The sequence below is a fragment of the Puma concolor genome, chromosome C1 (genome assembly GCF_028749965.1).
Source record: "Puma concolor isolate L17-30 chromosome C1, mPumCon1.1.hap2, whole genome shotgun sequence".
Classification (NCBI taxonomy): Eukaryota; Metazoa; Chordata; class Mammalia; order Carnivora; family Felidae; genus Puma; species Puma concolor.
The window spans coordinates 209,172,693-209,244,781 of NC_141674.1; the positions used below are offsets into that span (position 1 = coordinate 209,172,693).

The window sequence follows — 72,089 nt, forward strand, 5'->3', positions numbered from 1 at the left end:
TGAGAGAGACAGAGACAGTGTAAGTGGCAGGGAGCAGGGGGAGCAGAGAGAGCGGGGGAGAGAATCCCAAGCAGGGATTCACTCACAAACCACGAGATCATGACCTGACCGAAGTGGGACGTTTAACCGACTGAGCCACCCAGGCGCCCCGTAGAAATTATCTTTTAGAAGCTGTGTTTACTGTCATGGGTTTCTTTATTCATTGTGGATTTGCCATACTAAATGCAGGTTTGGGGCACCTGGGTGGCTCAGTCGGTTAAGTGTCCGACTCCAGCTCAGGTCATGATCTCCTGGTTCGTGAGTTCGAGATCTGCCTCAGGCTCTCTTCTGTCAGTGTGGAGCCTCCTTCAGATCCTCTGTCCCCCTCTCTCTCTGCCCCTCCCCAGCTTGTGCTCTCTCTCTCAAAAATAAATACACATTTAAAAATGCAGGTTTGGTTGTGGTGAACATGACCTAGTTATGGCCTTGATGTCATGTCCTTCCTACAGTGGAACAAAACGTCCCTTGGCTTCCGACTAAATTCTTCCCTCCAATTGGCCATATTGGAACCTTATGGTTAAACATCTTTGGGCTTCAGTTTCCTTAGTTCCGAACCAGACAAAACATTCTCTGGTCAGGTCTGACTTCTAGGATTCCGTGGGGCATTGGCCATGGAGTGGGACAGAAGAGACCAGGGGGCCGAGGGGTGGTTATGACCTTCAGGAAGCAACCGTCAGGACTCAGGATGGTTCCCCCACACCTGAAGGACTTGGTTAGCTTCTACCAAAAGCCTTCATCCCTCCACTCCCACACACACTGTTCTGGTATGTTCTTCGGCTGCTGCTGGTGATTCACCATTGGCAGGCTGTGTATTTTAAGCTAACTTCTCATTAGAGGTGCTATATTTACACCATTGCATGCATAGTTGATGGGGCTAGAAGTTCTTTTGTGGCACAAAACAGACCATCTCTCGTGCTCCGAATCTCATTAGGTTGAGCCTCTTACAGGCTCCATAGGACCCTGGTTTCTAAAATATCAAGTCAAGTGTTAAGGAATTCCAAAAAAGGTAACTAGAATCTATGGTTTAAATACCAATATAAGTTAAAAATGGCTTCCACCTAGGGAGTTTTAATTGGTCACGATACTGTTTTAAAGTTTATAGAAATTTAAAAACAAAATAGCAAGGAACTTCATCTGATTAAAAGAGAATGCTATCTCTGCCATGTTAAATGCTGCAGCGATTGGTTTAGAACAGCTGTGAAGTGCCTTGAGAATGATCTAGTGCACTGGGGTCCCCCTTCCCTCGATGTAGACTTTCTTCCCTAAATTTTGTGAGTTTTTCAGTGACCCCTAACTTATACCATCAAAGCGAGCTGATCACAGAAGCCAGGTTACGTCATGAGCCTCCCCCAAAATATATCCATCCACCTCCCACTGTTTGTTCTGCTAAGTTCCAGAACCTTCGATTTGGCCCTTGGTTAACTGTCAGGTGACCTTTGCCACCTAGAAAGCAATATTTGAGGAAATGACCTCCCCTGACTCGAATTCCTCACCCTCCACAGAGTGGATCTGGTTATGAAAATTAACCCTTGGGAAACCAAGGGAGGGACAAAACTGTGAGTAATAGTTGATAAGGTCTGAACACGAGGTTTCTATGTCTCAGGCCCTTCCCTAGCTAGCAAAATTCTCATTTTCCAAAATAGGTCCCCAGACAGTTTCCGAAGTGCTTCTTGCCTTTCCTTAGCATCTGAAATGAGAAACCGCGTCCCCCTTTTTTTCTTAATCCTGCAGCCCATGAAAGTGTACAACTATGTGTAGCCTTTGAAGAGTACCTCACAAGACAGGCATGTGATCACCCTTCAAGGACGCATTGAGAATCGCTACTTTCTATCCTGTGATTAGATCTGATTTTCTTCTCCCACATTCTTCTCTTCAATAGAATTCTATTTTCTGAGGAGAACCTCTTTTACTCTCATTTAAAGCCACACTCAAAGCCAGCAATCATATGCAAGACTTTCCTGTGTTACAGGAGACACCATCTCCCGTGGAAAAGACACTTGTGCTCAGCCCCTGAGAGACTCCTAGAACCAGTTGTGGTTTCAACAGCCCAAAGTCCTCACGTTTAATACAAGAGAAATACTGTGTGGCTGGTGACCAGGGATGTCCCCTTCCCTCATGGTCCTTGCTCCTTCTCTAAGGGACTTACAGGTGCCCGTCCTTTGTACCTTCTCTCACCTGCCCACTTTGAGCTTTCTGCTGTGGAATCCAACATCTCTCTCTCCAATCTTCATCCCCACCCAGATGAAAAGTATCTATTAAGGCTAGGACCTTACATGATGGTGATAAATTCTCCAAATTGTTTAGTAGTGCAATACCTCAGTAAGTTGCCTCAAAGCAATAGGCCTTAGCTAAGAGAAATGTTGGTGATACTGGAAAATTCAAGTTCATGTCAAGCTTTCAGGACTGAAACTCTGTAGTCTCATGCACAAACCTTCACTTACTTGAAAACTTTAATCAGTTTACCATCGTGCTCCGGGCTTTCTGGCATCTCCACCATAACCTCGGAAGCCTGTGTCACCGTTTCTTGGGGTTCCTATAATGTGCAGCCAGAGAATTTTGAGTGGCTTCAAGGTATTCTAGGATATAGAAAAAAAATGACTCAAGGTCATTTACTATGATTTAATTTTGATAATTCAAGCACCAGAACACCAGAACAAAGCAATTCTTGTAAGTGCTCTGTGACCTCCTTCTTATATAGAGATCTAGAAACTGAAAAATCAAATGACTTTTGTCAGGATGGAACAAAAAGTCAATATTAGAGCAGAGAAGTATAGCCATATTCTGCAAGTCTTGATCTATTAATCAACTGGGACACAGCCCTGCTGTCTAAAAGAGGCAAGAGAATAGAAATGCAATTTGGGGGCATTATAGGCTTAGAGGAGAATAAGCATGTAGTAAGGCTAGGGAAGCTAGAAATTCAATACTTGTTCACCATTGAATATTTAACATTTAAATATCATAATAAGTCCCACCTAACATGCAATCTGAGATTATTTGCTTCCGAAGTATTTATCTGATTAGAAGAAGTTTAATGCCTTTCTCAGTTTCATGTGAATAATGGGTGCCCCAAATCCCAAGACGGTAATTATGTATAATTTACCATGAAATAGTTAACTCTTGCAGGTTATTGAAAAGAGAAGAATTAAAAGGCAACTCGGAAATTTGAAAATTCTACCCATCAAAAATAAGAGCTTTACTTTGACTTCTTCGGAAATTCTAGATGATGATTTACTTCGCTATTCACGTCACAATTGAGGTCACCCATTTAAAGCCAAGCTGGTCAGCTGCCTTTAGAAATGGATAAAATAACTATCAGCTGGTTGTAGCCTGGGTGTCTCTCGCGAAGTTGTAGCCAACGGTGGGGTTGGGGTAGACACAGCTCAAATCGGATGGCCCTGTGAGTGATCAACTGACGTAGGAAGTGGTTCACCCACTTACAGAAATATCTTTCTCTGTCAAATGTGTACTCATCAGAAAGGTCAGCTTTTGCTTGGATCATTCCACTGTTGCCCACAGCTGCAGCAAACAGATTGGGGTATTTATTCTCAACCACACTGCAGGGAACCCTGCCTGAGAACCACCAAATGACACCCATGTATTGTTGGCAAATGCCATTTTCTCTGCCACGATGTTTTGGAAGTTGGCAGGGCTTGGCTGCTGCGGAGATAGAGGAGGCTATAAGTACGTAGGTCTCTATAATTAAAACGCAATCACACTTCCTTATGACAGCCGTTAGGGCAAAATAACATGGCACTTAAACCTGCTTGACCAGGAGGCCAAAATGCAAATGTTGAAAACACATTGAGATTTTTACCCCCATTCCACTTGAAACACTTGAATGAGAATGGGCAGAAGGACATTCTGGTGAAGAGTTACACACAAAGGCAGGCAGCAGGAGGAGGAGGAGTTTCTATTTCTCAAGTCTCATTTGCATTTGTCCTTCCCGACCTGGGCGCACCTGATGGGAGCTCCAGACTCCCCTCCATGGCAAGATGGCCTTCCCTGAGGCACTGGGCGCCCCTCGCAGTAAGCTATCGGCAGGACTCCAAACGTAGCCCTTAGTGGAAAGAGATAAGCTGGCATTGCTTCGCTACTTTTCTGAGACTTTAGAGGATCCATGGTTAATCACATGGAGGATATTTTCTAGTCTTTTTGGGTTGCCTGCTGCATCCAGAGAAAGCCAATATGGGCTTGAATTTCCTAAGTTATAAGGGAGCAAGTAACACTTTACCGTTCTGTTGTTTTTCAGTAGGGTTTTCGGTAAGGCTAAGGAAGTCCATCGTGTGTGTTAAGGTTGTTTTTAATCTTCAACACCAAAGAACAACAACAACAAAAAATTACCCCCTATCTCCTTGCTGGAGATACTAATTTCAAGTAGAATAATGCCCCACGTGGCTGAGTGTAAACATCAAATAGGGGCTAAAGACATTTAAAAAAAACACTTCACATAGAAGAAATACACATGGCCAATGAACACATGAAAAAGACATTTAGTCCTACTAATCAGAAAAGTGCAAATTTGGTAATGGTTTATTTTCTTCACCTATCAAACTGTCAAATACCTGTGTCGATGATAATACTAAATGTTACCAAAAGCTAGATAAAGCAGGCACTCCAGTGACTACTGGACAGAATAAAGTAGGAGAACATTTCTGGGGAACACTCTGGGACCTATATCAGGATCTTCCGAAGGCAAAGGAACTTTTGACCCAATATTTCACTACTAGAAACCTGTGACAGAGAACGCTGGCTGTCCCCAAATATCCATTCTCCATTTCTTTCTCTTAGAAAAAAAAATCAGCTAGGCTTATAGAATTAAAACTACCTTTCCCAGCCATAGCAATGTTATTACAGAAGGAAAAAAAATAAGATATAAAACCTTAGATACATTTTGTTTTGAAAGCCAAGATTTTAGCAACAATTTAATAGGTCAGACTATGAATAACATGTCTTTCTCTGTAATCTTCTATACTTTCCCCCAAAATGCCAGTTTTAAAACTAGAAAAAAAAAGTTATCAAAAAATGCCACTAAAAAACAGAGGTTTGGGGCACCTGGGTGGCTCAGTAGGTTAAGCGTCTGACTCTTGATTTCAGCCCAGGTCATGATCTCCTGGTTTGTTAGATTGAGTCGCACATCGGGCTCTGTGCTGACAGCACGGAGCCTGCTTGGGATTCTCTCTCCCTCTCTCTCTGTCCCTCCCCTGCTCATGTGTGTGCATGCACACGCTCTCAAAATAAATAAATAAACTTAAAACAGAGGCTTATATGACTCACATATGTTATACAAGTATTAATACAGTCCTTATTATATTACATGATAATCATATACCATAACAGCATGACAAATAGAAGTCCAGGATGAAGTAATGCATGATAAAAAATTTGCTTTTTAAATATTTATTTTAAAAATTATTGTTTCAAAGTTAATAGAATAGTGATCTCTTAATCGCTATCAACTTAAACTTGGCATTCTAGATAAGGAGATACCCTGAATAAATGATGAGGAGGGGTTTCATGTTGCTTAGGGTCCACTCTATGAAGTCACGTTTAAAGAAGCACAGTCCAGGGGCACCTGGGTGGTTCAGTCAGTTAAACTTCCAACTCTTGACTTCAGTTCAGGTCATGATCTCAGGGTTTATGAGGGTTTATGTTGGTCTCTGCTCTGACAGCAGGGAGCCTGCTTGGGACCCTCTATCTCCCTCTGTCTCTGCACCACCCCTCCCCCTGCTTGTGCTCGTTCACTCTCTCTCTCTCAAAATAAATAAATAAACTTTTACAAAATAAATAAACAAAAATAAAGAAGCACAACCCAACAACCAATAGTAATGAAAAGGGAACTTTATTCTTAGCAGGTGCACCTCAAAGCACATCAAAAGGGTTAGAGGTCATAACCCGCCTCAGTCCCTTCTGCTTCTGTTGAGGAAGCTTCTGTCCCTTCCTAATTCTGTTGAGGAAACTCTCAAACACCAAACTCTTACTCTCTTAACACCAACTTAAGCATCATTGTTTCACTCTTGCCAGAATTTTTTCCTTGTGTGGTTAAATCTAATCTCCCTCCCAGCCATCAGGGTGTTCTCGTCCTTCATGATTAGAAGGTAGAGCAGGCGCGGGAGGTGGGGAAGGGACCCGGCTAATAAAGGATTTTCTGGAGCAAATAGGGGAAGGTGGGGTACTGTAAACACTTAAGGCTAATGAGTTTTGTCCCAGGAACAGGCAACTCCACACCGCCAATGGGTTGTGATTGGATCCCTTTGATGGGTTACAGATTAATTACATGGAGAGTATTAGTCAACCACTGTTCCTGACTTCATCATTACAAGCTGTGAATTTGGTCAAGTACTTCCATTTTTGAAAAACAAAATGTCGCAGGACAATACAGAAAACCTAGCCTTGAAGCCTTTTATGGAATAACAAAATTCTGACAACACCCACACCCAAATCACAGTTTCTAAGGAAGAAATGCAGAGCCCGCGAAAATACTGGACTGTCACCACATCATAAAAGAGTCAGCGACTTCGAATTCCAAAATCACTTTTTTTGAAGGTAGGAAGAGACCTATGCTATTAACCTGAAGTTATTAATAGTTTTCCACTGTTAAACGGTACCAAGAATTATGACTCATATAATAAAGATATCATTTCACTGACATTAATGGCACGCTCAGGGCTATAAAAAGGCAATGCATGTTCCCTTTAAAAAGAGAGTCAAGGGGCGCCTGGGTGGCTCAGTCGGTTGAGCGTCCGACTTCGGCTCAGGTCATGATCTCACAGTCTGTGAGTTCGAGCCCCGCATTGGGCTCTGTGCTGACAGCTCGGAGCCTGGAGCCTGCTTCTGATTCTGTGTCTCCCTCTCTCTCTGCCCCTCTCCCGCTCATGGTCTGTCTCTGTCTCTGTCTCTGTCTCTGTCTCTGTCAAAAATAAAAATAAAACATTAAAAAAAATAAAAAGAGAGTCAAACTCTTGGCCCCAAATATTTGGTGTCTTTCAAACTTTTAGAGCACCTTATAATTCATTTGGTCTGATTGTATATGTAGTAATTATAAGTAGGTAAAAAAAAAAAAATCATGTTTCCACTGCACGAAACACAACAAGACTAAGTGGGAAGAATAAGATCCTGAAAAACAACTAGATCTTTTTACTCTGTCCCCGTGTTGCCACCGAAAGCTAAAATTTGACATTTCACTTAACAGTGACAAACTGTTTTTAATAAAATGGTCGCTACTGCCTCCGAGTGGCGGGTCGTTTTCAGAGTTTAAATTTCATTAATTTCAAGTCTTCCCAGCCTAACGGGAGAGAATTTTGAGACTGACAGCGTATCTATCGTTGCAAGTTTAAATTCTGAACGTGATATTGTAGTTGAAAGACACGAAGAGTATTGTCCTGTTTACAAAAGCGTACGAACAACTTGTTAAGTGTGTGAGGTTGGCTGGCTTTGTCCATAAAGTCTTTGTTTCCACAGGGAAGCAGAGGGCTCTCATCTCTCACTGTTTTCCATCCAGGTAATGCTCCTTGACATCCACGTTTTGCTGGTGGCATTTTCACCTCCAATCATGAGAAACACTGAGCCACCAGGTATATAGAACTCATCACTCACGAAATGCCTCTGTGGAGAGAAAAGCATTATTTTAAATCATTAATGCATCAAACTGGGATTTGTCTGTTGCCATTTCTAATGGCAGAGGGGTAGGGCAATTTAGTGCGTCAAAATAAAGCTTTGTTTCATGGTTCTGAGGACTGGTCTAAGCAAGTGATGTGACAAGTAACCGTTCCTCCGAATTGCGCGTAATTGTTGAAATCAGCAGCCCACAATATAGTTTGCCCAAATCAAACCCTACATAATTAGTACATTGGATTTGGATTATATGGTGGATCAAAGGCAAGTCTGCCCTTTTTTCCACTCTGAAATGAACCAAATGCACACAGGAAAATAAATAATAATGGCAACTCAGTCCTCAAGGAAAATCGAGAACACTAAAAATGCAAATCATGGAAAGAACTGGGAACTTTGGGAAGAGCTGGCAAAACACAGATTTCTACCTGGCGATGAAACATCCATGAATGAGCCAGTGACCATTAGTGTGGAACAAGAAGATCCCTGTGCATGGCTGGGCTGGGGATACAGACACCCCCTGGCAACCCACTTCACTCCATGGAGTGAAACAGGTAAGAATGGTAATAAATAAATGAAGCAGCCAATCCAGGTATTTAGGAGAAAAAAAAAAAAGATCCAAAGAAAGTCCAACAAAAATAATAAAGATAAAAGTAGAAATTAATACATCAGGAGACTAAAGACTGATAGAACCAAAAGAATGAATCCAAGGGCTTTTTTTTTTTTTCCCTTCTCCACCTCGTTTATTACCTTCATACCAGTCTACTCTTTCAGGGTTAAAGACGGACAGACAGATCACCAACTCCAAGGCTTCCGCAAAGCAGGCGGGTCACCCCAGAGGCAACCTTTACCCACTCAAAAATTTGTGTCACATAAGCAGTGATGATTCAGGCATCATCCGAAGTCATCATGTTTCCCTACTTGTAAGTTTAAGGGATCCAATGGTTGTTTCTTTAAATACAAAATGAAATTTTAAAAATTTAGAAAAACGATTGTCTAAACCAGGAGTTCTCAACGTGGGTGATTTTGCCCGTCCCCTTCCCTAGGGGACATTTGACAATGTCTGGAGATATTTTTGGTTGTCGCAACAGGGTAACAGCTGGTGTTACTGGTATCTGGCGGGTAGAGGTAGGGCTGTTGCAAAACAGACTCCAATGCCAGGATAGGAAGGAGTAAAGCTGGAGGAGAAGGAGGAGGACCTTATGCTTGCCTGGGCCTCTACTACAACACCAGGACAGGCCCCACGACAGAGGCCTGTTTGGCCCAAAACATCAGTGGTGCCAAGGCTGATCAACCCTGGTCTGATCGAATCAGTGAAAGGGGTAGGAATTACATAGGCATAAGGAAGATGCAAAAATGATCTGGCTCAAAGATATTTGACAAATTACAGAACACTCTGCTCAAATCTGAGCCAATAATTTTGAGAATCTGTATGTAACTAATGACTTTATCAGAAAGCGAGAATTACCAAAAGACAGTGTAGACAGCACAGAGCTTCTAAGCCAATTATCATGGAAGAAATAGAGAAAGTTGCAAGAAAAGACAGTGAGAGAATGAAAGGGAAATAATTCTATCAACATTTTAAGGAACAGATGGTCCCAATTTAGTTTAAATTGTTCCAGAGCATAGAGTAAGGAGAAAATCTTCCTTTTTTTTCTTTGTCTTTTTTTTTGAAAATCAGAGTTAACAAATAATACCCAAACCTGACAAAGAAAATGCATGGAAAAGACAATTATAGGGGAATCTCAATTATAATTATCAATCTAATAGAAGAAAATAGTAGCCAGAAGATTCTGTCAGGACTTGAAAGCAATAACACGTGATTTTAGGTGGGATTCATACTAGTGATGAAAGTTTCAATATTAGAGAATCTAATATAATTTACCATTTTGAAATCTAACTTAGCGCTTTAATAAATCATGGAAAAATAGTATGATCATCTTTATGATTTCTGAAAGGCAATTGTCAAAATTCACAATCTGAGAAAAAATTCAACATCTGTCCTTTAAAAAAAAAGAACATGTAGATATTTTCGTATCATGATTTTATCTACCATAAAACTCCCTACAAGATACACATAGACACATTTGTATATAGTTATGTTCAGTTAATTATGAATGTATGTATTAAACATACGTTTTTCTCCTAATGTGAACATAAGGAAGAGAAAGTCTCTTTCTCAAGATAGGCTATTCCAAATATCTCATAGCCTACGGTACAGAAATTATTTCTGTGGGCACGTGACTCAAACGGAACCAAGCAAGTGCTCTCACCTACAATTGTAAGTTCCACTTGGAAAGAGGCTTTTTCTTCTGTGGAATGTCATTAGTATGACCTTAGATTTGTGACTACAGAGCCTGACCGAAACTCTAGAGGTGTGCAGAATCCAATGGGATGTATTTACGAAAAATTGTTAGAGTTTTGGTCCTGCTAAATCAGAAGGATACGTAAAGAATTCAGAACAGAATCAAAGTTAATAGTTCACTGAACCCAATCAAATGTTGAAAGCATCTGGGTAGGGGTTTGTATCTCTAATCTCATTTCAGAATTAAATAATGTATAATTTGAAGAGGGCTCTAAGGCCATCCCATTGGCACACACGGATTGGAAGTCTCTCTTGGTTTAACGGTCATCAAAGAGGGCTCTGTTTGTCTGTCTGGATGGTGAGAAACATACCTCCAGCATGCTACGCCATCTTACGCCCTGACCAAGACTTCAGGTTATATACAACCTCATTAAATATGGAAAAAAAAGCAATCTGTACTCATTGGATATTTGAAGCATTGGTAATGCATAAGAGAATCTGAGTACTGAACAGATGAATCTAGTCACTCCAAAGTAAAAAGGCATTTGGGTAATCGATTTAGACTTGTGTTTTTAGGATGAAAGGAACAAGAGAAGTTGACTCCTGTTGTGAACAGTGTAAGAACACTTAGGAGAATTTATGATTCCCCAAATGTACCGTTTTAATGTACGTGATTTATCAGAATAGTATCTAAGAACTTGGGAAGGTTTGTTTGTTAATCAGACATTTGAAGGCCTTCAAAGGAAATTAAATATATTAAATTTATTAATGCAGTTTAAATGTTTAAGGGAATTTTATTAGCTTATACAAGCACTCTTAAAAGTGACTGCTGAAATTTGCTAGGTTTATAAATAGATGATAAGACTTGTAATTTAATTTGTAAAGCATAAAGAAGAATTGGGCTTCGTAGAATATAGAATTTGTAACTTACTACAGTCACTAATGTGACTAGAAAAGAATTTATAAATTAGAGTTATGAATTTTACTACAGTCACATTTTGATTTTGTTTTGCTGATTAGGGTCTCAGTAATCTTGTTTGAGTACAAACTCCCCCTCAGCCCTTAATGGGATCAAAGCACTCCCCTTGCTGCAGAGAACACAAGCACCAGCCTGAAGGGCCCCCGGGGCCATTTGTTACAAGCCAGGAAGTCTGTCCAGGAGTAAGGTCAATCAATGCAGAAGGCAGAACCCAGAGATGAAAACATGATGTGTTTAAACCCCTCTATCCCACCATTGCCTGAAGTCTGATGGCCCTGAATTTTTGTGAGTCAATACAATTCTCCTTTATACTTAAATATGAGTTCAGTTTTTCTCACTTGCAAATAAAAGCTCAAGTGTTTGCAGCTCCGAGCGCCTCCCCTCTTGTGACCTTTTCTCTTCTCCCGGCTTTGACATTGACAGGTGATGTTACGGCAACAAATACTTGACCTTATGGGCCAGTTTTTCCGGACATAGGTAAATTGTTCACAGTTCATTTTTAATGTGACTAGAAAAGGATCAGGCAAGTTTCGCACTTTTAGCGTGTCAGTGGAGCTCCTACAATTGAGAGGATAAAAAAGATAGGACACCCAGTAGGAAAATGGACTTGAATTCTATGCAATTCACAGAAAACGGACCCCTCACTAGCATCAGAGAAAGGCAAAGGTAAACAACCCTGAAATACTATTTTAACCCATCGGATTGTCAAAAGTTTCAGAACTTTGATAAAATCATTTGTTGGTGAGGATGTAGAAAAACACGAACTCTCATGCATTGCTCATGGAACCATGTGTGCTCATTTGGAGAGCAATTTGGCAGGATTTTGTAAAACTGAGCACACCATTGCCCTCAGACGCAGTTTTTCTACTCCTGAGTCTATATCCTCCAAATATTCTCTCTCAGATGCCCAAGAGACCATATAGTAGTGTGTTGAGTACAGCGTTGGGGGTTCCAGAAGTTAGAAACCATGAATTTGTCCATCAAAAACTGTGAAAGAAAAGGGGCCTCTGGGTGGCTCATTCAGTTAAGCTCAGGTCATGATCTCACTGTTTGTAGGTTTGAGCCCCGCATCAGGCTCTGTGCTGATGGCTCAGAGCCTGTAGTCTACTTCGGATTCTGTGTCTCCCTCTCTCTCTGCCCTTCCCCCACTCACGCTCTGTCTCTCTCTGTCCCTCAAAAATGAGTGAACGTTAAAAAAATGTGAAAGTAAAGTTAAGGAAAACGCACCCCACCAATACAGTAGATAGCAGAACAAAGCACAGGGGAAGGAGGGAGTCGGCTGTACATACGGCAACATGGACTGATCTCAAAACTAGGGGCTGGCTGGAAAAAAAAAAGTAAGAAACAGAATTGATTTGGGGCACAATACCTATTAAATACATTTTCTAAAATAGAAAGCAATACTATACGTTTGTCATGGACACACATATAAAGAAACTTACTGAAAGTCATTTAGGAAAGCATATAGTGAATCTACCAGAGGCAAGGAAAAGAATGAGACTGGCGACCAGGAGTGAAAAGACAGGAAAATAAAAAAATAAAATAAAATAAAATAAAATAAAATAAAATAAAATAAAATAAAATAAAACAAAATAAAACAAAATAATAAAAGAGGGGGACTTCAGCAGAGAATGATGGTGATTACGTGCCATGAAATTAGGAGCATGATCGGCTCGATTCTATGTATCTAATAGATCTTCATGATCATAATGTGGAATTGAAAGAGGAGTGAACTGAAAGCCAATGGAAATGATATTTCCCCTAAAGGAAATTTGGACACATAAGCTCAACGGAATGGCCAGCAAGCATTACTATTTACTGTGGATGCTAACCGTGGAGTAAAATGGAAGTTTATGAAATAATATTTTGTGGCCATGACACAGGGGAAATAGAACTCAGAATTACATAAAAAACTATGATTGCAACTTCATAAAAAGGAGGAAAATGCACGAGAGCACGAGGAAACAGAAACAGTCGTGTAAAGAGGGGGATAAAGGAGTGAAATTCTCTATAATAAAAAAAATCGTTAAAATATTTTTGAAAATAATTTTTGAAATTAAAATATTTTTGATACTAAAAGCAAGAATCCGGGGCGCCTGGCTGGCTCAGTCGGAAGACCACGCGACTCTTGATCTCAGTGAGGTCACGAGTTCAAGACCCATGTTGGGAGTAGAGATTCCTTAAATAAATTAAAATTAAAAACACACACACACACATTAAAAGAAATAAAAACAAGAATCACATCACAATCGGCCTTCTTGGAAGCCAAATGTTTGTTTTGACTTGCTTGCTTATTTGGTTTCAAAAGTGTGCTAGCTGGCCTTCTACCACAGGTCTCCAAGCAATCCCTTCAAGTATTGAAGGTCCCGATGCTGAGAAAGACCTCGGAAGGGATGGGAAGAAAGGCGACAACATGTTGACACCTGCTCTAGCTAGGTGCACTTACATGCGTAGCCACAATGTCATTTTCTGTACCCTTCTGCGAATTTGAAATATTTCGTAATCAAAAGCAAAAATAAATCAGCGTGATAAAAATGCAGATTGCTGAGCTCAGGAACCTGGCCTGGAGGAGCCACGCAGAACACTCTGGTTCCTTTCTCCATCCATGCTTTTATTCCTCCTGGATCTCCGTGGCACCTTCCCGGAGGCCTCAGGCATACGTCCTCTCTCACCTGTCACCCCCTCTCGCTCCCTGCCCTGCTCGTTGCCTTTTACCTGCCACCGGTCTTGCCCCGCTGCCATTGCTCAAATGGTCAAGCTCTTGCTGGAACCCTTGGCCATTTTCATCCTTCTCAGCGGATGGCGGAGCAGACCTATCCATCTGGGGTTGAAGCTCCGGGAGGAAGAACAGACAAGAAGCGGCACCAATGGCAGCAGGCACCCAGGAGCTGGGTCCTGGTTGTCCCCCACCCCCTGGAACAGGGTTGACCCCATTGCCACTCCCACTGCAACTGCTACTGACCGCTTTGAGGCAGGTGCCCCAGGCATCTGCACTTTGTTCCTGGCCCCTGGGACTTCCTGATATCGGCAGTTTAAGATGCCTCTGGCCCCCTCCCCTCCCCCTCCCCCTGCTGTGATTCTTGGGACGTTCTAGTAAAAGGGCTCAAATGGAACTTGACCACCAGCAAGAGCCAAATCTGCCTGAGAGCAGCCTCTGTCCTAGTTCTGCCTGGAGGAGACGCCGTCTGTGGTTCCACAGGCTGCGGGAGCCCTTGAGGGTGGCAGCCAGGGTGAGAGAGGGAGGTGAAAAGAAACTTCGCCGCCGCCCTCCACTGAACAGTTTCCTTGGCTTTTTTCGTAGCCTCTGAACAATCTTGCCTCACTTTTTGTTGCCTCCGGATAGATATCCCAAGACTCCAAACATCAAACAACAAGACACAAACGATGGCACCATTAGCCCAGGATTACGGTAGGTTCCATGTCCTGCTTGAGTGCAGGGCTCTCGAACCTTGGATCTTTGTGTCACTCTTCAGATTCCGTTGGTTCTATTGATATCTATCTCCCGCTGACTTCTCCTCCTTCTCCTCTTACTCGCCATCATCTATCTGATTGTCAATCACACGCACACACATGCCGCAGCCATAGAAATTTCCAGGGCTTCCCTGCAAGCTACAGACAGTTGACTATCCCCTGCTTCTGAAAGATCTTCCAATTTCGTCGGGAGAATAAGAACCCCATGAAAAGTTGTCAGGCAACAAGTGAACATGTGCTGAGCATCAGGTGAAAGTTGGGTAGAACCCCTGAGGGACACCTAAATCTTAGGGCATTCGCAGCCTCCTTGGACAGTGGTGGAGACAGTTGTCCATCACCTAACCAGCTGGAACTCAGCCCTGGGCTTCAGGGAAGTTGAAACGTCATTGGGAAGGCTCAGAGGTCAAGGTGGTCATGGAAGCTTTTAATGATGCAAGGATTCTTCCCTTTTGGCCATTCAATCGCTAGCATTTTTTCAGAGCTGAAGGTTTCAGGGCTGTGGTTATATGGAATAAGAGGGTATGATTTCAGGGAGAGCCTTAGACGTGCTATCCCGGCACTAACCCAGAAATAAGTATCCACAAGAAATCAACCTTGCTCTGAGGGAGGGATATGCTGGACAGACGGCAACATGGATACCACATCCCCAGGAAGCGCTAATGAAGGTGGTATCCAAATACCATCGTCCCAGTCTTGCTCCCACACAAGTGCCGACGAGTCACGTGAAAACAGACGGTAGTCATTTTAATATGAGTCTCAGGATGTAATTTCTGGACTGAGTCCCGAATGTTTCTCCCCAGAAGACGAGGGCTAGTAGGTAGCTGCTTAGGATGCCGTTCAAACTAACAGTTCAGATGCCCTCCTGGGATTAGGCAGCTCTTTGTTTTAAATGCCAGGTAGCTTGTATATTTTAGGTCCCTGGTGTATTCTTTACTTATCTCAGTTATTGCTGAGACCTAGATTCTTCTTTCTAACCAATAAAACCAAAAAGAGCTGGATTTGCCTCCTCCAAAGGCACACCCCTTCCATGCTTCGCAAAGAATGTTCCTGCTCAAAATTAGATAACAGCATGAAAAGTTATGGGTGCTGGAGATGAAGGACAGAGGGTGAGGACAGGGCTCAAATCAGAGCTAATAATAGACCAGGAAGGACTGTTATAAGGACAACAGACTTTCATGAAGACACCCACGGACAGCCTTCAAGAAGCTGACAAATTAGGAGCCCCTGGGTGGCTCAGTCGGTTAAGCATCCAACTTCGGCTCAGGTCCTGATCTCACGGTTCATGAGTTCAAGCCCGGCACCAGGCTCTCTGCTGTTAGCATGGAGCCCACTTCAAGTCCTCTGTCCCCTTCTCTCTCTCAAATAAATAAACATTAAAAAAAAATTAAAGGAGCAGACAAATTACAGGGGCAACTGACAAGAAAGGAATGAATGAAAATCGCACAGGAGGTAAATAGCATTTAAATCCATGATCTTCCTATTGTGGGTGGTTGGGGGGGGGGCGGGGAACTGGTTTCGGAAGCATAAAAAATGGTTCATGTTCGTTTAGAATCAATGTGAAGTTTTTCCTGCCAGTAATATTTTGCTTACTTGAATTTCTAATGGTTGGGAATGCTCTCTCTGGATAAGATTTACAAAATATTTAGCATGATTTTATTTTTTTTTAATGTTTATTTATTTTTGAGAGAGACAGAGAGAGTGCGAGCAGGGAGGGGCAGAAAGAGGGGACACCAAAGGGAAGCTAATCCATGTTTAAATGAGGCATGACATAATCAACTCCCAGCATAAAAACACTTCTGTCTCTGATCACAAGGTGGCAGTCGCACCCTACTCATTTCATACAGATGCCGCCAAGGCTCAAGGAATTTGCACTCGTTAAAAAGGTGACGGTGTATATTGCAGGTGCACGACACCTTTTCCCAGTTCAGGCCAAGATTGTTCCAATGAAATTGAATCAACTGGATGAATCTTCGCCGCGCGTTACTCTAAAGGAAGCCTGAGGATTCTTGGCTTCAGTGTTGACCTTCCGGATTACTTCAACACACAGTCTAGGCTTCCAGAACGAGATGGAATCTTGAGTCCCTGGCATCGTCTGGGGCTGTTGGGGCTTGGAGAGCTCCAATCAGGCATGGTTTCTGGAAGCTTCCCAGATAAGAATAATCTAACATTGGCAGTCGGTGGCAAATTACCAGAATGACAGGGTTTCTTTCAAGCCAGCCTCATTCTCTCCTGTTGCAGATGATGACAGAACGCCGGCTGGCCCAACTTGAACCCAGTCTTCCCCCCAATCACACTGCCTCCATGTGGTCCCTTCTTTGACCCTTCACTGGATATCCTCCCTGACGTGTAAGTGGCTGTCATACTTGGAGAATGGTTTGGGACTGCCAGCCCTATTCTCTCTGGGGGGTAGCTCCTTACCCACCTCCCTTAACGTCATTCATGCTTGCTCTCTGGCCTGTCTCTTTCTGAGCCCGGCCTGCTCGTTGGGTGGGGATGCTGGCATAGCCCACCCACTTGTTGAAGCCAAGCCTTAATTCCATCTTTCTTTAAAAAGTACATTTCGGGGCGCCTGGGTGGCTCAGTCGGTTAAGCGTCCAACTTCAGCCCAGGTCACGATCTCACGGTCTGTGAGTTCGAGCCCCGCGTCGGGCTCTGGGCTGATGGCTCAGAGCCTGGAGCCTGCTTCCGATTCTGTGTCTGCCTCTTTCTCTGCCCCTCCCCCGTTCATGCTCTGTCTCTCTCTGTCTCAAAAATAAATAAATGTTTAAAAAAAAAAAAGTACATTTCAACGTGAGGCAATTAATGTGAGCCATGTTGAACAAACACCAGTATAGAGGATCATTAAGAGTAGGGGCGCTCGGGGCGCCTGGGTGGCGCAGTCTGTTAGGCGTCCGACTTCAGCCAGGTCACGATCTCGCAGTCCGTGAGTTCGAGCCCCGCGTCGGGCTCTGGGCTGATGGCTCAGAGCCTGGAGCCTGTTTCCGATTCTGTGTCTCCCTCTCTCTCTGCCCCTCCCCCGTTCATGCTCTGTCTCTCTCTGTCCCAAAAATAAATAAAAAACGTTGAAAAAAAAAATTAAAAAAAAAAAAAAAAAGAGTAGGGGCGCCTGGGTGGCTCAGTCAGTGAAGTTTCGGCTCAGGTCATGATCTCACAGTTTGCGAGTTTGAACCCTGTGTTGGGCTCTGTGTTGACAGTGTGGAGCCTGCTTGGGATTCTCTCTCTCTCTCCCTCCCTTTTTGTCTCTCCTCTGCTCCTGTGCTGTCTCTCTCTCTCTGTCTCTGTGTCAAACTAAATAAATAAGTTTTAAGAGTGTATATTTCTTGGGGCACCTGGGGGGCTCAGTCGGTTGAGTGTCTGACTTCGGCTCAGGTCACGGTGTCACGGCTTGTGCGTTCGAGCCCCACCTCGGGCTCTGTGCTGACAGCTCAGAGCCGGGAGCCTGCTTGGGATTCTGTGTCTCCCCCTCTCTCGGCCCCTCCCCCACTAGCATTCTGTCTTTCTCTCTCTCCCTCTCTCAAAAATAAAGAAACATTTTAAAAATTTTTATTTTTTTTAAATTTTTTTTACATTTATTTATTTTTGAGAAACAGAGTGAGACTAAGCGTGAGCAGCGGAGGGGCAGAGAGAGAAGGAGACACAGAATCTGAAGCAGGCTCCAGGCTCCGAGCTGTCAGCACAGAGCCCGACGCAGGGCTCAAACCCATGAATCATGAGATCATGACCTGAGCCGAAGTTAGACGCTTAACCGACTGAGCCACCCAGGCGCCCCTAAAAAAATTTTCAACGAAAACAGAGTACATATGTCTTTCAGCTCGATGAAACGTTGTGTGCTGGTACTTTTTATTCATTCAGTGCACAATCTTTCATTATTCCCTCCGACGAGAAGAATCTATAAACCATTCTGCACCCACCTTCTCACCAAGCTCATTCTCTCTAGCACTGCTATGTTCTTTTAAGTGCCCCACGCCACCTCCCTTAAAAAAGTACCAGGCCCTTTTGTGGTTCTGGGGAGCCAGATTCGTTGGTGATCCTAATTCAGAAATTGACCGGCAGAATGAACGTTCTCAGGCCCGTGACTAACCTAGCTAAAACAGCAGCGGGTCTGAAGGCTCTGAGTTCGAACACACAAAGCCTGTGGCACAGGCCAAGCACAAAACGTGTCCACCGTTCACGTTCTTATGGTTCTGTACTTCTGGCAGTGGTTCCTCCAAACGTATTAAGCGAGTCTTTTTATTCTGATGCCTTGACATCGGGGGCCTTGCTGACCCTGGAGAGACTGCGCCTCTCCAGGGTCAGCCGATTCCTAGAGGTAAAGACTCCCCTGAGAGCATGCCTTGCACATGCAAACCAACCGGCCCAGAGCCCACATCCCAACTACCTCCTTGCTGGGTCGAAGGGGGTTCTGTTCCCCCCACCCGGCCCCCGCGGCCCTATTTACCCCAGAGACAGGTACTAGACAGCTGGATGCAGCCTGCCGAAATCATTCAAACTTGCCAGTCCGAAATCTGCACACCCTGCCCTGCCCGTTCCTTCCCAGAGAGACAACAGGAAAGGCTCCTGCTCACGCTTTCCCGGGCTCTTTCTGCCTCCTGACCGACTCTGGTGTGTCGCCATGTGGCCCTCAATTGCCCGGCATGTCCCCTCCTCTTGGGGACTGTGAGTAACAAACTATTCAGTAGCAGGCATCCCCTGATGATAATAAAGCCTATATTGCAAATATTATAGGGGCGCCTGGGTGGTTCAGTCGGTTGAGCGTCTGACTCCTGGTTTGGGCTCAGGTCATGATCTCATGGCTCGTGAGTTCGAGCCCCGCCATCAGGCTCTGCGCTGACAGGGCAGAGCCTGCTTGGGATTCTCTCTCTCTCCCCCTCTCTCTCTGCCCCTCCCAATCTTTCTCTCTCTCTCTCAGAATAAATAAACTTAAAAAAAAAAATACCATTTTAACACAGTTCAAGGCAGCCTTGAAATAGTGATGACTTTCAATGGTGTTAGAATAAAATTCTCCCTATAGACACAATTGCCAATAAAATGCATAGAATTACTATTTAATATCTATTGTGAAATAAACACCCTATTGTGCGATTTGGGGCATACAATTTCGGACAGACAATCTTTTGCTTTCCTGATTTCACCACCACTTAGAGGAACCAGATACGAGTGTAACAGAAATAACAGAAATCACAGGACAAACCACAGTCACTGCAATTATAGAGGCACCAGGAAATCATGAGAGAGCTGTAAACGTGAAGGTTTATTCTAGAACGAGATTGCCATTGTGGATGGAATCCAACATTTTTATTTTCCCTAATATATTCCACATTTCTTGATTCCATGCAGCCTTTTTTTTTTTTTTAATTTTTTTTTCAACGTTTTTTATTTATTTTTGGGACAGAGAAACAGAGCATGAACGGGGGAGGGGCAGAGAGAGAGGGAGACACAGAATCGGAAACAGGCTCCAGGCTCCGAGCCATCAGCCCAGAGCCCGACGCGGGGCTCGAACTCACGGACGGCGAGATCGTGACCTGGCTGAAGTCGGACGCTTAACCGACTGCGCCACCCAGGCGCCCCCATGCAGCCTTTTCAATGCTAACGTGACCATGGCTAGACTTAAAAACCGCTCTTTAACGAAGACTCACACAATTTAAGAACTAAACAGATGAACATAGGGGAAGGGAAGGGAAAATAAGATAAAAACAGAGAGGAAGGCAGAGCGTAAAAGACTCTCAAATACAGAGAACAAACTGAGGGTTGCTGGAGGGGCGGGAGGGGGGTGGGCTAAATGGGGGATGGGCATTAAGGAGGACTCTTGTTGGGATGAGCATTGGGTGTTATATGGAAATGATGCATCGCTAAATTCTACCCCCGAAACCAGTACTACACTGTATGTTAACTAACTTGAATTCAAGTTAAAAAAAAAAAAAAAAAAAAAAAGACGAGCACTTTCTTGATTAATTCAAGTATACCAAGGTTACCTGACAAGATTTTTATGTTGCTACAAAGCAAATTATGACTCTTTACTGCATACAACTCCTTCTAAGACAGAAATGAAGCGTCAGAACTTGTTTATACATGGAAAACTCAATTATATACGTGAGCAACTCGTATTTGGTTACCAACTCACCAGGCCTAGTGACAACTTCATAGATGGCCTATCGGTTCAGCAGGAAGTTTATCTAGCAATGAAAATTAGCAGAAGGATTTAGAAAAAAAATTTTTTAAACCCTTCTGTTATATCATTTGACTGCTTCCTTAGGTTATCTCTCTTTTCACTTAAGGGTGATTTTTATGGTGAATAAAATAGTACACAGGTGTGAGCATTCACTTAACATTTGTATCAGCCAAGCATCCGCCTGTCCCGTGATGTCGGGAAGCCACCTACATCTCACATAAGATGACCACGGAGATTTCCAGAATAGGATCTCCAGGTGGCCCACTAAGACTTCTTCTTGAGGCTCACTCCCAACACTAAGTGTTCTTCCTGCCTTTTCCCGAGTGCTGTCTTCACCCCTTTGAGGTCAAAATAACCCTGACAGGCATGACTCTCCATCCATTGACCCCTTCCTTCTGCACCCATGCCAATACTCCTGAGGTCCCTGCTAACTCATCTGGTGCCCCCAGTGAATGAGACCCATGGTACCTTCGCTCTCAACTCTCAGGGCTGCCCGCAGGGATCTGTCCTAACAAACACACAACACCTGTGTACCATACGATGTGACCCCGCTTATGTTTGTAAAAGAGAAATGTACCTTCCTACCTCCATTAACACTGGGTATGAATCAAATAAGGTTTATTCTTCGGTACTACCTACTAGTTAATATTCTTTGTGGAGTCTGAGTAATAAGGATTAAAAGAGTGTATTAGATTTATAATATTAACATTTTCTTTTTTTTTTAATTTTTTTTTTTCAAACGTTTATTTATTTTTGGGACAGAGAGAGACAGAGCATGAACGGGGGAGGGGCAGAGAGAGAGGGAGACACAGAATCGGAAGCAGGCTCCAGGCTCTGAGCCATCAGCCCAGAGCCTGACGCGGGGCTCGAACTCCCGGACCGCGAGATCGTGACCTGGCTGAAGTCGGACGCTTAACCGACTGCGCCACCCAGGCGCCCCATATTAACATTTTCTTTAACAAATTTTATTCTATATCTATTTTTATCTATGAACTTTATATTTATCTATTACTGAATCACAGATTTACACATGTTTATTTTGCCTTGCCCACACACACACACACACACACACACACACACATACTCTCCTTAATTTGGTGGGAGCTGTTGGGGTCGAAATGTAAGCATGTGTATAAACCCATGTCTCCCCAGAGGACATCATCTCTATGTGTTTCTATCAAAAGAGTTGAGGACTATGGTGTATTAGTTTCCTATGGCTGCTATAGCAAATTTCCACAAACGCAGTGACTTAACACAACACAAATGTATTATCTTACAATTCTAGTGGCCAGAGTCCAAAATGGGTATGACAGGGCTAGAACCGAGACATTGGCAAGGTTGGCTCCTCCTGGGGGGCACGAGGGGAGAGTCCGTTTCTTTGCCTTTGTACCTTCTGGAAGGTGCCTGCACTCCTTGGCTCCCGACTCCTTCCTCACATTACTTCACCTGGTCTCCACTGTCATGACACTTTCTGCCTCCCCCGTGGTCAAGTCTCCGTGTGCCTCCCTCTCGTAAGGGACGCTTGTGATTGCATTTAGGGTCCACCCGGACAATCCAGAATAATCTCCCCCTCTCAGGACCCCAACCTAATTACAGCTGCACAGACCCTTTCGCCACGTGCAGTAACAGTCATAGATTCCAGGGACTGGGGACTGGACATCTCTGGGGCAGACCACATCCAGTGAGGTAATGAGGGGTCGGGACTTTGGAGTGCTCCGACCTGGGCTCCACCAACTGGCTGTACCCCTTACTTAGACTCTGTTTGCTTCCGTTTCCTGATTTGTTAAATGGAGATAATAATAGTACCTCTCTCATGGGGTCGTTGTGAGAATTAAATGAGTGACTATACGTAAAAATCTTAGAACTTGAATTGTACACTTAAAAAAGAAATCTCAGCGCCTCGGACATATTGTGCACTCATGACGATTATTATTAATCCTTCTAAAGACCCGGATGTCCCGCAGGCACGCACACACGCGCACACCCATTTGACTTTCTCTTTCCCTTTTTTCCAAGGGCCTTACCTGCCTTCCATGCCCAAAGCCATGGGCTCTGGCACTGACCCCATGTTGGCTGAAGCCTCATAGCTATGATGTTCGGGGTCCTACGCCTCTCACGGCAACTCACCCACGGGGCATCGGGGAACTTGGTTCAGCTCTTGTCACACTAAATAGAAGGTCATGTTGCCGTGGCCATCAGCAACCGACAGCAAGATCCTGGACTGGTCCCTGCCTTAGTCATGCTCCTGCATCTGGCCGCCTGTGTGCCAGCAGACTTGTCCTTGCTTCTCCCCCGGCTGTCCCTCGTCCCTGACCAGCGACACACACTCCTTTCTTCTATCATTCTTCCTCATGGGACACAACTGCACCCACGGTCTCCCCCGGCTCCCCGAGCCGCTCCCTCACCTTGTAATAGCAGACCTCGCTGGATCTTTGTGTGATGGCGACCCAGGGATAATTAGGCAGAAACTACAGACCCATTGACTCAGAGAGGCAAAGCCTTCACCTTTGCGTAAAAGCTGAGGTCCTGGCACCTCTTTCTTAATGAATTTAAAAATACCTCTCATTTGGACCCAGTCCTGGACCCCCTCCGCACCACTCCAAGAGTGTCACTCTTGTGACAGCCAAGAGGATATTCATTTATGTCACTATTTTCATCCAGCTCTGTAAGCTTTCTGCAGAAGTAACCTTACAGAACCTAACAGAGGCACAGAAATTACCGTCTTAATTTTAGCACAACGTAGAACAGAAATACGCCTGTAGCGTAACTGAATGGTGCCCAACATATTAAATTTAACATACTAAATTCACGGGGACACATTTCAGACTTCACAAAGACTACCAAGGACACAGTTCTACTTGTTCACCTCTTTCCTAAATTATGCTCCCCCGACATAACGAAAAACGTCTTATGAGGTCGCCTTCAGTCACCTCCTCGGTGTATCTCCTTTTTATATGCGGACTGCAAATATTCCCAAAGCCAAATTCTGTGTTGACTTAGCCTCACCCAGACTTTCACGAGTATGACCGAAAGCCAACCGTGACCCGCACCGCTGCGGTCAAAACCAGTGAGGAACTATTTAAGGGGGTGATTTCCCAGTCTGGTTTTCATTCCTTAGGAGCCCCGTGTTAGGTCTCGTAGGGCAGCAGCTACAACAAGACCATTATGTTTTTATGCTTTTGCACTTGGGGAACACTTTTGCGGTGTCCACAGGGCCCCTTTAAAGCTTGCTCATTTAGCACAGCGATGTGCAAAGTAATTGAAACCTGGTTCTCTGGGGCACACGGATTACTTTCTGTAAGGATGCCAGAACTTGTCTCTCATGAGGAAGCTGCCAGAATCAATTTAAACCTTCTGGCCCCAAACCGGGCACATGTCTCCTAAGTGTCGAACCCTGTGCTGCTCGGTGGGAAGGGTTCAAGAAAGTCTTGTTGACAGGGGTTAGGAAGCTCCCCCACACACATGGGTGGTCACCCACCAGCCCTCAAAGCTGTGGGAAATCACTGCTATCGTTTAATTATCTTTGAGGCTGCGAAGTGTCCCGATAGAAATTACTCCATTAATACTTCTTTCCCAGTGGGTGTTTCAGACTGATAAGGCAGCTGCTCGGGAAGCAGAGCGTGTTAATTATGGTTTTTTTAATTAGATTTAAGGCGGTCAACGTCAAGTGTCAGCCTCCTGCTCCTTAGCCTGTTGGGATCTGTTTAGTGTCCATCTGAAGCTTCCTTTTCATGCCTCAGTTGTCCACGTCCAGGGCCAAGTTAAGGAAATAAAACTCGAGGAAGGTGACTGGCTTGAAAAAGGAGAGGTAGATTGCAAAAGTAGTTAACGGCTCTGGCACACAGGGTCCAGTGACTGCTGGCTCCACCTGTAAAGAAACATATCATCAGGAGGAGGGAGAAAAGCCAAAATGGTTTATTTACAGCTGGACAGCCAATGAAAGTAAAACCAAACCTATGTGATACGTATTTATATCTGTCTTTATCAACCACTAATTCCTTGGGTGCATCTGGCACAATATTTAGCACATAGATTTCATTGCTCTGAATTAAAGGGCACAAATGATCACCCAGAAAGGAAAAAGGGGGCTCAGAGAGCATGCATTTTAACGAGGCACAGAGGCAGAGACATGCTCAACATTAAGAACGGGTTTGGAGCAGTCCTCAGTGTGTGGATGAAGTACTAAGAGAAACACTCCAAGGAGATCAACCCTTTCATTCTTTTATTCCATCAACCAACATGCACGGAGGGTCTACTCTGGTTCAGGCACTGTTTTAGGCTTTCTGGATGCAGATACGAAAATGATAGGCAGGTCCTAACTTTGATGGAGGTTTTGTGTGTGTGTGTGTGTGTGAGAGAGAGAGAGACAGACAGACAGACAGACAGACAGCGAGAAGTAGGGTGGGCTAAGGAAGGGTGACAGACAATACGAATAAAAAATGTGACCTTATTTGGTAAAAGGGTCTTTGCAAATGGAATGCAGTTAAGGATCTTGAGATGAGATCATCCTGGATTATTCTGGTGAGCCCTGAATCCAAGGACAGGTGTGATCATAAGAGATAGAGACATAAAGAGGAGGAGAAGGTAACCTAAAGGTGGAGGCAACGATTGGCATTTTGCAGCCACAAGCCACGGAACACGGGGAGAAGCCATAAGAGGCAAGAAAGGATTCTCCACTCGGGCCCCCAGAGGTGGGGTGACCCCTTCAACACCCTGATTGACTTCGGACTTGTGGCCTCCAGAACTGGGACAGTACACCTTTCTGTTTGTTTTGAGCCACGACGTTTGTGGTCGTTTGTACAACAGCTCCAGGAAACTAACGCAGGCTCTAAAGAAAACAAAACTGATGAAGGCCGATGCTGGAAAGTCTCACGTTGTCAAAAAGCATGTTCTTTGTAAGAAACAGGTGTCCGGGAGCCACGCCCACAGTCCTGCTCACGGAGGGTGTTCTTCCTTTACTAGAAGCTACGGTTCAGGCCAGGAGTGGACACCTGTTTTTGTTGCCTGCTAACATGTCTTCTCACTTCCTCTGATACAAAGTCTCTCCCGTGGGACCCTTCCCACGTTGTTCAGGTGGGGCGACCTCCCCTTCCTCTTGTCCCTCCAAACTCCCATTCACACAAACAGACCCAGAACTGTGGCCTCACCAATCATCTGCTGTCATCTGCCATCAACAGCTGTGCCCTAATTGGTTCAGGGATGAGCACATGACTCAGGTCAGGCCAATCAGAGGCCTTTCTGGGAATTTCCTTCTGGACATCCTCTGGGTGCTGTGATTGGCTCAGGATGAGCATGTGACTCGGGTTAGGCCAATCAGAGGCCCTTCTGGGAATTTTCTTCCGGAGCGCTTCTCTAGGGGGTTCGCTGAGGGGCCGTGACCCTGATGCTTTGGTACACTGACAAAACCTTTTAGATGCATGGCCCAATAGCTTTCCTTTTCCTCACTGTTTGTTTAAATTAGTTCTCAGTCTCTCTTGCTTGTGAACGAAAGGGTTGTAATTCAAGGCGCCATCGTGGTGACCTCTGCCAGACCACATGTAGCCCGTAGGATTCTTTCTGTCTAGCCTGGACAAAAGTCTGGAGGCAGAAGTACATCTCAAAAGGGCCCCTGCCCCCCTTCTGTGGATCCCATCCTACTTCCCTCTTAGCGTGGGAAAGGGGAGGGGGCAGGTCTTCACACTTTACTAGAAGCTACGGTTCAGGCCTCAGGGGAGGTCTTCTCCCCTCCCACAAGGGAGAAGAAAGAAGCAATCGAAAAGAAAAAGGGTCAAAAGAATCAAAGCTAAGAAAACTTCAAAGAGACACGGAATCCCCCAATGTACGGTTTTAAACATCTCTCTTTATCCCTTTGAAAATTCAATTCCCTAATACAGTGCCCCAATTTTGTACTTGGCCTTAACCCCTATTAACGTTTCACTCTGTATCAATCTCAGCTATTTGGTGCATAAACAGAACTGATTCTGGCTGATTTAAGCCGAGAATTAATTTATCAGAAGGCTGGAGAACAGTAAGAAGATGAACAGGCAGAATGACGAAAATCAGGTCCCAGGACCAATCTGGGATAAGGGCTCAGCCAAACACCAGACATCGCTTCTCCCCAGGCCAGATCTATGGAGCGTGCTCCTCCCTCTGCCAGGTGTGAAGGGACCCCGTTTTTACGAAGCATGGCCAAGGCTGTGCGTGTGGAAATGCTCGTACTGGGTGTTGGGGACGTTTGCCACCACCCGCTGGCTTTGTGCTATTGCTCCTGCTGTGATAGGGCTCCTGGCCGGGCGTGTGGCCACCTTGTTATGCTGTGAGGTACCGCTATGCAGTTCAAGTTTATTTCCTTCAACAAACGCTGAAAAATTAACAAAAACAAACAAACAATGACCCACGAAACATGGGTCGTGCTTCTGGTAAGTTTGCCTCCTACTGAGACACCCATGGGGAAATTTCCTGAACACAAGTTAATCTGAAAAGATCTATTTGTCCTCTCTTGGGGTGAAGCAGAGAGGAGAAAGGTTGGAGCTGCCCCCACAGAGATTAGATTGTCCCAGGAGTGCTCTCTAGTGACAGACTCGTGAGAGGGTGGAAACCAGGTAAATCTTCACACACCTCATTAAAATGTCCTGCTGAAATTCAACCACATTCTGGTTCTGTGAATCAGACCCTTGGGCAAAGCAAGAGAAAATTCCAAGATGCAAACGCTCTCCCGTGAGAAGAGATCAAAAGGGCCATAACTGGGACCCCTAGGTGGCTCAGTCTGTTGGGCTTCCGACTTCGGCTCAGGTCATGATCTCGTGGTCCCTGAGTTCAAGCTGCACGTCATGCTCTGTGCTGACAGCTCAGAACCTGGAGCCTGTTTCAGATGCTGTGTCTCCCTCTCTGTCTCTCTCTCTCTCTGCCCTTCCCCTGCTCATGTTCTGTCTCTCTCTCTCTCTCAAAAATAAATAAGCATTAAAAAATAAAAATAAATAAATAAATAAAGGGACCATAATTTATAAGGGAGGTTAGCTGGAATCAACCGCAGTCTGTGCCCGCAGGAATTCAGCTTGTGCTAAAAGCAGCAATATCACTTCCACTGTAACCCTCCCGTGTGGCCACATCTCTTACAGTCAAGACCTGCTCAAGGCGCCTGCGTGGCTCAGTCAGTTAAGCATCCCTCTTCGGCTCAGGTCATGATCTCACACACAGTTCATGGGTTCAAGCCCCCAGTCGGGCTGTGTGCTGACAGCTCGGAGCCTGGAGCCTGCTTCCGATTCTGTCTCTCTCTCTCTTTGCCCCTTCCTTGATTGCTCTATCTTTCTCTCAAAAATTAAAAAAAAAAAAAACCATTAAAAAGATTTTAAGAGACACAGGAGACCTCCCTTCCCCCCCCCCCCCCCCCCCCCCGCAGTGAGATATAAATGCCTGTGGCTGAAGCCACCCAGTGTGTGGTACTTTGTCATAGGCGTCCTAGCTGACTAGGACAATCTCTTACCTCTGGCATCTAGAGAATACAGGCCTCGCCTCGTCTGTGTCCCTGCCCCTCAACGTGCATTCATTGAACTAAATATTTGCAAAAACATCTGCTCCGGTCCTGGCCCTGGCCTAGGGGCTGGGTTCCAGAAGCGCTTCAACAGGGAGCTATCTGGTCAGGTCCCCTGCAAAAGGAATTTTAACTTGAACTCTAAATGACGAGAAGGAGCACCCCCTCCCCCACCAGGGCGGGTCTGGTGCAGACAGAACAAGTAGGATGTGCTTGAGGGGCAGAAAGGAAACTGAGGTGGCATGCCATTGTCCAGGTGCATGGTGTGGAGGGTGTGGGCACCGTGCAGGAGCTGAGGTCTCCCCTCTTGCGCCCCCACTGTGAGGGGCAGGATGTTGGAGTGGCTATGGATGGGCACAGACTGCAGCCAGACAGCCTGTGTTCTAATCCCAGCCGTGCCACTAACTCATCGTGCAATTCTGGATTAGGTTCTCTCTCGGCCTCTCTGTGCCTCGGTTTACTCACCTGTAAAACGGGGATCATTATCTCAAAGGATTGATGTTAAGATTGAAATACTTAGGAGAGCACCTCGCGTGTGGGAAGGACTGCACAGGTCAGCCCTCATTGTCAGATTTAATGTCATTGGCCGTCTTGAGAATTATTATCCTTTTTTTTTTTAATTTTTTTTTTCAACGTTTATTTATTTATTTATTTTGGGACAGAGAGAGACAGAGCATGAACGGGGGAGGGGCAGAGAGAGAGGGAGACACAGAATCGGAAACAGGCTCCAGGCTCTGAGCCATCAGCCCAGAGCCTGCCGCGGGGCTCGAACTCACGGACCGCGAGATCGTGACCTGGCTGAAGTCGGACGCTTAACTGACTGCGCCACCCAGGCGCCCCGAGAATTATTGTCCTTAAAAGAAACACCTTAGAAACATCTCCGGCAGACGTGGGACTCGTAAAAACCACACATTTCTTCCCAAGCTCAGCAGAGACCTTGTCGTGTGTCCAGTAGCCCAGACAGGTTCTCTGGGATAACTCGACTTTGAAATGACACATTTGAAAAGAAAGTTTATGAGGACTGAGTTCTTGATAACGTAGATCCTAACGATGTGCTCTCTAGGGCCGTCGGCACCTGCTGGTTGGCCATCATATACTACAGCCAATTTTTAAAATCGCTAGTTGTGAGAAATGTTCCAGAAACATCTCAGACCTCCGAGAAAGGTCCAGTGCTCTCCAGAGAGGAGAGCAACGTGGGTAGAGAGACCACCATTCTCCTCAGTGGCGTGGGCCTACCGGTCCCTGGGAGAGTCCTGAACGTGAGCTGGAAAGTGGGGAGCACTCCCCCAGAGCAGGAGCGGCCTTGTCTTTCCCATTGTCCTGGAGCTTAGCCAACAGGTCCTCTTCAGGAATCCTGGGAGATGCCACCAAGACAGAGTTCTGTTTTTTAATGTTTATTTATACTGAGAAAGAGAGAGAGGGAACGGGAAAAGGGCAGAGAGAGATTCCCAAGCCGGGTCCTGGCTGTCAGCACAGAGCTCCAAAAGGGGCACAGAAACCGACGTGGGGCTCGAACCCACCAACCGTGAGATCATGACCTGAACCGAAGTCAGATGCTTATCCAACTGAGCCACCCGGGCGCCCCCAAGACAGAGTCTGTTAAAACAGAATGAAGAGAGTATCAAATCCATGCATAGAGGGTGAGCGGAAAGGAGGGAGGACAAGAAGGAGGGAAGAGAAAAGAAGGAAAGGAAAGGAAAAGGGAGAGAAAGCCCAAGCATGAGGGCTTAGAAAAGATTCAAGAAAGGCAGACAGTATTAGGTATCTCAGGACTTCCTGAATAGAGTTTATGACATGGAGATGAAATTTAAGAGTTTCCAATGCACAGAAAATGGGCTCCCTTCTTTTCTCTTTGGCTTCCCTTCCCCTTTTCCTGACTTTCTCTGGAAGGAAGGAGCCGAGGCTCCTGCCCACCTCCCTTTGGAAATCGAGGGGTGTCCCACCCTTCCCCTTCTCCACCCCCAAATCCCCTGCTCTACTTCCTTTAATGAACAAACTCATTCGAAAGCTTCCAAAGGCTACCATTTCCAGTAATGTTTAGCGACGTGCAAAGAACAGTTGCAAAAAAGTATGATATACTATTGATGAGGTTAAAAACAGCTAAAGAAGTGCAATGCGACTGATCTTTAATGTGCCTGTAAAGAAACATAAAGTAATCGGATTCTCAAGAGTCCCTCTGATTTAAAAAGGGGAAGGGGGCCCCTGGGTGGCTCCGTCAGTTAAGCGTCCAACTTCGGCTCAGGTCATGATCTCCTGGCTCCTGAGTTTGAGCCCTGTGTTGGGCTCTCCACTCTCAGCTCGGAGCCCACTTCAGATCCTCTCTCCCCGCCTCTCTCTCTGCCCCTCCCCTACACTCTCTCTCTCTCTCTCTCTCAAAAATAAACGTTAAAAAATAAATAAATAAAATGAATTAACATAAAAGTGATACATTTTACATTAAAAAATACAGCATAAGCAAGTAAAGAGTCCGGTTAATGTGATAAGCTCGATTAAACTAGTTGCCACTTTATCGATGTTACATACAATCTCTTTTGAACATTAAGATGTATTTGATTTCTTCTCATCCATAATTTCCCTCCTAGAAACATGAATGTCAACAAATGGCACATATAGCAAAAATCTTAGAGAGCTGGGGTTTTTGTTTTTTGCTTTTAGCATTTATTTATTTATTTATTTATTTTGGAGAAAGAGAGAGAGATCAGGCACCACAAGCAGGGGAGGGGCAGAGAAGGATGGGGAGAGAGAGAGAGAATCCCAAGCAGGCTCCACACTGTCAGCGGATTCAGGGCTCGAACCCAGGAACCATGAGATCACGATTTGAGCCGAAATCAAGAGTTGGATGCTTAACAAACTGAGCCACCCAGGTGCCCCTGGGTTTGATTTTTTTTTTTTAACTGAATCATTGATTTTACTAAAAGTTGTTTCAAAAGAAAAAAAAAAACTTTCGTTGTCATGATATTTTAAAAAAACATGGGTCTGAAGGACCATTTGTAATAATACTACTATTTTATGTATTTATTGTGCTTAACAATATCCAAATACCTTCAGGTGCATAATCTTGATTCTCTTAACTTTTGGTTACAGTAGGTAAGGCAACGGAGGATCAAAGAGGCTGACCGTTCAAGGCCCCATAAATAGTACATTTAAAAGCTGGGGCCCAAAGCGGGGACTTTGGAATATCTGGAATATCCATCCCATCGCGTTATAAATGGGATTCCTGTGTTGAGAAGGATCTAGTCAGTGTCACTTTAAGAGTGTGTTATTTTACAAATCAATTTTGTAAGGTACTCTTTCACGTTTATCAGTATTCTTCCTGATTTCCACGTACTTATATTCTTGCCCATGTATTATGTTAAAGAATTCAGGTAACCTCAAAAGAAGCAGGAAGGAAATTTCAGAATTGCCCGCCTGCCGCGCTTTCCAAGGCAGCTCAAGAGCTCAATTTAAATGAGACTTTCATTACTTTAAACTCTTATTATAGAAAATCATACCGAAATTAAGTTCTTCATCCCATTTCCTAAAATCTAACTTTAGTCTGGGGGAGGGAAGGAAAATGAGAATGAGAATATATTGACGTCACGCGCTTAGAAAAAGAAAATCAACCTCGAAGTCTTATCTTTGTCTATTTGCGACTCGTCTTCATTTCTACTCTTCAAGGTCAGCAGAGCACCCAAACTCAGCCAGGTGTCTCTTCCCTGAGACTCGTGCTTGAGCCCGAACACATCTTCTCTCCACGTGGGTATACTAAGTGTCGGGTTGTCACGAAGATCGGGCCAATCAGCATGGATTTGGAGAATAAGGTTCATGGAGTCCGATAACGTCATAAATTGACTACAACACACAGACCTCAGAAGTTTTAAAAACCTTTATTATAGACCCAACAAAAAAATACAGTCTATGAGCAACCGAGAATTTGTCCATTATGGTTATAATTGCAACTTATAATATGCGCCGGTCTCCACCTGCAGGTGGCGAATGGTTACTATAGCCTTGTGCAGCAAGTGTGAACATCAGTTGTGGAAAAGGGTTCCAGAGGAATTAACACTTCAACATATTCTCAAGTGTTGCTACAATGAATCTGTACCGGTGGGACCATAAACTTTTGGTGGTTGGATGGCCCCAGAATGTATGTGGACCATATGTCAATGTCTGTCTTATTCAAACATGGGTGCTCCATAAATACGTGCTGAATGAGTGAATGAATGTATAAATGAGTGAAAGAGTATTGCAAAGAAATTTAGGAATTTGAACATGGCCAGAAGAACATAAGTCCTGCTCCAACGACCCATCCAATCCAATCTTCCTGCCGCGTTGAGTAGAGATCTGGAATCATCCGATCATGTCATGTTCCTCTCTGGTTAGAAACATGAACCACTTGGCCCCTTTGGAGTAGCCCAGAAACAAATGAGAAATGGAGGGGCTGGGAAATCCCAGAGCCTAGCTTTCATTTTTCACCGGATTTCTTGGCTTCCTGTGTTTCTGCTCATTAAACAGGAAAAAACTAAATTGTTTCTAATTTTCAAAACACTTGCATGGTAACTCATTCTAGATGCAAACAACTTTAAAGGCAAAATCACGAGCGGCTATGTAGTATACAGAGCATAGATACCAAAGGAGGCCACATAAAATTAAAAAACACTAAAGAACAAATAGTCCGTGTCGTCCAGGGGGATGAACTATGCAACCCAAGTGAAAATTAAAACCAAAGTGCATACGCTCATCAGCATTGCATAACACAGCTGACTCATTTGCATACAATGCAATTATTTCTGATAGGTGCTGAAATCAACACACCCAGCTGGGTTAGCTGTGTCTCCAAGGGCTTTTTTTCCCCTGCACGTTGGCTGTGTTCCCTCCTGGCCATGATCGCAAATAACCGTTCACAGCACCGTGAGACTGGGAACAGTTGAAATAAGCGCTATACTGATCTGTGCACTAGCCTTCGGGGCCCCTCACGTGAACAAGAAACAGGTCCGATTCTAGGTCAGAGGGCTCCATTCCTAGAACACTGTATCTGATCTCGTGTTTTAGGAACCCCCACTTGTTTGGTGCTATATAAAGAATTCTTCTTCTTCTTTTTCTTCACCCTGGACTGGCAGGTGAAGGAGACATTTTGACACCGTCTTCCTTGCACCAAGATCCCTCTGGCCAGCAAGGGACAAACCATGGATCCTTTCCTTAGAGATTTTATTGTTCTTGGAGGCAGTTGCCCCTAAGGATGAGTCTGGCAAGCAGGATGGTGGCTGGCTGGCCTGGAGATCCCTTGGAAATTTGCTCAGAACAGATTGCCTGGGTTCACAGTTGACCGTGGTGCGCCCTGTGTCAACATTAGTTTCTGCCTCCAGCTTCTCAAAGCTGTTTTCCGCGCTGAGGACCTTTGCTGTGGCCCCAGGCTGAAGGTGGGGAGAAGGCAGATGCATCCGGGCACCCGTGGCTGCGCTGCGGTCCTGGGATGGGCAACCAGGGTTTTTCCACAAAGTACCACTATAGCTGTCTGACGCTGGGCATCCGCCGGGCGCTGGGCACTCCGGAGAGCCCACCTTGATCCTCCTGGCCCGGCTTCTTCGGCCTCTGGGCTCTAGGGTCCTCCTTGTGGAGACAGGGATCAGCCTGGAGCCCTGGGGAAGCGTGTTAGCTCCCGAGGTGCCGTTCAGAAAGGAAAGCTCGCCATTCCTCACACCAAGTCCTGGATTCAGTTGGACCTAAGGGACAAGGGAAAAAGAAACAAATTCAACAGACGTTTTCCATTAACTAAGTGCCGAGAGCAGACGATGTCCCATTCATCCTCCGCCATGCTGTGCCCACAGCAGACTTGCAACAGAGCCAGTTGAATTGAAGTCATAAGTCCAATCTAATTATGAGCTCTATCAGTATTCAGCTCCACACATCTTTCTCTCAGACTCCCTAAACCAACGTATGACAAGGCTACGAATCTGAGAATCAAATGACCGCTTGACAACAACACGGTTCTTGTAGATCATGTTGTTCAAATGACACAAAGATGTTCGAAGATGTCATCTGGCGGCCTCACTTGCTGATGCAAACAATGTATCACCAACTATGCAATCAAAATCACAATAAAAAGCCACCCAAACACGTGGCCATAGTCAAGATAAAGCCTGGAATAAGAATTCAGTCCTCCAAAGTTGGTAAGTTCTTTTAGATCAGGCCAATGATATATATCTTGAGCTATTGCAAGACATGTGGGCACTCCAGCCAGACTAATAATTCGACAGCTTTTAAGCCAATATTCTTTAAATTGGGGGGGGGGGTGCCATTTGTTTATAGCACAGACCTAGTGTCATGTGGGAAACAAAGAAAGGAGGGAGCTGTGTTCTCTTAATCCCTGGCAATTCCATTCTGGTTCCAAACGTACAGGCCCTACTCAGCAGAGCTCCCAGCCTAGGGTTTACTGCTGTCTCCTTCTGCAGAATGGAGTTCACTGGCCCATCTCCCATCCTTGGACTCTTGGGAGCCTCATCCCCTACTCTTTACACTGCACTCTGACCAAGAAGATTTCTGGAAAAGATAATGTTCTCTCTCTTGTCAGTAGCCCTTAGAAATTGGCATCTAGGGCCTACCCCTGCCTGGCCCTGCCCTTAATCAAATATGGAAAAGAATGTCACAACCGTAAATACATTTTCTAAGTGAAAGAAACCCATCTGAAAAGTCTACATACTGTATGATTGTGACTATATGACATTCTGGAAAAGGCAAAGCTATGGAGACCATAAAAAGGAAAAAAAAAAAAAAAAAAAAAAGCGAGGGGCACCTGCACGCCTCAGTCGGTTATGTGGCCGACTTCGGCTCAGGTCACGATCTTGCACTTAATGAGTTTGAATCCTGCGTTGGGCTCTGTGCTGACAGATCGGAGCCTGGAGCCTGCTTAGGATTCTGTGCCCCCCCCCCCCCTCTCTCTCTGCCCCTCTCCTGCTCACACTCTGTCTCTCCCTGTCTCTCAAAACAATGAATAAACATTAAAAAAAAAAAAGTTAGTGGTTTCCAGGGGTTAGAGGGGAGAGAGGGATGAACAGGCAGAGCTCAGAGGATTTTTTTTTTTTTTTTTTTTTTTTTAATTTTTTTTTTTCCAACGTTTATTTATTTTTGGGACAGAGAGAGACAGAGCATGAACAAGGAAGGGGCAGAGAGAGAGGGAGAGACAGAATCGGAAACAGGCTCCAGGCTCTGAGCCATCAGCCCAGAGCCCGACGCGGGACTCGAACTCACGGACCGCGAGATCGTGACCTGGCTGAAGTCGGACGCTTAACCGACTGCGCCACCCAGGCGCCCCAAGCTCAGAGGATTTTTAAGGCAGTGAAAGTACTCTGTACGATACCGGGGTGGGGGGGGGGGGCACGTCATTATACCTTTGTCAAAACAGTTCGTGCAACACCAGGAGTGAAACCTAATATAAACCGTGGACTTTCGGCGATAATGATGTGTCTATGCAGGTTCATTGATTATGGGATGGCGGGATGCTGACAGAGGGGGAGGCGGTACCTGCGAGGGGCAGGGGAGCATACGGGATTCTCCAGTTTGCTATGAACTTAACACTGATCTAAAAAAAAAAAAAATGTTTTTAGGTTTGTTAAAAGAAAATAAAAAAGACTGGTCCATATTTATCTCCCCAGGCAAGAAGGAAGAAATCAGAACAGTAAGAAAGCAGGTCTAGAAACGACCAAATCACCACGCACGAGCGTCCGGTAGTTGCTTACTTATGTCACACTCATGTAGGCCCAGCCCCCAATTTTCTGATAGAAACGGTATAGTGACCGTGATCAAACTGCAAAAAGCGAGAAAGTTGTTTCCATCAACTCCTTTGGCAAATATTCTCTGTAAAGAGCCGTATAATGTATCTGAGGCCCCATGGACCCAAGGTCTTCATTGCAATTACTCGACTCTGCTGCAAAGCAGCCTCAGACAATGAGATAAATGGGTGTGGCTGGGTTTCAATCTTGTGCAATTTTCATGTGTCATGACGTCCCCCCCCCCCCCCCCCCCGCCCCCAACCATTTAAAAGTGGAAAAACTATTCTTAGCTCCCGGGGGCCCGTGGTTGGCTGATCACCGCTATAGAAAAAAAAGCAACGACTTCTCACTCCCCAACTGCCCCTCCCCCACATCCCAACACTTTTTTCAAGCAGAAACTTTTCTGGAATCACTAGATAATGAGGTGCTCTCTGCAGAGCGGCCCTGGTTGAAGGCTGCTGGGCCTCCCTTTGCTCCCCCACCCCCACACCCGCCCGCTGGGGTGCTGACCCCACTCACCAGGTCCCTAAGGCTCCCCGGAACACACTTTGAAAACCGGTATTCTGCAGTCTGGACCAAGCCACTTACCCTGAAATCTCCCCCACAGGTGTGCTTCCCCTGAGCCGCGCCCCCCTCCCCTCCCCTCCCCTTCCCCCCCACTTCCCCCCCACTCTCCCTCCCCCCCCCCCCCTCGTTCACGCAGGGGAAGCTTCCACCAACATCCCAGCCCCTTCTAGCGGGGACACTGTCAAAGGGACGGCCACTGCATGCCGGGATGTGTCCCTGTGTGCGAACCCAGAGGAGAAACTTCTGTCCCCAAACTTGGCTGCACACTGGGGCCCCCTGGGGAGCTTTAAAACACTGACACCAGGCTCCCACCTGCGGAGTTTTAATGTCATTGGGCTGGGAGCCACCTGGGCCTGAGGAATTTTTAAATCTCCCCCCGCCCGGGGGTGGGGGTGGGGTGGGGGGGGTGATTCTAGGCACAACAAAAGTTGGAAAGTACAGCCACAGAACCAGAAAAGGTGGTCGTCCAGCAGCATGCTATCACGTGATCACCGTGAGTCTCAGCGTGTCAGGCTGACCTCCCACTCCACATTTCTGGCGTGGGATTTGCCTTTGCCTCTCTCTAATTCCTCCTGCCTCCCCTGCCCTTCCTGGCTTTCTGTCCCTTTTCATTTTTCCTTTCACCCAGTGTTACCTTCTAATAATATCCATCTAATAATTTCTGGGGCGCCTGGGTGGCTCAGTTGGTTGAGCGTCCAACTTCGGCTCAGGGCATGATCTTGCAGCTCATGGGTTCAAGCCCCACATCCGGCTCTGTGCTGACAGCTCAGAGCCTGGAGCCTACTTGGGCTTCTGTCTCTCCCTCTTTCCCCCCCCTCCCCAGCTTACTTACACCCTGGCTCTCTCTCAAAAATAAATAAACGTTAAAAAATTATATTCATCTAATAACTTCTCATAAGAAAAACATGGCAAAGGCAGTGATGGCTCACTGTAAAGCCCATTGAACAAGTGTGTAAAATAAAAAGGAAAGGCTTCTCCCCAACTCCAACCTCAAGCGGCCCCAAATTCTCCCTCTCCGAGAACACTACTTGTTCATTCTTTCCAAATCAGAGGGAAACAGACTCTCTCCCGGATGCAGGCTGGGGTCTCCTCTCCTGGGAGAACAAACTCCCCAAGTCCCCTCACAGGGCTGAGCCGCCAGCCTAGCCTCCTGGAGAATCGTTTGACGTTATAATCTACCTTTTTACGTGACCCAGTGAAGTCTTTTTCTTCCGGAAATCCAAACTGGCATAGGGATTCCCATACTCAGAGATCATTCAGGGTTGGTATTAGACTATCCAGTCTGGATGAGGAAATCCACTGGTTTGGTTCTGAGGTCCTATTGAATTTTCTACCAATCCTGAAGAGAAGGAGAAGCCTCAGAGCAACCAGGAAGTGCCTCTCGGGGCAGGGTCTGTAGTCGCCCCTCCTCTCAGCTCTGCTCAGCCCACGGCCCCTCCCCTGGGCCTCGCCCCCCTCGCCCCCCTCCAATGTTCTACCTCCCAGGGACCCCTGAGCAGTCTTTCCTGTTCCAACACTCAGTTCTCCTGTTAGATCAGCTCTTTCCCATCAACACCTCCTTCCGTGTCAACTGGAGTCCAAAGACCCTCATGGCTTCAACCGCTTCCCCGCCCAAACCTCCCACTCCTCTCCACCACTCCCTTTCCTTCTGCCAAAGCCTCCCTCGAGACCTCCCAACTCCGGGTTCCATCTGCGTGCCCACAGGCTCTGAACTTGTGCCTTGAGCTGCAGGCTGCAGAAAAGCACATGACTGTTCAGCGTGACATCACCATGAAGGTGCGCTTTCCAACTGGGCCCAGGCTCCCCGTAGGTCCTGTTTCCTTAGCCAACTCTCAGCTGCTTCAGACCTTCCGAGCTGTCCTCAAACCGTCAGTGGGGCCACCACACCCCCTCCCCAGGCAGAAGGATCTCGCCATCTAGATTAGGGAGAAAACAAAAGCCATCAGCAGCTAGCACCTCTCGGCTGCCTGCCATCCAATGTACCTGCAACATCATCATCCTCCCCACAAGAAACGGGACCAGTCTCCGCTCCGTGAATTCCAATGCCTCCTGCCTTCCTGGCCACCGCCAACTTATGGATGATTCATTTCCTCCCACTCTGCTATCTTGTTTCTCCCCTCCTTCTCTCTACCCCATGCTCGGCCCTCTCTTTTTCCACAACAATTAAACCTGCTCAGGTCTATCTTGAATAAACACATTCCTTCACCCTCTTGCCCTCCGGTTCTCTCTCTCCTCTCCTTCACAGTCAAGCCTGTCTATTAAATGTATCCACACTCATTTATCCTACTAACCTCCCCTTATTTCCTCTACCCAAGGCACTGACTCTCCCCGCTACCAATCCACTGAAATTGCCCTTGCCAGAGATCATCCTCAATCAGCTTCCTTGTCATTCATTGTTACATGAGCTCGGGTTGAATTTTACAAGGCTGACCTTTCTCCTTTACATTTGAAGTCTTTTTTTTTTTTTAAGCTTCAATTACTGTGTAAATGATGAAGGCTCCCCAAAGCGTAACTACAGCTCAGATCTGTCTTATAAGCCTCCCACTTGTCTATCCAACTGCCTTCCAGGCACCAGCTCCTCAAACTCAACATGTTCAAAATTGAACTCATTTCCCTACTCATGCTAATTCCATTGTTTAGTCTCTTCCCTTTCTTCAAACGCGTTAGCCCCATGTTAGCAAAGCAAGAGCATCATTTCCCCTTCTTCGTCCCTGTGTCATCCACTCCCGTGGACTCTGTCGCCCAAAGATCTCTCCGATCTTCCTGGCTCTCCGTGTCCAATGCCCTTAACCCTAGGGCAGGCTCTTGCCATCTCTCATCTGAATTACTGCCACAGCTATGGGATGAGGCCCCCGTCGATGCCCTCACGTCCCTCTGATCCCTCCTGTACTCCTCTACAAGAGGAGCTTCAGAAACAGCTTTCATCATGTCACCCTCCTACTTCAGATGGCTCCCTATTCTTCTTGAGATAAGAATCTAAGTCCTTTAATATGACCGATCACACCCTCCACAGTCTGCCCCCTCTTCCTCCAGCCTGGTCATTCACCACTTCCTCCCTTCCAGCCTCCACTTGCCAAAATCGAGCTTCTTTGGACATGATTTGCTCTTTCCCAGTGCCAGTGTTTGTGTATATTATTTCCTCAGTCTGGGATATGTCTCTTCTAACCCCTCTCCCTAAAAACCCATGATCAGCCCCAGCTTCCACATCACTTCCTCTTGGAAGCTTTCTTAATGTCCCTGACTCTGGCTTAGGTCCCCTAAATATTGGCTCTGCCACTTAGTTGTTGGACTTTAGAGAAGTTACCTAATCTTCCTATGCCTCAGTTTCTTCACCTATGAAAGGAAATAATCCTGAGTACCAGCATCATAGAGTTGTTGAAAGGATTAAATGATAACAGTGGCTGGGACATAGCTCTGCTAAAGATGAGTTGGTTAGTATCATAGTAATTAGCATTATTACTAGATCTCCTCGCAGCCTGTAATTCCATATCGTAGTAGTTATCACAGTGTTATGCACTTGTCCACTTACATCTCTGTGTCTTTCTCTGAATTTGCCATCTTGAGCAAGGGGTATATTCATCTTCTTCATTATTGTATCTCCAGTCCCTCGCATCGTGCCCAGCACATGGTAAGTAATCAACTAGATGTCTTTTGGATACATACGTAAAGCTTAGCACCTAACAAAATGTACATTTTTACATGTATAAAGGTATGGAGATGTAAAATCCTATTGAGCCCCTAATTATTTGACACTAGGTAGATCTCAAGCCTTTTAAAGAAAAGTCAAAATGACTTTCATCGTATGGTTGGCCATTTCTGCAAACATTTTAAGAGAAGGAAATGTCAACTTCTCATTCTCAAAGTGAGGTCTAAGATCCTTAGACCACAGACCACAATTGAGTGCAATATTATTAATGTAGAAATGCAGACGTGTGCAGTTACGGTGAAGAATTTCCAGGAGAAACATAATGCTGAGTGATTGAGAGAAATCCCTTGGGGGAGAAGGCTCCTCTTGCCAGAACACAAATTGAAATGCATTTGTAGGAATTCTGATCATTTAGAGCTCATCTTTCCAAGAAATATTTGTAAAATGTTACGAATTGAGAACTAGCTTTTTCAAGTTTTGGGGAACCCTGGCAGTTATCTTGATGAATAGGACTATCGTGTGTCACTCATTTGATTCTAAATACCTGAGAAACAAGAGAATATGCATCATTAAAAAATGATTAAGCTGTTAAAGAACAGATTCATCCCATGAAGGGAAAATAAGATTGTCTCTTACTAAACGTGATTGCAAGAGATAAGAATTTCTCCTACACTGAAAAAAAAGTAAATGGAAACAAATGACGCAGATAATAAGAACCCCCCGAACAATGCCAAACTTGCTTACTTAAGAGTTGAAACCACTGTCTTCCGATTAATTGTTCTTTAAAGTAAAGGTACTTACCAAAAAAAAAAAAAAAAAAAAAAAAAGTGGGGGCCGTCTGGGGGGCTCAGTCAGTTAAGCCTCTGACTTCAGCTCAGGTCATGATCTCACAGTTTGTGAGTTCAAGCCCCGTGTCAGGCTCTCTGCTCTCAGAGAGCAGATCTTCTGTCTGCCTCTCTCTCTGCCCCTCCCCAACACACCCCTCACCCCCCAAAAATAAATAAATTTTTTTACAAAAAGAAAAAAGAAAGGCACTTACTTTAACTGATTAATCACAACCACTGATGTTAACTGCTTTTCTGTAAGAGTGAAAACCTGAGCAATGCCTCGAAGTGTTCCTTCAGGGCAGCATAAACCCAAGTATTGAGTGAGCAGAAGGGTAAGGAAGGCAGTGTGTGTGTGTGTGTGTGTGTGTGTGTGTGTTGTGTGGTTGTGTGGGGCACATTTGGGGTAGGGATGGAGAATGAATAAGAAACGAAGAGAGTGACAAAGAGGGAGGGATAGAGTGGAAGTGCACACAGCGGAGAGATTCGGAAATGGGAAAGGACCCTCGAGAAATGCTACCGAAGAAAATGAATTACTTTCTCTATGACAGACCACGTTCTTTGATTTTTTCAATGGCTAAGACAGAACACAACGACGGACTTAGCCAAATGTTGATCAAGTGAAAAGAACCACGTGCTTGCTTACACCAAACTAGCTTCTGGAACACACACCTTTTCCGAAGAGACAGGCTTATTTCCTGAAAACAAGCAGTCAATCAACCGGTGGTGCAGAAGCAGCTGTCTACCCACTAGTCTACTGGAAATAGACATTTACAACAAAATACTGAAAAGGAAGCGGAGCGTCATAGACTTCCAAATTATATGGTACAAGAATAAGAAAATACGTAATCAGTTGTGGGTTACAAAAATTTCCATGTAAAACGTGCACCAAATGGAAGCTAATGTGCATTGGAGCTTCAGGGCAGGTTTTGGAGGCAAATTGCCATTCGAGCAGAGCCTTGAAGGGTGGAGAAGTGAAGAGGCAGAGAAAGACATCTCTGGACAAGAAACAGCTTAGGCAATGCAGAGATGCCAGATATCCATAAAATGGAAATTTTTCAACTCAAAAAGGAATGAAATTCTGACACCTGTTACATGGATAAACCTAGAAAACATTATACTGAGTGAACTAAGCCATACGTAAGGACAAGTATTATATGCTATGTGTCACATCACATAGGTGAGGTGCCTAGAATAGGCAAGTTTATAGAGACAGAAAGAACCAAGGTTACCAGGGACTAGGGGAGGACGGAAGAGGGAGTTATAGTTTAATAGGTACAGAGTTTCTATGTGGCGTGATGAGAAAGTTCTAGAAACAGACTGTGGTGATGGTAGTGTAACATTGTAAATGTACTTAATGGCACTGAACCCGACACTTAAAAAGGGCTCAGGTGAACAAATGTTGTGTTCTGTGTATTTTAAGACAATAAAAAAACATATCTGGGTGCAGGGGTGAGCCTAGACTTCTGGAAAGAAAGTTGGGCTAGCCATAAAGTTAGCCGCCATTTAAAAATGTGTTCAACTGTGGTGTGCTGGGTAAAATAGGATGCCTAGAGCCGGAGTGAAGAGTTAGAATGTCATAATAATAATAATAACGCACCTTTAAAGCTATGCGGGCTTAAAGAAGGAAGGGGGAAAAAGAATGACCCCAGTAGAAAACTACCACAGTTTTCTATTCACCTACATTCACTAGGTGTGACTGAATGAGGGGCATCTGGGAAAAGAGGCTTTAAAAATGACAGTATTTCGGGGCGCCTGGGTGGCGCAGTCGGTTAAGCGTCCGACTTCAGCCAGGTCACGATCTCGCGCTCCGTGAGTTCGAGCCCCGCGTCGGGCTCTGGGCTGATGGCTCAGAGCCTGGAGCCTGTTTCTGATTCTGTGTCTCCCTCTCTCTCTGCCCCTCCCCCGTTCATGCTCTGTCTCTCTCTGTCCCAAAAAAAATAAATAAACGTTAAAAAAAAAAAAAATTAAAAAAAAAATAAAAATGACAGTATTTCAAAACCACTGCAAATGGGGAGAGAGTGACCAGAGCTGGAGAGGTTGGGGGAGGCTGTCGATGGTGTCTTAGGTTTCCCTCGGACTGAATGCGAGGTGCGAATGAGACATGATGGTCCCGTGGTCTTCCAGGGAGCCGGAAATAAACTAAAGCTCGAGAGCCAGAGATTCTCACACAGCAGTAAGGTCAACAAAGATGAGGCTAAGTCCACAGGATGGTCTATATTTCTTAACCTTAAGGAAACCTTTGGCCAAGGACAGTGGTTCTCAGCTGGGGGAACCTTCACCCCCAGAGGCATTTGACAAGGTCTGGAGACGTTTTGGTTGTCGCAACTGGGGTGCGGGGGTCGGTACTACTAGCCTCTAGCGACAGAGCCAACGGTGCTGCTCACATCAGCAAGGCACAGGACAGTCCTCCACGACCAAGAATCATCTAGTCCAAAATGTCAATACCGCCAAGGCTGAGAGAACCTGATTTAGGGACAGGAAGAAAGAGGTGAGTCCTTGAAAAAAAAGATGGAAAGAGAAGACAAACTTAAAGAGCTGGGTTATGGAAACCCACAGAGCACAGACTTTTGAGGCAGGAGTGGTCAATGTGCATGATGCTTGTGGCCTTATGGCGAAACTCTCCCAGCATTTGTACAAGAAGTGAGGATGAAGGACAAATAGCAGCCCCTGGACCGCAGAGACAGATAAATGCAGGGAATCATGGCTTCTCGGAGCAGAGACTCCTAAGGGGAAACGCCAGCAGGAAGCAGGGCCAGATGAGGAAAACCTGAACTCTGACTAAGGAATGGCAGAAGGCTTCGTGTGGACAACTCTGAGAGTTAAAAACTCCAGGGGGACCCAGTCAGAGGGGCCCCACAAGCTTGTGAGATTTACCTCCAGGAGCCTGACCAGACTCTCACAATAAATATGGGAGAAACTTCTCCTTGTGCTTCTGGAAGGGGAAGGAGAAAAGAAACCATTTTTTTTTCTTTTTTTCTTCTTCTGCTTCTTCTTCTACTTTTTTTTTTTTTTTTTTTTTTGAGAGAGAGAGAGAGGGAGAGGGAGGGAGAAAGAAAGCGTGAGTAGGAGAGGGGCAGTGGGAGAGGGAGAAAGAGAATCTGAAGCAGGCTCCATACCTCAAGGCTCCAGCGCACTACCATGAGCTTATGACCTGAGCCGAAATCAAGATTCAAATGGTTAACTGACTGAGCCCCCCAGATGCCCCTAAAAAATACAATTTGAAGAGACGGTAAACATCAGAGCCAGGCATGGCAGCGCTGTTGGGATTATCAGGCCAGGAATTTGAAATAAGTTGATGAATGTCCTAGAAGCTCTAATGGATAAAGCAGACCGCAAGCAAGGACAGGTGAGCAATGTAAACAGAGACAGAAATCCTAAGAAAGAACCAGAAAGAAACACTAGAGATTTAAAAAACAAAACAAAACAAAACAAAACCAACACTGTAACAGAAATAAAGAACACCTTCGATGGGCTTACTAGTAGACTGGACACGGTTGAGCAAAGAATCACTGAACTAGAGCGAACCTCAGAAGAAACTTTCAACACTAAAAATCAGGGGCACCTGGGTGGCCCAGTGGTTGAGCATCTGACTCTTGGTTTCAGTTCAGATCATGATCTCATGGTTTCGTGAGTTCACCCGCAGCACGGGGCCTGCCTGGGTTTCTTTCTCTCCCTCTCTCTCTGCCTCTCTCTTAATTGCGGGCATGCTCTCTCCCCTCTCTCTCAAAATAAACAAACAAACTTTAAAAAAACAAGACAAAGCTAAAAATCAAAGAGAACAAAGACAAAAAACCAGAACGGAATATCCAAGGACTGTGAGGCAGCTACAAAAAGTGTCACATTTGCATGGTAGGAACACTAGAAGGCAAGAAACAGAGAAAGGAACAGAAAAAATATTTGAAATAACCGCGCCTGAGAACTTCCCCCAAATTAATGTCAGACACAAGAACACAAATCCAGGAAGCTCAGAGAACACCACCGCAAAAATCCCCCCAAAGCTACACCTAAACACACCGTTTTCCAAACTACAGAAGTCAGAGATAAAGAAAAAAAATCCCAACAGATGTCAGAAAAAAAAGAAAAAAGATAAGGGTCACATCCCACTTTTCAAAAGCCATGCTAGCAAGAAGAGAATGGAGTGAAATATTTAAAGTGTGAAGAGAAAAAAATAGCCACCAAGCTAGAATTCTATACCCTATGAAATTCTCCTACAAACGTGAAGCAGAAATAAAGTCTTTCTCAAACAAACAGAGATTGAAGGAATTTGTATGTCAGTAGGCCTGCCTTGCAAGAAACATTAAAAGCTCTTTGGAGAGAAACAAAGTAATAAAGATCAGAAACTTGGAAGGAAGAACACTGAAGAAGGAGTAAATGAAGGTCAACTTTCATTTTTCTCATTCTTAGTTGATCTAACAAAAAAGTGTGTTTAAAATAATAATACCAAGGGTGCCTGGGTGGCTCAGTCGGTCAAGCATCTAACTGGCTCAGGTCATGAACTCCCCATTGGTGAGTTCAAGCCCCATGTTGGGCTGGGTACTGACAGTTCAGAGCCTGGAACCTGCTTGGGATTCTGTGTCTCCTCTCTCTCTGTTTCTCTCTCTCTCTCTGTCAAAAATAAATAAAGATTTTGTAAAAAAAATTTAATGATAATACCAACAATGTATTTAATTATGTGTGTGTATATATATATATATATATATATATATATATATATATATCACATATAGCTTTGAATGCATATATTAGAAAAGAAGAAAGACCTCAAATCAACAATCTAAGTTTCCACCTTAGGAAACTCGAAAAAGAAAAGCATATTAACTCCAAAGTAAGGGGCGCCTGAGTGAGTCAGTCCGTTCAGTGTCTGACTTTGGCTCAGGTCATGATCTCACGGTTCATGGGTTCGAGCCCCACATCGGGCTGTCCGCTGTCAACGCAGAGCCTGCTTCAGATCCTCTGTCCCTCTCTCTCTCTGCCCTTCCCCCACCTGCACTCTCTCTCTCTCAAAAAATAAATAAACGTTAAAAAATAATCAAGAAAAGAATATCCTTTTAAAAAAATCTGAAGTAAGCGGAAGATGATAAGAATTAGAGCAGAAATCAATGCACTTGAAAACAGGAAATCAGTAGAGAAAATCAATGAAATAAAAAACTGGTTCTTGGAGAACTCAAGCGCTACTTGTAGAGGATCCAGAGGCGAGCCCAGGGACTGGACGAAGGTCACACAGGCATGATTGCCCGCTCATGCAGCGGAATAAACTGAGAGAAGCCACCAGAAAGGACGTCTAATGACCCACATCTGTTGTTGAGACTCAGCATCCCAGATTGTACTGACGTTCGATTCATGTGCTGATGTAAGCAAACCCCCTGCCTGGGTCCACGAATGAGACACCACCACGGTGGGGCAGGTGGTGGAGACGAGTGTGAACTTCCCCATTTCATTCGTCTTGGGAAGCAGTCAACTCTTGTCAAGAAAGAAGGTGGGCCTCCAAGAGATAAGAGGGAACCTTCCTGGGGGCGCCTGGGTGGCGCAGTCGGTTAAGCGTCCGACTTCAGCCAGGTCACGATCTCGCGCTCCGTGAGTTCGAGCCCCGCGTCAGGCTCTGGGCTGATGGCTCAGAGCCTGGAACCTGTTTCCGATTCTGTGTCTCCCTCTCTCTCTGCCCCTCCCCCGTTCATGCTCTGTCTCTCTCTGTCCCAAAAATAAATAAACGTTGAAAAAAAAAAATTAAAAAAAATAATAATAATAATAAAAAAAAAAAAAAAAAGAGGGAACCTTCCTGCTCTCGCTGTGTGCTTGGCCTGGAGCACCTCCTGGTGACACATGTGCAGCACACACAGAGACGTGTGAGAGGACCTCAAGGTCACGTCTTGGCCAAGGAGCTCTGAATGGTGACACCCAGAGGTGCTTGTAAGTTACCTCTCCTGTAAAGAATATTCTGTTGTTTTCCCCTTTTGGCCTCAACCTTTCACAAAGACCTTGTTGGAAATTAGAGCCTGGCTTCAGTAGTGTTGTGGAGACGTTGGCAAGGACATGCCCATGGTGGTCGCAGCAGCTACCCGTGGAGGTGGGACGGCCCTGTAGCTGGTGCTGATCTCCCCAGGGTTATTGGCAACCCAACCAGAGAGCAGCGGCCCGATGAGGAGAGGAGGCTGGAAGAACCTCAGGGGCCCGTTCTAGCGCACCCGAGAAAATTCACGCCACCGAGTACACACTGGCTTCGACGACATCACGGTCTGTGCCTGCTTCTCCCTTTCGTTCCCCAGTTTATTCTTCTCTCTCCCGTCTCCCGGAGTGTGGACGCTTCGTAGGTTCTGTTTCCTTCTCTTCAAATTCTACACACGCTTCCTCGGTTACCACCACTTCTGCACAGGGCTTCAGCCATCTCCCCCCCAAACCCCACCCCGTTCGTGTCCCTACCCCAAGCTCCTGCCCTCAGGGGCCACCTGACTCCGGAATATCACCCGAATGACCTGCAGGCATCTCAAGCCCCGAGGTGTCCAGACCCATCGTCACCTCCCTTCTCTTTTAAACACAGTTCATGTTTAACCTCATGCTTCCATTGTGCTTTCCCTTACTTAAAACTTTGCTAGTCCCTGATTGGGCCGTCGAAGTCACCTCTGGATCGGTCCATCTGGCACTCATCCAATCTACCCGCCCTGATGGTGCCGGCGTCATCATCTAAACTGAATCTTACAGGGACCTACCGTGTCTGCTTCTTCTCTAACAACCTTACTAAACACCTCTCTGCTGCCTGTCGTAGATCCCCCTGCACCTATACTCAGTGGGCCACAATCTTTCCCCAAAAAGTCATCTGAACTCTCCAGCCCTACCCCTACCCCCTACCACAGCCCGGTTCGGTCATCCTCCAAGTCACACATGCTCCAATCTTGGTCAAATCAACCCTTTCTGTCCCTATACTCAAGGCAGGGGCGGGGGGTGAGGGGGTGGGCTGCAGCCCTACCAGAGCAGGCTCCTCGTATCGCAGGCTCCTGGGGGAGAATCCAGCCCCCCCCCATCCGCCAGGAAAGGCAACGTGTCATGGCAAAGAAGACCCAACCACAGGGTAAGAGGGACGGCTGTCTTGTCTCCCACAGGGCAACCACGGAAAAATGCAAGGACAAAGCACCGCTAAAGGGGGAAGGGAAGAATCAAGCCACCGTACATTGGCAGCCGTTAAGAACTAAGACAGGGGCGCCTGGGTGGCTCAGTTGGTTGGGCCTCCGACTTCGGCTCAGTCGTGATCTCATGGCCCGTGAGTTCAACCCCCGGCGTCGGGCTCTGTGCTGACAGCTCGGAGCCCGGAGCCGGCGTTCGGATTCTGTGTCTCCCTCTTTCTCTGCTCCTCCCCCACTCAGGCTCTGTCTTTCTCCCTCAAAAACAAAGAAACATTAAAAAATTTCTTTTAAATAAATAAATAATAAAAGGACTAAGACAAATGGAGAGCGGGGCCTAAACAGGTTCCGGTGCAGGGTAGACAATCAATACGAGTATTTGGTGAATGAGGGGCACCTGGGTGGCCCAGTGGGTTCACCGTCCGACTCTTAATTTAGGCTCAGGTTCTGATCTCACGGCTTCGTAGGTTTAAGTCCCTCATTGGGTTCCGTGCACGGTACCGCACAGAGCTTGCTTAGGATTCTCTGTGTCCCTCTCTCTCTACCTGCCCCCCACCTGCTCGTGCTCTCGCTCTCTCTCTCTCTCTCTCAAAATAAATAAACTTTAAAAAAAAGTAAAAAAGTATTTGGTGGGTGAATCAACCTGGACATAGTCAATCGTTTATTGACACATCCATTCATTTACTGAGCACCTACTATGAGCCCTAATGTCACTCTCCGCAAAAATGCGCATTCAGACATTCTGCACTGGCAGGTCAGCTGGGAAAACAACTGTTCACTGTGTGCCTCTGGCAGGACAGCTGGTGGCTTTCTTACACACACACACACACACACACACACACACACACAAGAATTGTATTGCTTCTGCACAATCTCCTACAGCGTCCACTTTACAGAGCACCTCCATTTCTATTTTCTCTCTGTTGATCCTCATACCTAATTGTACCAGTCAGTACCACGCACGGGCTCCATCAGTGACTGCTGATTACAATAAGGATAAAATAGAAGCTCCTTAGCGAGACACTTGTTCGTCCGCACGAGAATGTATTTGCCTACCATGCGCCGGGCCGTCCTAGGTACTGGGAAGACAGAGGTTCCTGTTCTCATGGTGCTTACCTTCCAGTGGCTGACCATTTTCCTGATGATGTGGTCCCACCTACCTCTCATCTTCTTCCCGTGACCCCACTCTCTTCACCCCAGCCACACAGAACCTTGGGCAGTTTTTTTTGTTTGTTTTTTGTGTGTGTTTTTTTACATGCCCTGCCAAGGAAATGCCACATCACACATTGTCACCCACGGTCTCTCCTCTTTATAACACCTTCCTCCCTTCTCCATCTGGCTCCTTCCTTCCGGGCTGTCCAGCTTCAGGAGGCCCAGGTATCACTCCTCAGGAAGCTTTGCCCATCACCCGCCCACACACTCACATCCATTCCGGCGCTGAGGAAGGGTTATTTGTGGAGAGGTGAATCCGTAGTTATGGTTTTCCACTGAATACGTATTATTTTCTTTCTTTTGGTCAACATCAGTCATCTGGGCCGCCGGGCATTTGTTTCCCTACGATCTTCACTGGGGGTCCCTGACCCTCCCCTGTGAGTCCCGGACCCTCCCCTGTGAGTCCCAGGAGGGTCTGACTTCACAGAAAATCAGCCTCTGCCTGAGAAGTATACTAACCCCCATGATCCCATTCCCTTGGATGCAAAAATTGGTTTAGAGAAGAGAATTGGTTAGAGAAATTGGTTTAGATCCGAGTTGGTTGGCTTAATCTTGAAAATAAGAACAGTTTAAAAAATGTGCCCCCTGCTGCACACACATATTAAATGTTTGTTTGGCAGTGAGGTTGATTATAAATTCCAGAGATTAACCGGGGCTGAAGCAGAAACTTTAGATGCCTTGGAAATTGCTGGGTTAATTACAAGGCAACCGACAGAAAGAGTACCTGTCCACCTTAGGTGAACAAGAAGTAAATAATTTAGAAATCTTTTAACACAGAATCACTATGATTCATATGTTATTAATAGCTCAAAGCTGATGACAACAAAATTAATCAAAGGGAAAGACTTTTTGTCTTCTGTCCTGTTATTACTGTACCCAATCGGCCTTAAAGGGGTTTCTGACCATTTCTCAAGGACAGAAGCCACAGAACATTTTGCTGTGAGTATCGTGCCCTGCCTGCACACACTTACACAAGCATGCACACTCACAGAGCACTGGATAAGAATGGAGAATTGCATGAGTTGTCTTGAGTGAATTGCATGAGTGAATTGCATGAGTGAATTGCATGAGGCAATTCACTGAGAATCTCTCCCCCTCAGTTTTGTTATCTGCAAAATGGGAAAAATAGTGATTTCCTAGGTTGTTATAAAAATTAAATGAATGGGGCACCTGGGTGGCTCAGTCGGTTGAGCGTCCGACTTCGGCTCAGGTCATGATCTCACAGTTTGTCAGTTCGAGCCCCACGTCGGGCTCTGTGCTGACAGCTCTCTGCTTCACATTCTGTGTCTTCCTGTCTCTCGGCCCCTCCCCCGCTCATGCTCTGTCTCTCAATAATAAATAAACGTTAAAAAAAATTTTAAATAAGAATTAAATGAAGTAATCAATGTAATACATTAGTCTAGGCCTTAATCAATAATAATAGTTAAAATTGCATTGTGGGCATTAAGTGTTAAGGCATTTCGTGTGCACAACAACCCACACTCTAGGAAGATGTTGATATTACCTTTGTTGTGCTAATGAAGAAACCCAGACTAAGCCAGGCAGCTTCTAGGTGCCAGGCTCACCCGGAAGAGAATACTCCACAAAAGACGCCACATGATCGCTATCAGGATGGTGCTTGGCTTATAGGGGATGCTTACAGAAGGCTTTTATATCAAGATTATTTTTTAAAGGAGTTCGAACCATCTAGCTTGATTTGGGGTAGAATTTGACAGAGATACAAGGTGCTTGAAAATGAGGTCAAGTGTTCTCAAGGAGCTTTTTCAAGGGGCACCTGGGAGGGTTCAGTCGGTTGAACATCGGACTCTTGATTTCAGCTCAGATCATGATCACCAGGGTTGTAGAATCGAACCCCGGGTCGGGCTCCATGCTGGATGTGGAACCTGCTTAAGGTTCTCTCTCCTTCTGCCCCTCCCCTACTCACGCGTGCACACGCTCTCTCTCTCTTTCTCAAATTAAATAAAAAAGAAAACTAAATAAGTCAACAGGGAAAATATTACGTCCACAGGACTGCAAACTTAACATCCCCAACTATAATTACAGCTTGAGCTTCCTTAGGTCGGATGGGAGGAGCTTACACTATTTCTGAACCAAGAGTGGGCCAAGTATTTGCGTGCAGTTTTAAAGGACAATCTTGTATAAGCTACAAGCTCACGGAGCTTGAACTCCCTTATCTGTCAGATGAGGGGATTTTATTAGCCCACTGACGCTCAACCCTGACACTTGCTACATATCTGAGTCGTCCAAGGCGCCCCCGGAGACGCCAGTCTCACTGACCTGGGGTGCTGCTGTGGCAGGAGACGTTTTCCAAGCCAAGCTCCCCGGGGGATTGTGACGTGCCACCAAGGTTGAGAACCACTGCATCGGATCATCGCTAAGGCCCATCTCAGACATAAAATCACACAGTGCCATGTGCGTCTACAAAGATGAGAGGCAAAACAGGAATACCTGAAGCAGAATCTGGTTGCCGTCATAGTCCTGTGTTTGCCACCTGGTGCGGCTGATGGGGACGCACGGATGGGGTAGAAGAGGCACTAACTGGCCAATCTCTTGGACCTTAAACTGCAGCACTGAAGACTCTTTGGGGTCCACTGACATCCCGAGGGGCAGCTGCTTCAGGGACAGCTGCAGAGCAAAGCTCTCGGTGGCATAGAGCACAAAGAAACAGAAGTTGCTCTTCTGCAAGGTGGCGTCCTTCTGCAGGATCAGCTCGTAGAGTCTGATGGCATCCTCGTAGTTGTCAAAACTGCAGTAGAGTGTCACTCGCAGGATCTCGGCCCCACAGTGCACCTGCCTCACTCCCCAGACGGGCATCTGGCTGTCCAGGCTGTAGAACTCCTGCTTGGCGAGAACGTAGGGACACGGTCGCCCCGGAGCGTTGGGGGCCGGGTAGCACTGCCAGGGCCAGCGCCGGAGGGAGTCGAGGACCCGGAACAGCCGCTCCTCCCCGAGGCTCTCGTGCAGGAAGAGCAAAACAGACATCCCCGGGAACCGTGAGCGCTTGGAGTGGCCCCTGTCGTAGTATTTCGCTGGCCGGACCCGCTCTGACACCAGAAAGGGACGGACGTCTGGGCACACGCAGTCCAGGAGCCGGTCGAGAGTTTGCTGCAGAAGCGAGCCGTGCCCAGAGTTGGCCAGGAGGTGGACGGTCATGGCCAGAGGCTCTGGTGTCTCGTCCATTCTGGACTGACCGAGGACAGAGGCAGCAAGGGGAGGGGGGCCAGGGGTAAGCTTCGGCGGTGAACGGAGCAGTGGGCGGTTCTCACGCAGAGCCTGCAGCCCACCAGGAAACCCGCACCCCCGCCCCCCTTCCGAGCCGAGCTCCCAACCTGGGCCCCTGGCTGCCGGCGGCCACACGGGAGGCAATCCACACAGATCGGGGCAGGACCGCAGCGGGGGTCGATGTCAGCCAAAGCGTCACTCGCGCGCACAGTGTCACTGTGCGTTTGGCTCGTCCAGGCACTCTCCAGGGGTTCTGTTTGCCCTAAAAACCTACAATTCTGAGAAACACCCAAGTGGGTGGTTCTTACAGACACTCAGGAAAGGAAATGACCGGGCAAAAAAAGGAACAGGAGTCGGCTCTGTCGGCTGATAGCGATCTGTTCAGTTGAAAAGACACTGGGTTTAGGTTTACGGTTTATGGGCCCACAATGGGTTCTGATTTCCTCCTTACGTCCCTCCAGGCCACCTGAATACAATGACCGCTTTAAAACAATTCCGCAACTTGTCCCCTGGCCAGGATTTCCACCCCCCCTCCTTTGTCTTTTTATTTTGTTGCAGGGCAACGGATCCTAGGGCAGAGACGAGAGGATATTTTATCTAAATAATATTGACTGTTCACCGAAAGGGATTTGCTCTACCGCAGAGTCTGAGGGCATGTACTAAAAAGATGTTTCAAAACTAAGCCCTCCCCGCCGCCCCGTTCATGTGATTCTTCACAAAAAGTGAGAGCTTTCCAATATCGACCAGGGTGGTTGCTCGTACCTACTGAGGATCGACCAGGCACCAGTCATCAGCCCTTCTAAAACTTTACATGAATAGGTTTAAGTCTCCAGCACACCTACGAAGAAAAGACTATTTAGTCCCAAATGATGGATGAAGGTGGGACACAGAAAAGTTAAGCAACCTAGCTAAGGTCTCACAGCTAAAAACTGGCTGAAGGAAGATTGGAACCCAGGAACTGAGAGATGCTCTTGAGAAGCAAAGAGGAAATGCTTCGCGGGGACCTGGAAGTCCTGGCCTGGCTTTTCTTCCTAAGGATAGGGAAAGGACACGAAAGCACATTCTAGCTGAGGACACGTATTAATCTTAGGGACTCTGTGTGCTGTCGAATCTTAAAATGAATAATCTTCGATAAGAATATCCCAGCTCTAGGGGCGCCTGGGTGGCTGAGTCGGTTAAGCGTCCGACTTCGGCTCAGGTCCTGATCTCCCGGATCATGAGTTCGAGCCCCTTGTCGGGCTGTGTGCTGACAGCTCAGAGCCTGGAGCCTGCTTCCAATTCTGTGTCTCCCTCTCTCTCTGCTCCTCCCCCTCTCATTCTCTGTCCATCTGTCTGTCTCTCTCTCTGTCTCTCAAAAAATAAACATTTAAAAAATTAAATTAAAAAAAGGAATATCTAAGCTCTAAACATAATACCCACTGTAATGTGTTCTGAACGTCCGTTTGAAAATCATTTGTTATTTGGATAGCTGCACTCCTAAAAAGGTGTGGACAAGCACATTTTTCCAAAATATTTTTTTTAAGAGAGAGAGAGTGTGTGAGCAGGGGAGAGGGGCAGAGGGAGACAGAGGAAGAGAATCTTTTTTCTCTTTACTGTTTATATATGACTGGGGTGGGGGGTGGGGAGAAGAGGGGGCTTGAACTCATAAACTGTGAGATCATGACCTGAACCAGGAGATCGTGACCTGAACCATGAGATCGTGACCTGAGCCAAAGTCCCAGGTGCCCCAGAGAGAGGGACAATCTTAAGCAGGCTCCATACTCAGCACAGAGCCAAATGCGGGGCTCGATCCCACAACCCTGGGATCATGACCTGAGCCAAAATCAAGAGTCAGACGCTCAACCGACTGAGCCATCCAAGTGCCCCATCTAAGCATAATTCTTAAAATAAGCTACTTATTAATGCTTACAAGGGAACACATTGTGACAATCTTTTTTAAATTAAAAAGCACTTTTATGATTTGAGATATAACTTAGCTTTTACTTTATGTGGGTGGATTCCTTTAACAGTGTAACAACCAACTTTAAAGTCAAATATTGTTATCTGTGGAAAGGAACGATTTCCATTCAGATTTCTTTTCTAAACCACACCTGCCACTCATTATTGCTTCATAAATCCTATACTTTTTGCACTGGAAAAATATATAAATACAGTCTAAACAAATGGATTCTTTTTTAATTACCAGAGTAATCAAATTCACTTTGCTTCAACTTTCCAAAAATCATTAGAGTTTTTTTTTTTAAGGCATTACAGTTGTCAAGCTTTAAAACAAAACAAAACAAAACAAAACAAAACAGAAAACAACCTTAATTCATGTTGCACATTCGCCCTGGAAGTCAGTAACTTTCTCATCTCTCAGTAAGACACCCTTCCCTTTTCTTCTGCTCACAGAGCTGACTGTACTCGTGCACTTGAGACTTCAGACACGGTTTCTGAAATGTCCTTTGCAATTCTGGAAAAAAAAAAACTCTAAAGATTCAAGGAGAAAAAGTATACCCCTGAGACCAAGATACTAACTCACAACGTTTTGCACAAGGCAAGTACTCAAGCCCTTATATAGAAATGGGTTTGCTTCTTCAAGTTGTTTTCATCTTTTATCCAGTGCGAAAACATACTTTTTTCCTCTTGAGGCTGTCATTTCTGTCAGGACTGGAAATATTTCACTAATCTGATGGCAGCCAAAGTGCCAAGAGATAAAGGGTCGTGGCGGGCAGGGGGTGGGGGGGGTGGAGTGGGCACCAGGCTCCTTTCTGACTGGTTGCCTCTGCAACTATTTTTCCAGAACAACCTGAAGGACCGCCCCTCAGAGTCACTTCGTCCACACGTCCTCACTGCCTTCCATCGCCATCGTGGCCGGCTTCTCGGCCTCACCCCAAGCCACCGTTCTCTTTCTTCTTGCAAGCTGCTTCTGCTGGAGGCACAGATGAATACACGAGGGGAAGGCATCAGCTTTGACTCCCAGTACCCGGACAGCTGACCCTCTGCCATCTACCTCATTTCTCTTAAACTTAGCAAAGATGCCCAGGTTACCTGTCAGTCACCAGCTGCTGGATGGCAGCCAGTCGGTCAGCTCCTCACGGCTAAGTGGGGGCGCTGGTGACAGGTGGCACAAGGAAGTGTAAGAACTCAGCTAGTTATGAGGATTTGTTGGAACCTGGGGACAGCCACCGGGATTTGTACCTGCTGCAAGTCGCGTGAATATGGCGGGATACGATGAGACTCTGAGATTCCCCCTGCCACTCTGAGAAAACTCGGAGCAAGTTTCTCTCTTTGACTTGTCAAATGTGTTTATTTATCCCACGTATGGAGAGCCAGGCACGTGCCAGGAGCAGACACTAGATAATCACCTTGCCCCCCTCTGGAGAAGCACCTTAAATGGTGTCATTAAGGCTGCAGTAAAGGGCACTGCAGGATGCCATCGAAACCCCTAGGAGGAGCCACGGAGCTAGATGAGAGGGCCAAGGAAGCCTCCAGAGAGAGGAGAAAATGCTACCCCTTGAACTCCCGAAGAGTGAGAAGGAGGGAGCCAGGCAGGCGAGGAGGCTGGGTTGGCGGAGGGGGAGGAGTCCCGAGGAGAGGAAGCCAATGGGGGCAAGGTGCACCTGCAGAAGAGTGGAGGCCCTGTGAACCATGGGCCAAACCGCCAGCAGTTCAAGGTGGCTGGAGGACCGGGACGAAGATGGCGGGAGTGGCCAGAGACTGGAAAGGCAGCCAGGCCTCGCAGGTCACCCTGAAGGGCTTGGGTTTTTTTTCTGACGGGGAACCCCACCACAGAAAAGTTGGCTTGAAAAAGGAAGCGGTGCTCTGAGGAAGGCACGGACGGGAGCGATACGTGGAAAGGCAAAGTCATGGGCAAATTGTCGGCGGGGTGTGAGAAGAGAGCTGCGGGGACGCGTCCAGGAGGCCTCCCCGGGTAGCCTTGGTGACGAGTCCCGCTGCCAGTCACCATGAAAGGGACCCCGGAGAGAGAGAGCAGTCGGGAGTGAGGGTGGGGCGCGCAGATGAGACACGGTGGGTGGACGTGGCCGTGGGACATCGGAGGGGAGACGTCCAGTGGCCGCGCGGCAGACAGCTTACAGGGCAGCAGACCAGGAAGAGGGGCTGCGGAGCCCCTGGCCTTTGGGTAACGGGAGTGCAGGGGTGCCCGTGGAGAGCACGTGAGGAGGCCAGGAAAGGCAAGAAGACAGGGCTCCGGGGTGCCCAGTTCAGGAGAGGCGCGACACGTAAGCGGCATCCGGAGTCAAGTGGGAGGCCGAGCGCGTTGTCTGCACCCTGCGTGGGTGTCTTAGATTCAAGGCTTTCGGGAAGTGGCGTTGGCCGGGCGAACAGCCTCGCTCCAAGTTTCAGAATCCCTCTCCCTCCCCAGTTAAGCGACTTCCAAAGAGGCGCCACGCACATCTCGGAGCCATCCAAGCCTCTGTTTGCCTTGTTCCCCCAACAACCTTAAGTCGGATTCCTTGTCTGATACTCGGTGGCCAGCCAGGGTCTAGACATCGGAGAGCCGGAGAAGGGAGCCTGCGAAGGGCCATGCCTTTTAACCCCTGGCCGCAGCCTGCAACCCTGTTCTTGCAGAGCAGCACTAGAAAGATCTGTGGTGAAGAAGGAATGTGGCATCTCCGAAGAGATAAGAATCTCAGGGAGGGTAAGGGACTCTCCCGCTGGCTGGTGGCCGTGCCCAGATTTCTGGTTTTTCAACTATGCTTCCCCAAGGGAGCAACGCACAGCAGCATGTATTAACCTGTGTCTATTCACATAAGAGCCATTCGGGGCGCCTGGGTGGCTCAGTCGGTTGACCGTCCGACTCTTGATTTCTGCTCAGGTCATGCATGATCTCATGGCTCGTGAGTTCTGCTGTCAGGGGAGTCTTTCTCCTCTCTCTCTCTGCCCCTCCCCCGCTTGTGCTCGCTCTCTCTCTCTCTCTCTCTCTCTCAAATATAAACATTAACAATTTTTTTAATTAAAAAAATAAGTTAATTAGGGGCGCCTGGGTGGCGCAGTCGGTTAAGCGTCCGACTTCAGCCAGGTCACGATCTCGCGGTCCGTGAGTTCGAGCCCCGCGTCAGGCTCTGGGCTGATGGCTCAGAGCCTGGAACCTGTTTCCGATTCTGTGTCTCCGTCTCTCTCTGCCCCTCCCCCGTTCATGCTCTGTCTCTCTCTGTCCCAAAAATAAATAAACGTTGAAAAAAAAAAATAAGTTAATTAATAAACTTAAAAAAAAGAGAGAGAAGAGACATTCAAGTTCCGGACACACAGCTAGCACATAAAAAGGAAAAAGGAAGGTAAGAGGGGTGGGTATCATCGGTGAACACACGTTTCCCCCATCAGCTATAGGTATTCCTGCCCCAAGGCCATTCCTGTACTTGGCTTTCACCATCCCAGCCCTGCTCCAACACCCACATACACACACACACACATACACACAGACACGTGCACACATGTGTGTGTGTGAGCACACACATGCACTCCCACACATGCACGCACACATGTGCACGCACATTCGTGCACACCCACGGCAGGCAAACAACAGAGGTCTATGCATCCCCACCCGCTCTGGGCGCTGGGCCCCTCCTAGGGCAGGGGTGGGAGGGAGGAAGTGGTCACAGCAAGCCTCTTCTCCAACCGGTTGTGCCCGTAGCTGGAAGCCTCTCTCCTGGTTCCCCAGAGGATCCCCCCTGTCCAACCCAAAACAATGCTATCAGGCCTCTATTAAATTGCCATCTGTTTCCCCTTTTCCAGGACAATGCGGCCCAGCAACAGCCTGTGAGCTGACACCCTGCATTTTCACAGGTGCGGTAAAGAAGGCGTGTTTCCTCCTTGTTCTTTGTTGCGGTCGGCGGCTGTGACATCATTTCCCGTGCTCTGACCAGTACTGGTTCTAGGCTGAACCAGCTCAGTCACTGGGTAAGGAGACAGAGAAGTCCGGTGGCCAAGCCAGGGGCCCGGGACCGGGCCGCTTCACCTGGCTCTGCTGTTCACCCCCACGAGGACCTGAGGTCTCAGGTTTAGTTTCATCGGCTCCACTGAAAATAAAAAGTAGCAATGGTAGTAACTGACCTCTCTCCGCAGATGAAATGAGCTAAAATGCCCCAGAGGACCTTCCAAACTCTCCAGTGCCCTACTAGAGTGATCATCTCAATGGGAAAGATTTTACATTTAATATTGTTTTAAATACCTCCCCCCGCCCCGATACTATCCAGCAAATGCAGTAAGGAATGGGCAAGTACATTGGTGTACATTTTTTAATGGACTGCTACTGTTCAGCTGTAATAGACAACGAGAGAACTTTGGAGAAGTAGATGGGCACCTGCTACTAAAATTGAAGAAATACATAGCCTTAGCATTTCCCCTCCCAGGTTTAATCTCTGGAGAAATCGTCTCACTTAGGCACAAAGGGGGCATATTGAGGAATGTTTTATAGCTGCATTGTTTGACATAGCAAAAAAAAAAAAAAAAAGTGGGGGGAGAGGGAACCACCTAAATGCACATCAACAGAAGAATAGATAACCAATTATAATAACATATTCTTGCAGTAAAATATAACATATTCTTGCAGTAAAATTGTAACATATTGTTGCAGTAAAATAAAAATGTATATTCCCTACATCAAGGGAAATGAATGAACCTGAACTACCCATTTCAGTCTGAATGAATCTCACAAACATAACGTTGCAAGAAAATGCATACAGAATGATACCATTTATATAAAATTTGGAAATATGCAAAGACTCTCCAATGGTTATAGATATAGACGTAGTCTATAGTCAAAGAACAGAGAAATACACAGGAATAAGAAACAATCAAATTCAAGATGGTGGTGGCCTCATCTCATGGCGGCGGGGGGGGGGGGGGGGAACGTGATCGATGTCTTCGTAATCTTTATTTAATAACCTGGGCGTGTCCATGAGTGCCCATTGTATTATTTTTACAACTTTCTGAGATATTTCATAACCATCTTAATGAGAGAGATCAATTATATACCAACCTAGAAAGGTAGCTCCAGTATACTGTTCAACAAAACAAAAACATACGTAGCATATGGTTCTGTTTTCCTATAAGAACCATATATGTGCCTATGTGTTTGTGTGTATGATTGGTAGACACAGGAACAGTCTGGAAGGATATAATCAAGCTTGCATCAATAGAGTCTCAATAGTGGACACCACTGGGAGATGGGATTACAGGGTTTAGAAACAGTGTCATTTCTTATTTTATAAATGTCTGTATTATTTGTATTTATCACAAATACCATGCACTGCCTTTATAGTTAAGTAATAAATACTCCACGAAGCAATTCAAATAACACATGAACTACAGCCTTCTAGTCCATTCTTTCAACAGATGTTTACTAAGTATCTGCTATGCAATTCAGGCTAGATGGTGGGGATCCACGACTAACAAAAATTAATACTTCCCTGGTTCTCATGGAGCTTATATCCCGGTGGGAGGGACAGACATCAATCACATAATCACCCAATGAGATAGAAAGTGGCACCCGTGTTAAAGGGTGGTGCACGGGATTTGAGCTGCTCAGGGAGATAAGACAGGCCACCTCCGCAGAAGGCAGCTCTGACCTTTGAAATGGAGAAGTGGGAAGGGCATTCTAGGGCAAGGACCAGCACATGCAAAGACCCTGTGGTAGGCAGGAGCATGGCAGAGGAAGGACTGGCTTATGGGGCTGGTGGTACCAGAAGGCAACACAGAAAATTCTGCCAGAGGAGCAGGTCTGGCTGGGACGTGGCTAAAAGGTTTTTGAGACATGAGTACCGGAAAAATGTCATTTGATTCAGGATGATTCTAGCAACCCAGAGAAGGAGCAAATCCAGACAGTCACTGGACAGATGGTCGTAACTGTTACCACTTATGGAGCACTTTCTGTCATAATAACACCTGGGTATGTAAAGCCCAAACAACCTTTAATTATTTGGCATCTTTTTTTCTTCTTGCTACAATAGCAATAGAAAAAAAAAAGTGTCTTTTTCTATGTATAGAAAAATTTTACAGAAATTTGGGGATCACTGAACTGGGGAAACTAGCTATGTGCCCCTGAGGGACTGAGATCACTTCTCTCAGACCTTCTACTGTGCCCAGAGCAATGCCTGACACGTAGTGGGTGCTTCACAAATGTTTGCTAGAGTAAGCTGTTGGCTGAATGTATATGGAGAAGGCTGCACACGATTTCCACTCCTCTGATAGAGGTTAGCTATTTGTCAACAATTTGGGTGGTAAGCCGACTGTAATTAATAAGCAAAAGCAGTCTGTCCTCATTAGAAGTTTCAGGAATGACCCAAAACCAAGCAAAACAGAACAGCAAAAGCAAAAATCCTGCCGGCATTTGCGAAAGGGATCATGAATGTAGTTACAAACTCTCATCTTGGTTTCGGACAAGTCTCTTTCCAGAAGGACATACGTTCATGAAGTGACACATCTATAAACTGGTAAGGGGGACGACAAATAATTTTTTTAACTTTATTTGTTTCTGAGAGAGTGAGAGAGCATGCGTGTGCGAGCGGAGGAGGGGCAGAGAGAGAGAGAGAGAGAGAGGGAGACAGAATCCCAAGCAGGCTCCAGGCCTCCTGCGCAGGGCCGGACGCGGGGCTCAAACCCACCAACCGTGACATCATGACCTGAGCCGAAATCAAGAGTGGGCTGCTTCACCCACTGACCTACCCAGGCGCCCCTGAACTGTAAATCATTTTTAAACATTTTCCTGACATAAGCATAAGTATATGTATACGTATAGCCTTTAAAAATAAGCTAGAAACGGGCAGGTAATGTAATACCACGCCTCAAATTCTGCCAGAGCTGAAGCTCCCTCAAAATGTGTGGCCTTAACCACCACGCGGGGTACGAATGGAGATGGATCGTCTCTCCCATGACAAGAAACACCGCTTCCCGTGCCAACCTTGAAATCATTAAAGCTCGCTCAGCATAGAGCCGACAGAGGAGGCGAGCGGACCGAAATCGACAAGCCTGGGCCCGCCCGGCCGCCCTGCCCGGCTCGGGGCCTCGCCGTGCTGGTCGGCCCTTCTCCCCTCCGACCGGGCCGCCCTTCCCACTTCATACATCCCAGCGGCCGCAAAGGGCCACGGCTGTACCGACCGGACGGCAGAAACGGAAGACACGGGGAAACAACCATGCACACGAATAACAGATCGGTTTCCCAACGACGCAGCAGGACTTGGGGCCCGTTCAGCTTCGTGAGAGAACCTGTACACGACCCAAACTGAGGTTGCGGTCTCTATGGCCACCTGAGACGGAGGTCTCGGGGCTGCGTTTCTCCCCGAGTGTGAATCATTCTGAGAAGGGTTCCAGATTCGTCTGCGGGATGTATTCCGTGGGATGACACCAGAGCAAAATAAGGAGAGCGCTTGCACTCGCTCTAAGCATAAACCAGAATACTGCTCACCTGCACAACTTAAAAAAAAAACAACTGAGTTGCGGCACCAGGAAGAGAATCGGTCTGAGGAGGGAGAAGGATCTGCGTTGGAATCCTCACTCCCTTGTGGGCAAGGGTGTTTCTTTGCTCGTTCCCACAAGGGGCTGGCTCCATCCGTGGCCCCTGTGGGGGTTACTGAGATAAGCAGCCGGCGTGTGCCCGGCACAGGGTCAAGGCCAGTAACGCGTTGTGTTTTTTTCGAGCAGGCGCTGCGTTCAGCGCGTTTGCAACTGTTCTGCTCGGTATGAGGCTATTTGTTTGCTCCGTATTTTCTTAATCCAACCAGATCTAGGCAATCCTGTGATGGCACACATTTCAACATAAATGTATTTGGATTCACCGGTCTTAATTTAAAAGGTGAGTGGTTCCAATATGTGGGAAACCTACCTAAAATAACCTGTTTGGCAAAGTCATACTTGAAGATTAAAAACAGGAACCTCCTGACTCATGGCTGGCAAACCATCACAGAGGCTCCTACACACACAAAGGCAGGTGCCTGTCAGGTTATTTATGGGAGAAGAGGAAAGACAACATTGAGGTAGCTATTAGCACGATTAGGTCACCAAGCTTGACTGTGCTGGATGAGACCTGGGACATCTAGTTCGCTCTGCCGACTTTTCACAGAGCAAATATTCAGCTGCAGAAGATAGGTGGGTTACCTGAGGTCACCCAGTTTAATATGGTCCAACTGGAATAAGCACATGGCCCGATGGAGGCACTCTGTTTCACAAGTGTAGCAAGGAAAGGCTAACCTCTAACCCATACTAGTTTACCAGGGGGTCACCATTTCTGAATACTTCCCGTAGGAGTCAGAATTTTTATTTTTATTTTTATTTTTTTTAACTTTTATTTATTTTTGAGACACAGAGACAGAGCATGAACTGGGGAGGAGCAGAGAGAGAGGGAGACACAGAATCTGAAACAGGCTCCAGGCTCTGAGCTGTCAGCACAGAGCCCGACGCGGGGCTCGAACTCACGGACCGTGAGATCATGACCTGAGCCGAAGTCGGACGCCCAACCGGCCAAGCCACCCAGGCGCCCCAGGAGTCAGAGTTTTTAAATGGCAGTTTGCTTTCATTGTGAGTAAAAAAGGCTTCCCCCACACCTGTAATACATGTGCACTCTAAGGTTTAAGGTTCCTGGTGACTGGAGGGATTGCCAGTCCTGATTACCATTCTGTCCTGGGGGTTTTCGTTTCCATATGAGAAAAAGGCAGGGGCTCCTGGGTGACTCAGTCAGTTGAGCGCCCAACTCTTGATTTTGGCTCAGGTCATGATCCCCGGGGTCGTGGGATCGGGCCCCCTCTAGGGCTCTGCACTGAGGGTGGAATCTGCTTAACATCCTCTCTCTCCCTCTGCCTCTCTCCCCCACTTGCACACACGTGCTTTCTCTTTCTCTCTCTCAAAAATAAACAAATAGAAAATTTTTAAAATAATAAAAAAAAGAAAAAGGTAGATAGGAAGGTCGGGTGTAACGAAGTAAAAGAGAAATTCAGGGAACATCTTTCCACTTCATACGGTCTCCCTGTCCGTGAGATGCTTCCCAGAGCTGGCGGGAGACTGCATACCGTATGGCAGGCAACCCCACAGGTAAACATGGTTGACTGTCTGAAAACCGACCTCAGAATCAGGGGAGGTAGAAAGAAATCACAGCAGGCATTCACAGAAAGGAGGCGCGAAACCAGCCGCTGACTCAGAGACTCATGGAACTAGATCACTCAGATTCCAGAATGACTGTACGTATGGTCACATTCAAGTCAGCGGCAGGGTTTGCTTTCGGTCTTGCTTTTGTTTTCTTTGCTCTTGAGGTTGAACGTCAGGAGACGTCAGATCAAAAGTATCAGTGATGGAATGAAGACACCTGGTTCCATTGGGTTGGCAAGACGATCTTGGCCATCGTGGTTGGCTTATTGTTGACCAATGAGTAAATTGAAACTGATTGTTACAAAACAGTGGGTGATTTCTTCATCAAGTCAGTGAGGTGGAGGGAGTGGGAGGGACTGTTCTAGATTAAAAGAGACTGAGGAACCAACCGTAACCAGTGTGGACCTTGACTGATTCAGATAAACCAACTGTAAATAACATTTAAAGACAATTGGGGCAGTTTGGAGGGAAAAAGATGAGTATTAAATACAACTAGGGAATTACTAGTCATTTTGTTATGTGTGATAATGGTATTATGGTTAGGTAGGAAATGTCCTTCCTTTTTAGAGATCCATAGTCCTTAGCTGCAGAAATGTCACGGTACTATAAAAGTTTTTAAACATTTAAGTAAAAGTAAAAGATGGAATACGTTAGCTAAGAGACCTCGCGATTTCCTTAGGGGAAATAATAGCTATTTCTATTTCTATTATTTCTAGAAATAATAGCTATTTCTATCTAGTACCATGGAAGCTGTATTTCTTTTATATTCCTTAAAAGAAACGAACCATGTTACATTTGTGTATTAGTTAGGATCCTATGAAAGTAAGGATTACTGGGGCGCCTGGGTGGCTCAGTCTGTTAAGCATCTGACTCTTGATTTCGGCTCAGGTCATGATCTCACCATTTGTGAGGCTCTGAGCTGACAGAGCAGAGACGCGTTAGCTCTACATTCTTACAAAAAGAGCTAACATCACTCCTCCCCACTGCACGTCTCTATAAATTTTATCTGTTTGCTTTTACGGGGACTCAGAACCTGCTTGAAAAGATTACTATAAATAGCCTCACCGGAGTATCACCAAACATGCTTTAAAAACAAAACAAAACAAAACAAAACAAAACAAAACAAAACAAAACAAAACAAAACACCTCTTTCAAATAATTGTTCATTTGCCCAGTAATTAGGTAACACCCTCGCACACCTTCAAAGGAAAGCGTGACACAGGCACAGTGATTTATATCTGTTAGCAACGTAAGCTCTGGCAGAAAGGAAATAGAGTTAAAGGACTTTAATCTCGCTAGAACTGCTGCTTTGAAGATAGGAGTATTTACGCCACGCTTTGTTGTTCTGGGGCTACTGAGGCTCATCAGTCACCACATGGGCTCCCTCGAGGTCTAACCAGAAACTTCCAACCCAGGTGGATACGATGGATTCTGTGATCTAAGGCATACATAAGTCTCCATTAGCATTCACTCTCTGTAGGCACACACATGCGCGCGCACACACACACACACACACACACACAAAGACGTCACTTACTTGTTATTAATCACAATCAAAACTATGAAAAAAATCCTCCCTGTGTTCAGTCAACACAATTTTGCAACTAAATACTTGAGACACAGATGGATGAGCCAAAAATACTCGAGTTCCTCAGAGCAGTCATGTCCTACCTCATTAAGAATCAAAAGAACTATTTTCCAGAAAACTTGTCAGCCCCTTGTAATTGCAATTGTTCATTTTCCTTCAGGTTCAAAATATTTTTATCTTAAATGTCAAAGGCTCTCTTCCAAAGATGTTTACCCAGTGGCCCAAATCTGACAGGATGTGCAGCTGTGAATGAGTTGGTGGAATTCAAAAGCTTGAAATCCTGTTTTCAGACTCGACACACTAGATTTTCTGGGTCTTTTGACACCGCTTCCTTTCAACTCTTAATCATGCCCTAAATTTTTCAGGCACCATGGGACCAGCTGGAATACAGGTATCTATTCAAACATTGTAACTTTTCACTGATGCAAAGGAATGCTCTGGGAATTTAAACTAACCCACTTCCTCCACTTTCTCTCCAAATTAAAGCTCAGGAAACCAGACCCGAATGCTAACATCTCTCCCTAGAATAATGAGGAAGAAACATGCAGGAGACTCAGGACCGTCTTTGGGTCTTTGGGTATCCACGCAGGGGACCATTGTGAATGCAAGACGCCCCAGAGGGAGGCCATGCTGGTCCCTTGTAATCCACCTCTTGGAAGGGATCCAGTCTGGGCCTGAGTCATCCCCACTTTGGTCTAGGGTAAAGTGGATGCCAAAGTGGCTCTAAAATAAAGTAATAGCCATAGGAATGCAGTTTCTTTGAAAAACAATTGGGCCATACATTAGCAAGAGGTTTAAAAATGTGAATACCTTCTGACTCAGTAATTCTCTTTCTAAAGAGCTATTCCAAGTAAAAATTAGAAACGTTGACAAACATTTGTGGACAGAGATAATCACAACATTGCAAATATGTGAAAGTAGGGGAAAATTAGCCTACATTTCAAATAGGCTAATAATAAGCTGGAGTGTATCCACACAATAGGAGTATAGTGAAATAAATCAGGACATTATCATTTGAAAAGCTTCTTTCAAATCATACCTATCAACATAAAACCACTTATGTTAATGTTACATTTTAAAAGCAAGGGTTTTATTTTATATTTTATAATATTTTATAATATTTCACTTATAGTGTGTTCCTAGATGGTCGAGAAATATTCATAGAACAGGACAAAAAAATGCAAGTGTGAATGGTGGTGATCTCCAGATAATCGGTTAACTGTGATATTTCTTTTCATTTTTAACTTTCTTATTTTCCAAGTAATCTGAAACGGGCACTTAGAACTTTAATAAGAAGAAAACAATAACTACATATTTTTTTTAATGTTTGTTTGTTTATTTATTTATTTATTTATTTATTTATTTTTAATGTTTATTTATTTGGGGGAGGGGGGGGAAGGGCAAGAGAGGAGACACAGAATCCAAAGTAGGTTCTAGGCTCTGAGCTGTCTGCATAGATCCTGACAGGGGGCTCAAACTCAGGAACCATGAGATCATGACCTGAGCGGGAGTCAGACACTTAACTGACTGAACCACCCAGGTGCCCCAATACGTATATATTTTTTAATAAAGTAACTTAAATGCAGCACCCCCCTCCTTTATCCTGCACAAAAAAATATCAGGTAAAATGAGTTAAAATAAATTCACTATTGAATATATTGGGGGAGGCTTAAAGTACTAGACCTTAGAGTAGTTTCTGTAGTTGGTTTTAAAAGAGATTGCAAAACTTTCAAAGTAAATAAATGGAATTGGACATACCCATTTTTATAGGACGCTTTTCCTTGGGGCGCCTGGGTGGCTCTGTCGGTTAAGTGTCTGACTCTTGGTTTCGGCTCAGGTCACGATCTCACATAATTCATGGGTTCGAGCTCCGTGTTGGGCTCTGCACTGGCAGCACAGAGCCTGCCTGGGATTCTCTCCGCCCCTCTCACCACTCATGCTGTCTCTGTCTCTCTCTCTCAAAATAAATTAATTAAAAAAAGAAACTTCTCCTTCAAGCTTCTTTTGACACTGGCATCCCCATTTTTTGAGCCCCTAATCATGTTTGCTTCCTCTTCCTTTTTATCAACAAAGAACTTATTGAACACTGGTTTCAGACCAAGAGCCACCCTAGGGACGCAAGATACAGTAGTAAATAAAACAGACGTGACCTCTGTTCTCTCACTAGGCTATATGTTCCGGTGCGTATTAGGCAAACATTCATAACAGATGACAAACAGTTGTATTAAGGAAAAGAGCCAAGTGGGGGGTCCAGTATAGGTGTCCCGTGTCAGAAAAGACTTCTCTGATGAATGAGGGAAAACCAGCCATGGACAGAGCATTCTAGGCATATGGGACCAGCAAATGTCCTGGTTCAGAAAGGTGTTTGCTATGTTTAAGCAACTACCAGGAAGCCAGAGTAGCTGAGGAAGATTAACTGATGGAAGCATGACATTGGGTGGGATTGGAAAGGGGGTTGGCAAGAATCACAGAAGTCAATGATTTCCACAGGCTGGAGTAGAGTTGGACTGGTTGCAGTGGAACATCAATGATTCTCTTCATTGTTACGCAAGTCATTTTTAACCTCGTTCTTTTTTCTTTTTTTTGAAAGACAGACAGAGCGCGCACGCATGCAAGTGGGGGAGAGAGACAGAGGGAGAGAGAGAATTTTAAGCAGGCTTCACACCCAGTGCGGAGCCCAACTCGGGGCTCGATCTCACCACCGCATGATCGTGACCTGAGCCAAAATCAAGAGTCAGTTCAACGGGACTGAGCCACCCAGGTGCCTCCTTAACTAATTATAGACGCTCAGGAAATTGCAAAAATAGCTCATCGATTCCCATACTTCACCCGGCTTCCCTCAGCGGTGGCATCTTACATGAGTGCCGTACAAAATCGAAACCAGGAAGTACAACACTGTTAATTAGACCACAGATCTTATTCAGCTTTATGGATTGTGTGTGTGTGTGCGCGCGTGTGTATAGTTTCGCTTGTATGTGTGTATAGTCCAATGCAATCTTATCCCGTGCATAGATTCTAGCGAAGGATTTTAAATGAGAAATATAACCTGATTTGTTTTTGACACCAATGGTTGTGAAAAGAACAGGTTGGGTCACACCCGTTAGGAGGCTGCTTCTCCGTCGTGAGAGCCAGTCGTGGGTCTCACTAGTGTGGAGGCAGCAGAGAGAGTGAAAAAAATGATGGAACTATGTGGGGGGGTTGAAGAGTTGGGGCCAACCAAGCTTGAGATCAACTGGATGTAGGGGATGAGGAGAGGGGAAAATAAAATGCTCCGGGTTTCTGGCTTGAACAGCCAGGGGGACGGCAATGTCATTTACCAGTAGGAGCACGTCTGGTCAAGGAGCAGGTTGGGGCACCGTTGCTTTAAGCATGTGAGCTGGAGATGCCATCTACCTCCTCTTTGGGCAGAGGACACACGTGAGAGTCAGCAGCATCCACACAGCATCAAAAGCCATTGTAAGCCCTGCGTGATGTTTGATTTTTTTCTTTTTAGTTACGACAACGCGCAACATGGGGCGCCTGGGTGGCTCCGTCGGCTAAGCATCCGACTTCAGCTCAGGTCACGATCTCTCGGTTCATGGGTTCGAGGCCCGCATCAAGCTCTGTGCTGACAGCCCAGAGCCCGGAGCCCACTTCGGATTCTGTGTGTGTGTGTGTCTCTCTCTCTCTGCCCCACCCCGCTCACGTTCTATCTCTGTCAAAAATAAAGTTTAAAAAAAGTTAAAAAAAAAACCAACGTGCAATATAAATTTACTCATTGTAATAAAATAAAATCATTTTACTTTAAGAAAAGAAGCCCTGGGGAGGCGCCCGGGGGGGCTCAGTCGGTTGATCGTCCGACTTGGGCTCAGGTCATGATCTTGCGGTCCATGAGTTCAAGCCCCGCGTCAGGCTCTGGGCTGACAGCCCAGACCCTGGAGCCTATTTCAGATTCTGTGTCTCCCTCTCTCTCTCTGACCCTCCCCCGTTCATGCTCTGTCACTCTCTGCCTCAAAAATAAATAAACGTTAAAAAAGAAAAGAGAAAAGAGAAAAGAAAAGAAAAAGAGAAGAGAAGAGAAGAGAAAAGAAAAAAAAAGAAAAAAGAAAAGAAGAAGAGAAGAGAAGAGAAAAGAAAAAAAGAAAAGAAAAGAAGAGAAAAAAGAAAAGAAAAGCACTGGGTGATACCACCAAGGGAGTGAGTGTAAGGAGGTGGCCCAGAGCAGAGCTCAACGACTCAATACCGTAGTTCATACATGCTCATTCAACTCCACCACGCACTGGTTGGTCATTTTCCTGGGAGTAATGTCGCCTTAGGGAGACTGTCAACCTGCAAGCCGCAGAGATTCTATGTTGTTTCACGTTTTAATTCCAGTGTAGTTAACATACAGGGTCATATTAGTGCCAGGAGTACAACGGAGGGATCCAACCCTCCCATATGTCAACTCAGGGCTCATCACGACAAGTGTCCTCTCCATCCCCTTCACCTATCTCATCCCTCCCCCTGGACCCCCTCCCTGGAGAAGATGCTGTCTTAAGATCTTGCTCTGCTCCTCACGAGGCCTGGCGTGGCTGTATGACCCCTAGGAACGTTCGATGAATTTGGTTTTGTTCAGGAAACATTTACGGATCACGACCCTTTTGCCTGCCATTACGCCAAGCTGGGCTCGGCAGACACTCCCCGTTCCCACTAGTGTTAAAATGTGGAAGCATGTGGGGTCAGGACAGGCGCTGTCCCCTCAGGTAGGAAACCCCACAAGCTCCGACTGGACAAAAAAACGAGGCCAATTTAGAACAAAGGATTCATGCGTTGCGTCTCCCTACTCGCACCAACCCCCTCCCACACTCAGCAAAAAGGGTTATTATCCTCGAATCACCGTATGCCCAAATAACTATTGTTTATGAAATACTTTTGAGAGATTTTGGAAACTATTAAAAACAGGTTGTCGTAGCTGTACAAGCTCCTCAATGACAATGGAAGGACAGCTTCTAAATGAACAGAATATTTCAGGTGCCACAGAAACGATTTCTATTACGTGCAGTTCAAGCATCGCCATAGGGAGAAATCATCTAATATATCAGAAACAAGAAACACATATTTTCTATTCCATATAATACCCTTTGCCGCCTTCATCTGGTTCCACAGGCTTTGTGCACAGCTGGATGGCTAGCTTGAAACTGAATACACAGCAAGGAGGCATGAGGATCGTGTGTGAATGGCTGTTTGTTAGGAACCCGCAAAACCTTTTTTTTGCAGAACATTCTCCCTCTTCAGAAATTTCAGAATTATTTCCTTTTTCAAAACATCCCATTACTGCATTTGCTTCTTTTTTCTTAACTTAAAAAAATCCATACCACCTTTCATTCATTCAGTGATTATTTATTGGGCTCCTTCTATAGTCACTCTTTTAAAAAAAAAAAAATTTTATTTGTTTATTTTGAGAGAGCGAGCAGGGGAGGGGCAGAGAGAGGAGAGAGAGAATCCCAAGCCCCGAGCGGGGCTCGATTCCACAAACCGTGAGATCATGACCCGAGCTGAAATCAAGAACCGGGTGCTTAAATGACTGAGCCACCCAGACACCACTACATTCACTCTTTATCGGGCTCCTACTATGTGCCAAGCGTTGTTCTAGGAGGTGAGGCTATAGGTGTGAATGAAACAGACAAAAATTCTTGTTCCTCAGCCATGCTAGTGAGGGGCTCAGGAAATAAACAGAACACATCTTGTGAAGGAATCCAGAAACGAAGTATGAATGCAGAGAAGGGATAGACAGTTGTGACGTGCTGAAGACCGGGGTCAAAGCACATCCCATGCTCTGGGATCCAACACAAACCCAGTCTGATTAGCAAGCCAGACAAAGCTGGGACCCCGACTTGCTGTGACAGTCCTCGAGAAGTAGGTTCTGATGATCTAGTTTTATCATCTTATTTGAGAGGTAATATTATATCAACCAAGCCTAATGTGTGAAAAAAAAATTCAGTATGTTGGGACATCTGGTGGCTCAGTCGGTGAACCGTCCAACTCTTGGTTTTGGCTCAGGTCATGATCTCGCCGTTTGTGAGTTCGAGCCCCGTGTCGGGCTCCTCGCTGGCAGCGTGGAGCCCGCTTGAGATTCTCTCTCTTTCTCTCTCTCCCCACCCGCTCTGTCTCTCGCAGTAAACTAATTTGTAAAAAATCAGTATGTTATTTGCATCTCAAATTAAATCCTTCGTTCTATTCCATTTACAATGATTTTTCCTCCTATCTCCCTCCACACGAGTTTGGGGGTCCTTACGATAAAAGGCATAAAGTGAAATAATGACACCATTGGAGACAAAGGAGACACCAAAATCATGAAAAGGGAGGAATATATTCCAGGAGGAAGAAATAACATAAAAATTGGTATTGAGCCTCCTGGCGTCCAGGGCAAAACTCAAGGAAATTGAAAACCCAGTTTGTGATCCCAGAACCAACTTGGGGGCATAGGCACCATGTGTCATCTGTGCTCTGGGTGGCCAGCAGGAACATGGCTGGTGGTCAGCAGAGGAAAACTCTTCACTGCAGATCTCACCCCGCCCCCCTCAAAAATGTGTCTGCAGTGATCTTTCCCGTTGGCATCCAATTTAGCTTCCTGCTCACTGTTAGGACATGAATGAATACCCCTCTCTCTTGTTAATTTTCACAAATGCATGAAAGTAATTTCAGAGCCTCCCGAATCAGCATTCAAAAATACTACTTCTTCGGGTGCTCCTGGCAACAGGTAGCAGGCACAATAAAATTGCACGGGGGGGGGCGCCTGGGTGGCTCAGTCGGTTGAGCGTCCGACTTCAGCTCAGGTCACGATCTCACGGTTCGTGAGTTCGAGCCCCGCATCGGGCTCTGGGCTGATGGCTCAGAGCCTGGAGCCTGCTTCCGATTCTGTGTCTCCCTCTCTCTCTGCCCCTCTCCCGTTCATGCTCTGTCTCTCTCTGTGTCAAAAATAAACATTAAAAACAAAATTAAAAAAAAATTGCACAGAGGGTACCCCAAAAAGGCCTGTCACCCAAAGA

General features: G+C 45.9%; 1 protein-coding gene and 1 non-coding gene across 2 annotated transcripts; both read right to left on the reverse strand.

The window, feature by feature from the left end:
- Window positions 1-8,434: 8,434 nt before the first annotated feature.
- Window positions 8,435-8,585, reverse strand: LOC112848990 (U12 minor spliceosomal RNA). The gene has a single exon (XR_003222454.1). It is a non-coding gene; the product is annotated as a U12 minor spliceosomal RNA (small nuclear RNA).
- Window positions 8,586-31,928: 23,343 nt separating this feature from the next.
- On the reverse strand, window positions 31,929-52,901 carry FAM124B (family with sequence similarity 124 member B). Its single transcript, XM_025912510.2, has 2 exons — window positions 51,642-52,901; window positions 31,929-33,783 (listed from the first exon to the last, which is right to left on the reverse strand). Exons 1-2 carry the CDS (start codon window positions 52,371-52,373, stop codon window positions 33,133-33,135), a joined length of 1,383 nt encoding a protein of 460 aa, XP_025768295.1. The 5' UTR covers window positions 52,374-52,901; the 3' UTR covers window positions 31,929-33,132.
- Window positions 52,902-72,089: the final 19,188 nt, after the last annotated feature.

Bases quoted from the DNA above. Each gene is read 5' to 3' on its own strand.
- FAM124B (XM_025912510.2), bottom strand. From the start codon at position 52,373: ATGGACGAGACACCAGAGCCTCTGGCCATGACCGTCCACCTCCTGGCC. The intron at 33,784-51,641 runs GTATTCCTGTTT...CTTGTCCCTTAG, and splicing joins GCAACCAGATTCTGCTTCAG to GTCCAACTGAATCCAGGACT.